We start from the raw sequence: 72089 nt of genomic DNA on the forward strand, positions 1-72089 counted from the left end.
CTTCCGACCCAACGGCGTTGGCTATTATCGCCAAACTGGGGTCAACCGATGACGTGGACTCCAAGTTTTCCATGCAGAACGGAATTCTTTACTACACCGGCAAGGTGAATGTGCCAGCCGTGCAGGAGTTACGGCACAAGCTGCTAGAGCTTTTCCATGGTTCGTTGATCGGGAGCCATTCTGGAGAACACAAAACTTACACCCGCTTAGCAGCTGAGTTCTACTGGCCTAAGATGCGCCTCGATGTTCAACGACATGTCAAGGATTGCTCCATCTGTCAACAAATTAAACCAGAAAATTTTTGCCCGAAAGGGTTGTTACAGCCGTTGCCAATCCCTTTCCAGGTTTGGGAAGACATCTCTATGGATTTTGTCACGTCATTACCATCTTCGAATGGCAAAACTGTTATTTGGGTTATTGTTGACCGTTTGTCTAAATACGGCCTCTTTTGTGCCGTATCGGAGGGGTTGACGGCGCCGAAATTGGTAGAGTATTTTGTTCGTGAGTATGTCCGACTCTATGGCTTCCCTCATTCAATTATCTCTGACCGAGATCCTTTGTTCATCAGTATGTTTTGGAAGGAACTTTTTCGCCTACAAGGTACGAAACTGAAGCACAGTACGGCTTACCACCCTCAAACGGATGGACAAACGGAAGTGCTCAACCGGTGTCTCGAAATATACTTACGAGCTTTTGTCAGCGACTATCCGACTAGGTGGGTGCAAACTCTGCCTTGGGCAGAGTATTGGTATAACACCAGTATACACAGTGCTACAGGTTTCTCCCCTTTTCAAGTTGTCTATGGGAGGCCTCCCCCACCACTTATCGGGTATTCAAGTGACACCACGCCGATTGATTCACTAAACACATCCCTACTTGACCGCGAAACCTTGTTAGCTTGCTCAAACTCAACCTTCAACGAGCTCAGGAACGAATGCGGGTTCAATCTAATCGGCACCGTCGTGACAAAGAATTTGCAGTTGATGATTGGGTATATGTCAAATTGCAGCCATATCACCAAGGTTCTGTCGCTCAGCGGCGTAACAACAAGTTAGCAAAACGTTTTTTTGGTCCGTACCGTGTTCTGGCACGGGTGGGCAATGTTGCCTATAAGTTGGCATTACCTGCCACTGCATGCATCCACCCGGTGTTCCACGTCTCGCTTTTAAAGCTTTGTCCGAATCCAGGTGCGGCGACGCCTGTCCAGCCCCCCGCCTCAGCAGCTCACTTTCCAACTCCTCTGCGTATACTTGATCGGCGGATAGTGGCGGAGAATAAGCAGAAGCTACAACAAGTTTTGGTACAGTGGGACCAATCATCACCCTCAGAAGCTACTTGGGAATACTGGGTTTCATTCCACGAGACCTTTCCACACATTAGCCTTGAGGACAAGGCTGTTTCTGATGGGGATGGTAATGTTACAGAGAAGGAGTCAGGCCATCTACACAAAAAGAGGATCACATGACCACCTCTCAAGCTGCATGACTATGTCTGTTCCTAAATTATAGCTTTTGGACTTTGTCTTTAATTATTTTCATTTATTCTGGTCATTAAATAAAACTAGTAACTGTAGGCAGTTTAGTAGGAAGTTTGTTAACATTAGCTTGTATATATAAAGTAGAAATAAAATGAAGGGACATCATCCTGGATTTAAGAAATTCTCTCATCTTCTTCTGGTGCTCTCTTCTCCCTCTATAGTTTCTTTTCTGGAGGTCTCCACCCTCGAAAGTGGAAAATAACAGCAATACAAACAACCCAAAAAGTTCCCTAACAACTGATTCCTTTTAATAGTAGTTGCCATTTGGTAAAAACGAGTATTATGGTCCCCCGACTTGATCCATTCCTCCCTTGAACGCTGAAACCAAATAAGTTCTTCTTGATAAAGCGTTTCCTCAAGTTCCTTCCTTAGCCTACGTTCAAGTCTAACCATATCAGATCTAGCACCTAACGAAAGACTCCACTGCATGCCATCTAGTCTAGCCAGAAGTCGTTTCTTCTTTTGTAAGATGCTGCCAAAGGAGTCCCTACTCCATACTGAGAGGGTTTCAGCCATCGCAGATTTATTCTTTGTCAAATCCTAACCACTTCTCCAGACTGACTGGACACACGCCTGAAAACTATAGTGCGTGGCCCATGCCATATTAATCTTGAACCTGAAATTACAGGACTGTTGAGAGCCCATGGCTGTGGTTATGAGTAATGGTGAATGATCAGACCCAATCATGGGAAGGTGAGTAACCTTGGCATCCGGGAAACGTAAATTCCAGTCTATGTTGCTCAAGGCACGATCTAAACGAGCACCTTTAAACGACGGCGTATCAAGACCCCTCATCCAGGTATAAGAAGAGCCCGTAAAGCCTAAGTCTACTAGGCCTTCCCTAAAAATCCAATCATTGAAGTCGGTGCATCTTGACATGGAGAAAGTTTCCTTGTTACTGACCTCCCTCCGACAGGTAACAGAGTTGAAATATATTTATTTTATGAATGTCAATGATACTTTTTATATTTTCAAATTTTCATATAATTTCTCTTTACAAACAATTTCAAATACATATAATCAATGTTTATCAAATTATCACCTATTTTTTTTATTGCCTATTTAGTTATGCAATTGTGCGTAAAAAACAAAAAAAAAAAAAAACAAAAACAAAAAAAACAAAAAAAAAAAACAAAAAACAAAAAAAACTGCAAAATCTTGGTTTTTGTAAGAGTTAACTTTTGGAAAAAAACCAAATTCATCACACCAATTAAAATTCAAGCTTGATTTTTCACTTTTACAAAATTTGTGTAAAAATCACAGATGTGCATGCTCTTAGCCTCTTAGTTGCATAATTTTGGATTGTTTTGAAACTCAATTACAATTGTTTAAGTTGAATATAATGACCCAATTGTATTTTTGTATGTAATGACTTATTTAAACATTATTCTAAAATAGAATAAACTCAAACTTGATTTGATGTAACTTAGTTCGAATGTCGCCACAATTTCAAGTCAAAGAGTAATAGTGTTGTGGCATTAGCAATAAAATTCCATTTGGGATCCAACATTAGTCAAAGTGTCGCCAGAATTTCAAGTCAAAGAGTAATAGACTATTGTGGCATTAGCAATATATATATATAATTCTCTTTGGGATCCAACATTGGTCGAAGTGTTAAACCTTTTTAGATTGTCAGCATTGGATTCTATGCTTATTGCTTTTGCCAAAGGTTAAGCTACGGATGTACAAGATACGGAGTATATATTACCAAGAAACTAATACGGGTATTTGTATAGATTGAGGGAAAACAATGTTAAGAATGAATGAGTAAGAGCGACCCCATCATGTTGGGTTTTTTCTTAAATTTTTGTGTACTAATGTCTCCTCCAACAATCACTATCTTACTCAAATCTCAAAAACACTTTTCCTCATTAATTTTAGGTATTTTCCATTTTTTTGGTGGATCCATCAGTTTACTATGCTATGTTTTTATTAATTTTTTATTCATTATAATTTTAAATTTATAATTATAATGGAAATTAATTAACTAAAATAAATATACCTACATTTAATTGAAATGATAATTATAAAATTAAAATTGAACTACTAATTGCTTAAAAATTAAACTACAAAGTTGTTATAAAATTTAAAGTACATAAAAAAAAACAAATATTTAAATTAATTGCACATTGCTCCATATTTTCTCAACCGAATCCGTGCGAAGTTGATGATGCAATTACAAGTCATGTAACTTGGAATTTCTTTGTAAGAGTTAATTGCAGCGGAGGTCATTTGTCTTTGGTGACAATTTCAAATTTAGTCTCAGACTATTATTTTTGTCATTTAATATCCTAATTTAAACTATCATATTTTGGACACTTTTGGTCCTTCCTATGACTTTTCCGGTGAAACCTTATTTTAGGCAAGGTATTTTCATCTCTTAAAATTTTTTTTATTATTTTCCCAAGGAGTTAATCCAAGCAGAGGTCCCTTGTCTTTGGTGGAAATTTCATATTTAGTCCTAGACAATCATTTTGTCATTTAACAATCCAGATTATCATATTTTGGACACTTTAGGTCATTCCGATGACTTTTTCCGGTGAAACCCTATTTTAAGTATGCAACGGCATTTTTGTCTCTTCAGCCGTGAATTGCACCATCTCCTTCATATGGCTTTTGTTCATCTCCTTCAGTATGTGAGGACCTCTGGGTGCGTGGAAATTATTTTGCAACGCAGTTGGAAAGCTCAAGATGTCACCACCCGGTCGGCTTCAGTCAAACTGTTATTGTTTTAGTCCATGATTATTTTGTGATTCATCTACTATAGTTGTAGAGCAAAAAAAAAAAAAAAAGAGTGAGAGAGAGAAAGAAGTGTCTTCGTTTACATCAAAAAATAGCCTTTATTAAAATAGTGTTTCACTGAAAAAAGTAATCGGAAGGACGAAAAATGTCTAAAACATGATAGTTTGGGTGTTAAATGCCAAAAATAATTGTCTAGCACAAAATTTAGAATTTTCTCCAAAGAAAAGAGACCTCCGCTGGAATTAACTCATTGAAAAAATAATTTTAAAATTTAAGAGACAAAAATGCCCTTGCCAAAAATAGGGTTTCACCAGAAAAACATCTGAAGGACCAAAAGTGTCCAAAATATGATCGCCTAGGCTGTTAAATGACAAAAATTATAGTCTGGAACTAAATTTGAAATTGTCACCAAAGACCAAGGACCTTCGCTGGAATTAACTTTTTTTTTTGTAAATATTGTTGAAACTCTTCGGTTGAGCCTTGCGATGCTTGTACAGTTGCTCCAATTTCTCCGTCCACCCAATTAGTTACGTTGTCACTTGGCCTTCATCCTCAACAATCATGTTATGTCAGATAATGCAAGTATACATTATTTCTCTCAAGTTTTCCTAGTACCAAAATCGTCCAGAACCTCTAATCATTGCAAATTAATCGAAAATTTTGAAAAATATGTGCAAATTGCAGAAATTGAATTTTTTTTAGAATTTGAGAATTTTGGACTTGTGGGATAAGTGCAAAAATTTTGTGTGTAACCAAAATTTTGTGAAGATCGTTCGGAAGAAGAAAAATTGGTCTGAGTTGTCTATTGACAATTTCTTGGTCTGAATAACAAGGCCATGAATAACAAGGTCAATTAAGGTCACAAGTAAGAAAGTTTCACCCAGAACGTACTTTCAGATAGCGGCTACAAACTTGCACATAAATCAAAATATATTATTTTTGTTATACCAGATATTATACCAATGTTTAATAATTTAACCATATGTACAATTTTTCATTATATATGATACTGTTTACCTATATACCTATCAATAAAATAACCCATAACATTATACATTTTCAACGTATTAATAAATAGTAATAGAATCCAACTTGCAAATAAAAAAAATATGCCTAGGTTGTCATAACCAGTGCTAAATTGATGCTTTGGAGAGCTCATCACTTCCGTTCAAAATTTAAGAACATATTCGAGCATGGGAAGAGAGATAATGTTGTCAGGCAAAGGAATGTCAAAATGGGAGAAGAAATTAGAAAGAAAGCGATATATAACTGCACAAGGTACATATACCATCCAAGAAAGTTATAGTAGTATGAATATATAGGATAATCAGTTCTAGACCTTTTGGTCGTGTGATATTGACTTCTAATTTTAAGTTGAAATGTTATGAGTATCATTCCGGCCTTATTAGAAGCACAAAAAATAATAACAAAAAAAATGGAAATAGTTTGTAATTTTAGATAATGTCCCAAATTCAACCATCTTCTTTTCAAATGTGTCAAAAGAGAATGTGAAAGCTAAGTGCAAGGGATTAGACTTAATAATGTAGTGGTATACATTAAGTTTTTTTATTTTTATTTTTATTTTTATTTTTATTTTTTCAAATTACGAGTATAAGATTCTGATTTATCATGATTTTGCTTCTTGGTCAAGAATTGTGGATAATATACCACTACATGCATGCATGGGCAATGCAACCATATATGCATCACTCTCACTTTTCTTGAAGCTATAAATATGGGACTTATTCATAGCCAATAATATCATCAAATGAGTAAATAGAAGAGAGAAGTTGCATGAAGAGAAAAGTTTTGTTTAGTAGCCAAGGATGACTTGCCTATACTACTTGAAACTTTAATTATATTTCTCAAAAGAAAACTTAATTGTTGGGGTTACAGGCAAGTCATCTTTAGCTAACTTAACATGCTTCTCCCTTTCATGCAAGTCCTTCTCTTCTTAATCCAATTCAACCCCATGGCAAAGAGAAGTGATTTTATTTGCCTTTTTATATTGATGATCAAGGAAAATTCAACATAAAAGGAAGAGGGCACTAACATGATGAGAAGAATGATGTTTAGTAGCCAAGGATGACTTGCCAGCTTGCCTGCACCATTTCAGAAGGTCTTTAATTTAATTTTAATTACATGCATGATGAAAAGATCATGACATTATTATTATATATAAAAGGCCATTTATATGGTTAATTTTCCAGGCAGTATCATATCCTTGGCTATCTTGTGATAGGTTCTTCTTTTTTCATCTTATGTTTCTTTTCCATGCATTCCAACTTGTCCACATATGTAGTGCATAAAGCTTGGCCCTGTTTGGTAAATGGCTGTTTGCTGATAGCGGTTAGCTGCACTGTTAGTTGATTGGGTTAATTAAAGGGTATAATTAGTTGATAACATTAGCTGATTGTAGAAATATGTTTGGTAAATTAGCTGTTGGTTGATAGTTTTTTGGTATAATTTCATTTCTCAAAAAAACTAATTGAAAAAATTGTTTTGAACAACTTTTTGAATTTTAGCATTTTGGAGTTACAAAAAACTAATTAACCAAACACTTATAAATTTTTTAACCAAATCAAAAAGCTAATAGTGATCAAATAAATCAAAATTGACCTATAGACTAAATATTTTACCAAACAGGGCCAATTTTGTATCATTACTCTTTTTTCTTTAACCAAACACTTGTGTTTTAAACTTTATTTTATATCACATCTATAACTGTTTACTTGTGTTATTATTTACCATTAATTTTAAGTAATAAGTATCTTTTATATGTTTGCTGTTCTTTTAGCTTATATTTTCTGTTTTTTTTTTTTTAATTTCTAATTAATTAATCTCCAAGATAGATATAATCCAACCATTAAAGCCTACTAGCTAGAAAAAGTTGATTGGATTTGTTAGGTAATGAACCCACGGTATCAATTTTAATGTTAACACACAGATTAGAAGGGTACGTGGAAACCATGCTTATTTAATAAGGGATCTAGCTAGGCCGCTAGACTGTACTACCTTGAGTTCTACTATTATTACTCCCAAATTCTAATCCATCAATTATACTCCTTAATGTAGTAAATATGCACTACAAGAAAAATGCACATAGACAACGGTTAATAACCGTTGTCGTAGGGGTAAAACTTCTGTTGTTGAAGCCGGTGTTGTTGTAGGTCACGCGCATAGACAACGGTTTTTAACCGTTGTCTTTTCTAGAAACGACAACGGTTTTTCAACCGTTGTCTATTAAGTGTTGTTGAAACCAGTGTTGTTAAAAGTCACGCACATAGACAACGGTTTTAAACCGTTGTCATTTCTAGAAACGACAACGGTTTTCTAACCGTTGTCTATTAAGTGTTGTTGAAACCGGTGTTGTTAAAAGTCACGCACATAGACAACGGTTAAAAACCGTTGTCTTTTCTTGAAACGACAACGGTTTTCGAACCGTTGTCTATTAGGTGTTGTTGAAACCGGTGTTGTTAAAAGTCATGCACATAGACAACGGTTAAAAACCGTTGTCTTTTCTTGAGACGACAACGGTTTTCGAACCGTTGTCTATTAAGTGTTGTTGAAACCGGTGTTGTTAAAAGTCATACACATAGACAACGGTTTTTAACCGTTGTCTTTTTTAGAAACGACAACGGTTTTCGAACCGTTGTCTATTCAATGTTGTTGAAACCGGTGTTGTTAAAAGTCATACACATAGACAACGGTTTTTAACCGTTGTCTTTTCTTGTAAAGACAACGGTTTTCGAACCGTTGTCTATTAAGTGTTGTTGAAACCGGTGTTGTTAAAAGTCACACACATAGACAACGGTTATAAACCGTTGTCATTTCTATCAACGACAACGGTTTTTGACCCGTTGTCTATTCAATGTTTTTGAAACCGGTGTTGTTAAAAGTGATGCACATAGACAACGGTTTTGTAACTGTTGTCTTTTCTTTAAAAGACAACAGTTATAAACTGTTGTCTATTGTGTGTTGTTGAAATCGCTGTTGTTAAAAGTCACGCAGATAAACTGTTGTCTTTTGTAGAAAAGACAACAGTTTCAAATTGTTGTCTATTGTAAAATAGACAACGATTTTTAACCGTTGTCTCAACGGTTTTTAACCTGCTTAAATTTTAATCATATACCAAAAAACAATTTATCCATTCACCATGGCCAACTGTAGTTACATAATTTTGCACAAGCTAAGGTTCAAAATAACAAGTGTAAATACTTCCATGACCAATTCTCATCGAATCAAATATCATCCAAGTCATAATAATACAAAAAACAATTCGACGAAGTCATCATAATACTACAACAAACAATTCCACGAAGTCTAAAAGATCACAACGTTCTAATGATCAAATCATACCTACTGTATATAACTTGATATAATATCGGCCCATTCAGAACGCACCAGATCAATAACCGCTTTGTCATATTCAACTTGTTGGAACTACATGTAAAAAGTGAGTAAATAAATTAGTAATTGCAATGAAATTCGAAATAAGTTAGGAGTAATTTTCAAGAACCAATATACGGTAATAGAGTTTTAGCAGTTCTAAAGGCAAGAGCTTTTGTATTTTCTCTAATCTCTCCACTTTAAACTTTGTGAATAAAATGATCAAATTAAAAACTAAAAAGCATTCATTCAATAGACATCAACAATAAATGGAGTACTCAAAATTATACTGGCAACAAGAATCTCAAATGCATCATATTTCCACTTTGAAACATTGAAATCAAAATAATTTTAAACACGAATTAGAAATTGAATTATTACCAGTGCTTGAACAGAATCTTTATCATCAATGTCCGGCATGTTCTCAATTAAAGTCTTCAGGTAAGCCATGACATAGAAACCGCATTGGTTACTATCCGGCTGACGAGGAGCCTACAAATGTTAAATAAGATTTGCATGTGCATTACAATTTAACATATACAAACACTTATATCTAATTAGTTACAAATATTAAATTACCTTGACAATTTCCCAAGCAGTTTTACTTCGTCCTTTCTTTCCATTCCCAGAGGCCGCATGAACCATTTTAATAGCCCTTCAAATATATTGTTGATTATTCAGATTATGTGATAATCATACTGATATAAATCGAAAGAAATAACAAAAAAAAAACTTACATTTCTACAACATGTTTCCAATCATCATCGCGAATGCGATGACTAAGAGGGTCCCACAAATAAACAATATCCTTACTGACGTTGATAACTGTCAGAATCCAATGGAAACTATACAGAAACACAAAATTATATTACATCAATAGAAAATAATATGCAATGGAAAGTATAATTGTAATCATTCTTACCCTACATTACATGGCACCAAAAGTGATGCACTACTTGGATTGTCAATTAGTCTGTCTGCTAAAGCTCGTGCCCTACTTTCCAACTGTTTGTCTAGGAAATTTTTATCTGTTCTTGTCGTTGGCACATGACCTACATGACATGGCTGCATAAATCTGAATTTTTCAAGCTTGTTGTCTTCCATCATCTTTTTATACAAATACCTAACATTGGAATGGAAACTGAATTAGAATAACAAAGCATAGAAGTGATAAGTATATATAATTGACTCGAAATATATATTAAATCATACCATATGTACACAGCAATACATGTGTACGATATTGGCATCAATTGACAAAACGGAGTCACATCTTCGTCGTGCACATATAGAGTACATTCTTCCCCGAAGACATTTTCATCTAGCACTATTTTTAAACTCTCTCCATTCCCAAGTGCACGCTTGTAATAACAGTATAGTAGCCATAATGACTTAGGCATACTTGAGGAGTTCAACTCAAGCTTTTTGACTTCCTTGCTCGGTTTCTTCTTACATTGTTTCTAATTTGCAAAATATACACATATTAGGTAAATAAATAAATATACTAACCAAGACATGTGAATTATATACATGCACAAATTAACATCTCCTACAGTTTATATGAAAAATGCAAAACATTTGAAAATTGAGAGGATGAAGCAAATCTGCAAAACATTTGACAGAGGCACCAATACGTAGATAGTAATTTTTGCCTAATAAACTAAGTAAAATGTAAACTTCAGTAAAGAGGGAATATTTACCTCCAAGACATCTTCTTTGTCAATAAACTGCAGCTCATCATCATCATCTTCGAAATCCAATTTTTGTTTCATAAAACCAATTTCTTCTTCACTCAGCTTCATCGCACCCTTTGCATCCTTTGCAGTACAACTCCCTTTTTCTTCAATCGGAGATGATTTAAAGGCAACATTTTGAAGGACCAAATTTTCTAACTTTGCAACTCTGTCTTCTACTGTTGCTTGTCGTCTTAGAAGGACATTTTTCTCATGGTTAGGAAGCATCCCTTTACCCAATCTGAAATATGTTGAGGGATTGACATGTCCACCTATAGCCCTCACCCGACCTCCATGCTCCTTAGATTCAAGAGCCTGTGTCAGGATGTCCTCATTTGGTCCTTGAAGTTGCAACAAACCATCTTGCTTTTGCTGAATATATTCATCCTGTAATTCATGACAAATGACCATGATAACCACAATCTTTCGAAATACATAAAGAGGAAAATACCAGTAAATTAAAGGTTTTGCTTACAATCTTTGTAAATTTTGTCTTCAAAACATCTCCTTCTATTTCTCCTTGCTTACTAGTTCTCCCTTTCTTCCAAAGTATAGCTCTATTCACTTCGTCATCATCACACAATTCTGTTGACTACAGCCAAGAAGATTTATCAATGTCAAACTAAGGGTGAAAATGAGTTTAAGTTATTAGTGAAAGTGAATAGAGATAAATACTTACAATTTCACTAGCAAGACGCGCATATCCTTTACGAGCAAGCCTATGTGGATAAAGGTTTTGCTTTCTTCGTACCTTTTGCTGCTCGCTTAGTTTCTAAGACAAACATGATCAAAACTTGACATTATATTTCTAAGACAAAGATGATGCTTCATGCTTGAAAAGTGAAAACAGACATGATAAAAACAGAAATGAGGAAAAGGGGGAACACTTCATCTTTTTTGATTTCTTAACTGAACTCATTAATTGGTAATATTACAATAAATCTTAATTGTTATACGGTTTGGAACAACCTGAATACATAAATGCTAAACTAATATATATATATATAAATATATATATATATATATATATATATATATATATATATATATATATTCTAATTGAATATGCCTCATAGGTGGGGGATTTAATTTTTTAGTTATTTTCCAGAGGACAGATGGCCAAAGCATAATCTTAATGACTAAGCATCACAACAAATCATATTACTGCAATTACACAGGACAGTCAGAAATCATGTGGCATCAAACATGGGTGTGGTTTCTGCAAGTTTGTGTACTGTATAGAGCTAAATTGTTCAATGGGATAAGTTGCTATTTTTGTTAAACACACTTTGCAAGATGAATACCTGTGCAAAAGCTTGTGGTGGGCATTTGAACTTTTTAAATTAAATTGATATATACACATATAGATAGACTTCTAGTTTTGAGGTTACCTTGAAGTCTTCGGACATGCGGCTAATCACAAATTGACTCCATTCATCTCCCATAATACCATATCCTGGGGGTGGTTTGTGCAAGTTTTCTTCATCATTCAGTCTCTTCCAAATAAAGTTATTTGTGAGTTGTGTTTTATATTGCCGCCATTTGTCATTTGCTGAACTCAAGCAAGGTTTCTTGAATATTGCCGGAACTCTGAAGCTCAACTACATAGATAAAATTTTGTGAGAATTAAACGACTAATGTGTTAAATATCACAAATACTAAGTAAACGAATTAGATTTTCCTTACATTAACAGCGTCCCATATCTTGTCTTTAATATCCTGTGGCACATGTTTCCATGTCTTAAAATTCAACTTCACCTTTTCTCTTGCAAGGACACCAATGTAACTTTGTAGTTCTGCAGCACTATCTCCAATTGGTTGTCCTAGTTCATTGAATTGTACGTCTTTCTTCAGTCCTTGTGCCCTTTGCATAGCAAGCTTATGCATTTGGGTACGACCTCGTGTGCTCCTCGTTGACTGGGTTTCTTGAGAACCCGACATGTTTTCTTCCTCATCTACCTGAACCGAGTGATAGCATACCTTACATGTTTGGGTAACACACCTCGAATAGCAACTGGAAGCAACTGTTGCATGAAAGTGTGACAATCGTGAGATTTAAGACCAACAAGTTTCAACTCCTTCACATTGACAAGGTTTCTCACATTAGATGAATAGCCTGATGGGACTTTCATATGTAACAAAGAGTTACAAACTTTCTTTTTCTCATCTTTGCTTAGGGTATAGCAAGCAGGTGGCAAAAACGTTCTCTTCTCCCCTTGTTTTGGTGCCAACTCCATTCTCACATTCATTTCCACAAGGTCTAGTCGAGCAGCTACCCCATCTTTGGTTTTTCCTGGGATGTCAAGTAATGTGCCAATAATACTTTCACACACATTTTTCTCAATGTGCATGCCATCAAGAACATGCCGAACATGCAAATGCTTCCAATACTCAAGCTCAAAGAAAATTGATTTCTTTTTCCAACATGATTCACTAATTTTTCTTTTAGCATTTAGCTTGCCACTGTTTTTTCCCCAACTACAATTGATCCCCTCAACTGTTTTCAGAACATCATGGCCACTCAATGGTTTGGGTGCTAAGTCGAATTCTTGCTTACCATCAAATGCCTTCTTTTGCCTTCGATAAGGATGAGTTTTACATAAAAATCTTCTATGTCCTGTGAATGCCATTTTCTTACTATGCTTCAACCTCTTGGCATATGTATTCTCACCACAGATAGGACATGCATGATATCCTTTGACAGTGCAACCTGATAAGTTCCCATATGCTGGGAAATCATTGATCGTCCATAGTAAAACAGCTTTAAGGACGAATTTTTCTTGTCGGTATGCATCATATGCTTCTATACCTTCTTCCCACAACACTTTTAAATCGTCAATCAAAGGTGCCAAATAAACATCAATGTCATTCCCGGGTTGTTTAGGACCAGAAATCAACAAACTGAGCATCATGAATTTTCGCTTCATGCACATCCAAGGAGGAAGATTGTATGTAATCATGATGACTGGCCAACAACTATATGTAGAACTCATTACACTATGGGGATTTATCCCGTCTGCAGATAAAGCCAATCTAAGATTTCTTGGCTCATTAGCAAAATCTGGCCACATTTCATCTACTGTTCTCCAACAAGGTGCATCAGCTGGATGACGCAAGTAACCATCACAAACTTTATTATCACTATGCCAAGTTAACTCCTTAGATATATCCTTGCTCCTAAACATTCTTTGAAATCTTGGTATCGGTGGAAAGTACCATAACACCTTTGCAGGAACTCCTATGGATATCTTAGAATTCTTGCCTATCTTCCACCTTGAAGTTCCACAAGTAGGGCAATTAGTACAATTTGCATTCTCCTTACGATATAAGATACAGTCATTGGGACACGCGTGTATTTTCTCGTAGTCCATTCCCAATGCAACCAAGCTTCTCTTTGCCTCATATAAAGAAGAAGGCAGTACGTTGTCAGTTGGAAGCATTTTTGCAAACAAATCCAGAAGGTCCGTAAAACTTGCATCGCTCCAACTATATTTTGCCTTCAAGTTATATAACTTCACTACCGCTGATAGTTTTGTAAACGTAGTACATCCAACGTATAGCGGTTTCTCTGCATCTTCTAGTAATTTACTAAATTTGTTGGGATCCTCAACGTATTCGTCATAAGCAGCATTTACCATATCTATAGGATTTTCATCAACACGATTATGCTCTTCTCCCCTAATTAGACCGCCATCATCTATTGAGTTGTTTAACGTAGCCTTCTCCCCGTGCCATATCCATGACACATACGTTCCATCCATTCCATTACGGTACAAGTGTGCCCTTATAGTATCAAGAGGTTGCTTCCTTAGGTTGCCACATATTGCACATGGGCATGATATTGAATTAGGATCAACGGCATTTTTTTTAGCAAATTGTAAAAAAGATTCTACTCCAACCTCATATTCATAACATAATCTATCTTTTGACATCCATTCTTTGTCCATTGTTTATTTATACACCAATGCTACAAAACAGTCAAGTGACAAGAAAAATAAATTCATATCGCTTAAAAATTATACAATTAGTAGTAACTACCAAAACAAAAACCACATACTTATTTGGTACCTGCTGCATGCATCGGTCATATATTGCCAAAACAAAAACTTATTAAATGAATATAATTATACAATTAGTAGTAACTAGCAAAACAAAAACCACATACTTAAAATACTAACTAACTAACTAACTAACTATATATATATATATATATATATATATATATATATATATATATATATATATATATATGTACACACACACACTAACAGTATACTATATATATGTGTGATGAAATATATATATGTTTTATAATTAATGTTGACACGGAATATATATTCTATACTAACAGTATAAAATATATATACTAATTAGTGTTGTTAGAGTATATATATATACTATACTGTTAGTGTATTTTTTTGGTGAGGATACTGTTGCAGGTTCTAGAACAAATAGGGCTGCTAGAAAAAGTAACGAGAATGGAAGTGATAGGAAGAATCTGAGGGGAGGTATAAATGGAGCAAGGAGTAGTAAGGTTTGAGAGAGGTCTGACATGGTGGAATGGCAAAAGAGAGAGATATAAATACCACCATACATATTACAGACTTAAGAATACAATAACTTCATTAATACCTTGAAGTAAATCTGCATAAGTATACTCTATTTCATTCAACTGCAATGTGTAGTCAAAGGCTCAAGTACTCATATAACTACAAATTTACTTTCAACCACATGTGAATCCTTTCACAACAGATTAGGCAGAATAAATGATAACACTTGAATTCATTAAAAAGTATCAATCATAACCTTAATGTGGCAGTTACCTCAGAACAAATTAAGCAATATAATTCTGCAAAAAACTAAGATTTCCTAGTGCCAATATCACATAGAATAGTTTGATTACCTCAACCTCAATAATAAACATGCCATGACAAACTCTAACCATTAAAAAATATAACTGACCTATTGGAGCACTGGGTAACTGTCCGTCCTTCAAGGGAAGCAGCAACAACCTGCCAATTACTCTCACCAAAAGCTTCCACAGCAGCTCTCAGTGTATTATCCTCCTCCTCAGTCTTCCTAGTTCAACCATCTGCAGAATGTTACAAACTAATTACATCAATTTCTATTACTCAAACAGTCAACAGAAGGATCAAATACTACAAGCTTCCTCAATTATGTACAAGGACTTTGTTCTGCACTCCCACTGCTTTTATGTGGCTATATCTCAACAGATTTAAGGTTGTGATCAAAAGATTTAAGGTTTGCTTTCTCAAACTGCAACTTGTTTTCCTCCTACTCTATTCCCATCTTTTATATCAATCATGTCCAATCCAATCAATGAACTAACAGATACTACATGTCTATGAAGAGTGTACCAGTAACAAAGGGCCGGCCTGAAACATCAGGTCAAATATTCAGAGCATAGGACCAAAGTTTGAACACAGAGCATGAAAAACACAAAGCCATATAAGCTTATACCTTCCATTCATGCGCTGTGGTTCAGAAGGAAGAGTAGCTCGCACACGTGTTTTCTCCTGTACGCGGTCGGCGGTCGGCGAGGGCGGTACGCAGTCGGCGGTCGGCGAGGGCGGTACGCGGTCGGCGGTCGGCGAGGGCGGTACGCAGTCGGCGGTCGGCGAGGGCGGTACGCCGTCGGCGGAGAGCACACGAGGAGGTTATCGGAGACTGGCGTGGCGGAGAGGGAAGACCGGCGTGGCGGAGAGGGAAGACTGGCGTGGCGGAGAGGGAAGACTGGCGTGGCGGAGAGGGAAGACTGGCGTGGCGGAGAGGGAAGACTGGCGTGGCGGAGACAATTTTGGACTAACCCTAATTTTGCGCTCTTTTGTCTGGGAGGGAAGACAAAAATTTCCCAAGTTTGTCTTAGAGGGAAATTTTAATTTGTCTTAGCTTAGAGGGAAATTTCATAACAAAATAATAATTTAATTACTCGAGTCGCTACATCCGGTCAATTAAAATAGAATCGGGTATATAGGTACAGAACACGAGATTCATAGATTTCTATAATGTAGATTCATAATTTCTAATTTAAATACAGTTGTATAGATTAATAATTTATATATAGTAAATTCATAATTTCTATACTGCAGATTCATAATTTCTGTATTGTTGATTCACAATTTCTAAAATGTATAGTTATAAACACTTGGGAATATGAACATCGCAAATTATAAACACAACGTTCTGTAATTGTATGTGAATATAGATCAGAGTTATTCAATCATTATGAATATGCATTTCAATTCAAAAATTATGAATATATAGTTTGGTAATTATGACATACAGCTAATTAAGATCGCGGCGGCAAAAGAAATGGGATATAGAAAATTGTACGGCATCGATCAACTACTCTTTCATATCCATTCTCAACGTGTTTCAGGCATGCCGGAGGGGTCGATTACCAACAGTTTCAACCTTGTTAGTCATGCGCTAGCCGGAAGGGTCGATTACCAACATATAGCTAACCTTAGCTTGTTAGTGAGAGTAACACATCTTTTGTACTAATAGTGAGAGTATATTTTTAATATAAATATAAAATTAAAATTTCGTCACTAAATCATAAACTTTTAACTAGAGTAATTTTTAACCGTCACAAAAATTATGCAAACAATACATTTAATGAGGGATTTTTTTACCCGTCACTAAATTTTTGTCACTAAAAGCTGTTTTTCTTGTAGTCTACATAAGTGTTGTTGTCGCTTGGTGGGTTTAACTTAGTTTATTATGTTAGTGGTCCTAGGTTCTATTCTTCTTGGGGGGAATTCTTTAACTATTTTCTAAAATTGTTGTCTTGGTTTTCACAAACAACACAGAAGCAACCCAGTTATATACCAGATGTTGCACTTTTAAACATAAGAGGTTGTGTTGTGTAGTTGGTAAAATTGTGTACTTGTTAAGCATGAGGTCATAGGTTCGACTCTTCTAGTTAACATCTTCATTTTTATTTTATATACCTGTTAAATAATGATGCGCAACGACAACGGTTGTTTAAAACCGTTGTCTTTATAGTGTTGTGTATTCAAATACACTTAAAGACAACATACCAAAGACAACGGTTAAATAAAACCGTTGTCTTAAACAAATAACGAACATGCAAAGACAACGGTTTTATAAAACCGTTGTCGTTTTAGTGTTGTGTATTCGATTGTGTTTAACGACAACACACCAACGACAACGGTTAAATAAAACCGTTGTCTTTTTTTAAAAAAAGAGCGCACAAAGACAACGGTTTTAAACAACCGTTGTCTTTCTAGTGTTGTGTATTCCAGTGCGCTTAAAGACAACACACCAACGACAACAGTTAAAAAAACCGTTGTCTTATTTAAAAAAAAAACGCACATAGACAACGGTTTTTAAAAACCGTTGTCGTTGTGGTGTTGTCTTTTCACAAAATGCACAAAGACAACACACTTATAACAACGGTTAAGTAAAAACCGTTGTCTTTGACAAAAGTGTTGCATCAAAGACAACGGTTTTGGACCAAACTGTTGTCTTTTATACAAAAGACAACACTTTTCTTAAAAACTGTTGTCTTTCTAGTGTTGTCTATGTGCATTTTTCTTGTAGTGATGGATATGATATTTTTATTTTGTGGGTCCAAAAGAAGTTGTCTACATTCAAAATTTGTGAGAGAGAGTAAAAATCAGAAGTAGAATTTGAGAATACAAGTAGTATTTTTCGTACTATCCTCCCCTATATATTAACCACACAATCTACACACTCTGAAGATGTCAGGTGTACCAACTCGACCACTATCATTGGCTTAATGCTATTTGGCCCTGAGTGAGACTGAAGTTAATTACAATTTAATTTTTTTTATATATAATATTAAGTTTAGAAATTTTTTGAAAGATATTAAGTTCATAATTAGAATATAAAATTTATATCTTTAGAAACTACATTGAAAGTACTATTAAACATTAAAAAATAAAATAATAAAAATATTAAAGAAAATAAGTAGAATTAGTTTAACCAATGAATAATAAACCTAACATGTAGAATAAGGTTGAGAGAATACTTAATAAATATAAAAATATAAAATTCACCTAGGTAAAAGATAAATAGAGAAAAATTATTGCATGTAAAGAGGTAGGGAGAAAGTGGAAGAATGCAAAGTGTGATTAGACAAGAGTTCTACTACATAGACTCCCAAAATTCTACTTCCTCTCCATGAGGTGGCAATCCAAGATTGGTTATTTTTATCAAGTGGGTCCACAGAAAAATGTCTACATCAAGAATATGTGAGAGGGAGTACAAATTAGAATATGTGAGAGGGAGTACAAATTGGGAGTTTAAAATGGGAGTACACCAAGTATTTTCCATTAGACAACTATGTCAATGTCTTGATGTCTATAATGCGCAGAACTTTATTAAAACGATTCTGAATAATTTTTTGTTTAAAAAAATCAAAATTTAATTTCTAAAAATAGTATATTATATAGGGATGCACTCAGGTGCGAATAAGTGCCCAGGAAGGAATATGCGAATGAATCAGTGCACGACACGTGTCCAGATCTAATAGCTTAAAAAACGCGGTGGCATTTTTGTAAATAATTGAACATCGCAGTGCAAGTAAAATCACTTACAAGTGCACCTACTTTCACCTATAAGTGCATGTAATTTTGCCTTGTTAACATTCATTGATCTCAGTTCAGCGAGTAGTAATACCCTTGAAAACCACCCGCAAACATTAATGCACCTAGGTGCAACTACTTATAACTATCTGTGCAACTACTTAGAACTATAGGTGCAACTACTTATAACTATAGGTGCACTTAGTATTGATGCTCAGTGTAAATTTTTACTTGCACCTATAATACATTTTACATGCACTTGTAATACATTTTACTTGCACTTCGATGTTCAATTATTTACGAAAATGTCACCGCGCTTTTTAAAAAAAAAATAAGTGATTCTCATCCATTAGATCCGGACACGTGGACGGACAGAATCCATTCCTATTTCGCTCCTGGGCGAAGCATTCGCACCTGAGTGCAATTCTATACATATATATATATATATATATATATATATATATTGTGCTTCTCATGCATTTTGTATGATATCTTTTCCTGTGTTTCATTTCCTTTCCGTGCTACTTAAAATTGTCCCTTTTGTTACCTAAATAAATAAATCGCATGACTTAACAAAGTGATTCGACTTGATGTCACGACTGAAAGCTGCAATGTAGGAGTTTGAATCTTCATATATGAAAATTAGAATCTGGCCGGTAAAATGATTATACCCTTATAAAATTCTATTTAATTTTACCATTATTCTTCTACTCCTTCATAACTATGAATTAATACGATTAAATGACACCATTTGTAACATTGTCCGGCGTGGCCAGTTGGTTGCAAAACTATTTTATCTATTGTCACATGTTTCTAACAGTACAGTGCAGTCTCACAAGTCTAAATTGTGTATTGGATCATTTTTTTTATATATACCTAAGGTTTTCACCATCTAACACAGTGACCAAGTCAAAGTCTCTTAATAATCGCTGAGCCAATTAAAGGTTTAGGTCGAAATAGTACTTATAACCTACATACTTTATTATTTTATTTTTTTGGTAAAAGAGGAGGGGGGGTGGGGGGGGGGGTTACCTAGCTAACGCTAGTGGCTAATGTTAGCGGACACAACAGTCCCAATGTTCGTGCATAGAATGTCACGAACTTCCTTCGGTGGGTGGTGAAAATCCATCCAGTCGCAGAGCCGTCGAGGAGCTTCTCCGGCTAGCCAATCCGCCGCAGCATTTTCTTCCCGGGGGATGTGTTCCACGATAGTTGACCAATCTTTTTTTAACAGCCAATCCTTGCACCATTTGATTAAGGTACCGCAGTCACCAAGAATGGCATGTTGCTCATTTAGCCATTCAACCGCCTGTTTCGAATCGCTTAAAATGTGGACCTTCCAGTTGCCTTGATTCCAAGCCCACTTTAGACCCAAGTAGATCGCCCAAAGCTCTGCCTCTGTTGCATTATCAGTCCGCGTCATGCAACTAAAGCCCTTCATCCAGTTTCCTTCGTGGTCTCGCAACATTCCCCCGCAACTGGTCATATGGCTTGAAGGGGAGAAGGAATCATCCGTATTTCAGATAGCCCAGCCTGGCTCAATGTTACGATTCTGCGCAACCGTTCCTTTGGGTACCTTCTGCCGAGTAATTGCAGTAGTCACGGCTTTCACTTGCTCCTTGATCCAGCTAACTCTTCTTTTTAAGCTCCACCTATCATCATTGAAAGTTTTATTGCAGCGCCACTTCCAGTTCCACCATGCAATTACCGCAAATTGCATTGGCCAATCACATTCTCTCTCGCCATTGGATTTACCTGTAACATTTCGGACAAGCCAAGTATCAAAATTCATACAATAAAACCACTTTTTAGCCCCAGAGGGTAGGAATACTTCCCATATTTCCTTCGCTGCGTTGCAATCCCGTAGGCAGTGCAGGATATTCTCCTCTTGTGAGTGACAGGTCCCACATCGTGCATCAGCCGTGAACCCCCTCTTTTTGCGCTCCACATTCATCATTAATTTATTGTGCTTTAGGATCCAGACAAAGGTGTTGATTTTCCTGGGTAACTTCAGTTTCCAGATTATTGCCCACACGGGATCATTAGCTTCGGTATTTGACTTGAGAGCGACATTGTACGCCGTGGCGACCGAGCAACAACCACTCGGCTCTAGCCTCCAGTATATATTGTCGCTATTGTGGTTCCTGTGCACTCCTTCAGAAAGGATAGGGTAGGCATCACAAACCCCTCTCAAAGATTTGAGCTTTCGTTTTTCTTTATAAAAACGCTATCCTCTGACTTGTTGTGCATGTATTTGCCCATAATGACTTTTACCCATAGATGTTGACTTTCTGTGCGAATTCTCCACCCCACCTTCGTTAGGAATGCAAGATTCATTTCCTTTAGTCTTCTAAGACCTATGCCTCCTTGTTTCTTCGGTTTCGTGACGTATTCTCTTCTAAGACCTATGCCTCCATCCCAGTTTCCTAAATGCATGCCACCCCTCCAGATGAACTGACGTATTCTCTTCTCAATAGCATCACAAACCCCTTTAGGGAGAAGCATAGATTGCATCATATAGTAAGGTGTGGCGTTTAGGACACTTTGGGCCAGAGTAATGCGACCTGCCAGCATCAAATTTTTCCCTTTCCAGCCCTCCAAACGCCCATCAGTCTTTTAAAGTAAGGGTGCAAAAATGCCTCGTGTCACTCTACCGTGAATTGAAGGTACACCAAGGTACCGCCCCAGGTCTTCCGTGTGAGTAAAGCCTGCCTCATGCGTGATGGCTTGTGCCAGGCTAGGAGCAACATTTTTCCCAAAGTAAATTTGGGACTTCTGGACACTGACTTTCTGGCCCGAAACATCCTCAAACTTCTAGAGGTAGTTTTTGATTACCTTCATTTGCTGTAAGGAGGCTTCTGCAATTAAAACTATATCGTCAGCGAAAAAAAGGTGAGTGAGCTCAGGACCATACCTTGAGAGTTTAATGCCCTTCCAATTTTTGTCCTTGACTTCTTGTTTTATCATCCGGCTCAGACGTTCCATACAAAGCACAAACAAGTAGGGGGGATTGGATCTCCTTGTCTGATGCCTCGTGTGGGCGTGATCCATTCCAGTTGTGAGCCCTTCCAGAGGATAGCAAGCTTTGGAGTCCGAACACACTCCATAATAATGTCTATCCAACGCTTTTCTAAACCTAAACCTTGGAGCGTGTCCTACAAGAAGTTCCAAGAGAGTCTATCATAAGCTTTCTCTAGATCAATCTTAAGGGTCATCGCTTTTGTTCCACCGCTTTTATTCCTCATGGTATGGAGGAGTTCCTGGTACACCACAATGTTATCTGTGATCTGGCGGTGTGGCACAAAGCTGCTTTGCTCCTCTCCCACTACCTGATTCATAACATCCTTCAATCTATTCGTGATAATCTTAGTAACAATTTTATACTTGACGTTACAAAGACTAATAGGTTTGAACTGGGTGACAAACTCGGGGTATTGCACTTTTGGAATCAAAGCTAAAAGCGTGTCATTCCAGTTTCTTGGCAGCTTTGCCGTACGGAAGATCTCCAGGATTGTGTCAGTTAAATCTCCTTCAATCTCCTTCCAAGTTTTTTGGTAGAAGCCAGCATGGAACCCGTCTGGACCTGGTGCCTTGTAAGGGGCCATTTAGAAAGCAGCTGGTTTTATTTCCTCCTTCGTGACATTCCTACACAAAATAAAGACATCAGTTTGTTCAAGCATTATTAAGGTTGGACATTCATACCTTGTATTTGCCGTTGTTGTTTCCCTCATGAAAAGGGCCCGAAAGTGTTCCTGTAACATTTTCATAATATGTTCCTCGTCAGAGGTCCAGTTTCCACTGCTGTCCTTTAAGCGTGACACAAGATTTTTTGCTTTTTTTTTACCTTCTTTATAGCATGATAGTATTTAGTGTTGCAGTCACTCGATGTAATCCACTCCTCTCTCGATCTTTGAAACCAGATAAGCTCCTCTTTATAAAGGATATCATCCAACTCCGTCTTCAACTTAGCTTCTAGTTTTATTAAGCCTCCTTTCTTACCATAGTTCCTGGCTCGTTGGATACCATCAATCCTAGCAATGGTCTGTTTCCTTTTTTTTTTCCTAAGTCTCCAATCGCCACCTTTCTCCGTCTTTAAGTTCTCTTTCATAAGGTTCAGTTTTGAATCAAAATCAAGTCCAGTGTTGGTTGAACTCCTCCAGGTATTAGTAACAATCTTACCGAAGTCTTTATGCAAACCCCAAACTGCTTGATACTGAAATCTGTTCGGTCTATTATAATTAGTCTGGTTTTCCAGAGTTAGTAGGACGGGGTTGTGATCCAAGGTCAGGTTCGGTATATGCGATACGGTCGCGTTCGGAAACTTGTCAATCCAGGCTTCCGTACACAGGCATCTATCCAGACGAGCAGCTTTAAAGGTTTCGACGGTGGTTCCACGTCTCCAGGTGTACTGCGATCCGCTGAAACCTAGATCAATGAGACTCTCTCGGCTTATCCATTCTATAAACTCTCTACTTCGTCTTTCATTGAAACTCTCACGGCAATAGACTTCTTCAGAGTTTCTGATTGAGTTGAAGTCTCCAATAGCAATCCAAGCTTCATCCAAACCGTGCTGAGTTCTTCCTAAATCTGACCATAATTTATGTCGTAGATTATGGGAGGGGCTTGCATACACAACTGCAATGGACCACACCATATTCCTACTGTTCGTGATTTCCAAAGTAACGAATTGGGGATTGGTGCTTAGAACATCCAGCTTGAGAGAGTTGTTCCAGAGGATCCATTTGCCTCCACTCATCCCCACAGCTTCTACGCGAAGCCATTGATCAAAACCAAGTTTGATACAAGTGTCGTCCGCCCCTATACCTGAGACTTAGTCTCAAGGACACAAAAACAATTAGGCTTATGTTTCCTAATGACTGTTAGGGCAGCTCTAATAAACCTCTTAGATGCTGCACCTTGGCAATTCCAAGTTATAATCTTCATAGGAAGACACAACAGGGGCAACAAACACACAAAAAGAGCAAACAAGAAACGAGCACAAGACATAACCTAGGCAGCGAACTCTTCCGAGGTGCCACTGTAACACCCCGTGTTACGGCCTCTAAAACCAATTAATTATTTAATCATTTACCCAAAAGAAAGAATTAAATTTCATTAATTAATTAGGAAAGGTCCACCATAAGCCCATGATCCCTTATCCCTAAAACCAATCCCTTAGTCCTATAGGAAATAGAATTAGCAAACCCATACCACTTAGACCCTAATTGGGACTCTTAGATATATAAATAGGAACATAGGAGACACCTAGAACTCACACCACAATAGCTTCCACCACACAAGAATTCCCAAGAATTCCCGTAGGAGAAATCAAGAAAGAAGAAATCTTAAAGAAAGACCATTCATAGCCAAGGAAATTAATTAAGGCTAAGAGGTAACCCATGTCTCAACAAAACCTATTTTCTTTGCTATAATCTCCTTCTTTGGGTCCCTCTATATGCTTGTGTCTTGATGAATTCCTTTATGATAATCGTGATATAATCTTATTGATTGAAGTGATGATTTTATATGTGATCTTGATGATCTTGATATCAAAAAGAGGTTCTTGATATTTATGTGATGATTCTTGATAAATCTTGATGTTTCTTGATGTTAGAGATAAAATATGATTTTGATGATTTGGATGGGATTAGAGCCCTAGGTTGGATTGGGAATTTGCATTGTGATTTTCTTGATTTATATTTGGGTGGGAATTCGCATGTTCGGGTGTTGTTATGTTTAGAAGCCACGTTAGGATGTGTTCAATATGATTCTTGCTTTTGATCCGTTAATTGCCCATGTGGTGTCGTTATTTACGTTTAAAAGTGTCTAAGCATGGTTTCGGGTTTGATGAAAGAGTCAGTAGGGGGTAGGGGGACCCGCCACCTACCCGCTGCCCGAGAATCACCGCCAGGCAGCGGGCAGACGTCTGCCCGCCGGCCACCCGCTGCCCGGAAGATCGTCGCCGGCGGGCAGCCGGTGGGTGGCCCTCCACCCACCGGCTACCCGCTGGTCTGTTACCCACCCCGGGTCCTCAGCTTCCCCGTTTGATGTTCCCCATTCCCCATGGTGTCCCAACGGACCCCGTTTGTCATGCCTGAGTCTAGTTTGATGTTTCGGGTGCCATTCGTAGGATAGAAGAGTCTTAGGAATTGCATGCTAGTGAATCGGTAACCCGTTGGCCTAGGAGAAAAATTCATGAACCCCTTAGGACTACTCTTAGTATGTGAATGATCACACGTAAGTTTATTTATACATCTCCCCCTTCCCAATGTGTTATTACATGCTACAATGTGTTATGTGATGCATGATTCCCCAATTTGCTTGCTATCAAATTGGGTGTTCTTGAGCTACGGTTCAGAAGTTGGCTGCGGTCAAATTGGTTACTTATGAGCTGCGGTTCATTTTCCTGGTTGCGGTCAGTGATTCACTTCTTGGGCTGCGGTCCACATGGGCCTCGTGTGCTGTGGTCCACCGACTGGACGCGTCAGGCGTTTTGTAGGACCATTAGCTCGAGGAAGGCTGTAGTCCACCGAATGAGTGATCAGGCGGTGTGTAGGGCTATGGTTGGCTGCGATCCACCGAGTGATGGGCCAGCGGTGTGTAGGGTCGTAGTCTCCGAAGATAATCGCCCACCGAATGAGTCCCTCAGGCAGTGTGTAGGGCTTGATCTGCTACGACCCACCGACTGAGTTCATCAAGCGGTGTGTAGGGTCGCAGTCCCCCCTTGTAAAGAGGATCACAGTCCACCGACTAAGCGCGTTAGCAGTGTGTAGGGCTGTGATCCGCCGTTGAGTTCGTCAACGGTCTATGCGGTTGGTTGCGATCAACCCCCTTCATGCTGCGGTATGAGGTAGGGTGCTGCGGGGCCGTGTTAGTACTATATGTACTAACCCTCATGTTCGGGCCATGCGATTGGTCCCGTGGCGCCACCAAAGTATGCTTGTGTGACTTGAATGATGATTGGTTGATTATGTGAATGATTTGGAAGTGAACTGTGACCTTAGATACATGTTCTTTATGATATTGTCTCTATATAACTGTTTAACATCGTTGAATGTGCTTATCCCTACCTGTCGAGTCTATTCCTGGTTTTAAAGCTAGAGTCTCCTAAGTATATATCTTCTTACTTCAAAACAGTTTTCATATATATATATATATATCTACCTATATTGTATTTCAACGCGTTGGAGTGGGTTACCAGCATCACTCGCTGAATAGATATATTTGGCTTTCAGGCACGGATGAGTAGACACCGGAGCGCGCTAGAGATCTGGAGCGTAGAGTAGTTAGTTTCCCTTTCGGCCTGCGTGCCATGATTATGTATTGACATTGCTATGAGGTTATTTAGTTAGTTTAGCTTGTGCATCTGAGTTCTCCAGCTCAGATGTGGCATAGCACCCCGCACTCTTATGTTTGATTTTGGGATTTAATGAGAATTCACCTTTATTATATAAGTTTTAAAAGTTTTAAAATTTCGGGGTGTTACAGCCACCACGGCCATTGTCCTCTGCACACTCATGACATGGTTCTTCCTCCATTAGCCCTCATCATTGAGGTCGGGAGGATCACCATGGTGTTCCAGAATATCCTCCTCCAAACTTGTCAGATGAGGGGGGATATCAGTATTGTTTAAATAAGTAGTACTAACCTACGTTTTCTCTAATAAGTTACCCCTTGCTACTGTATGTGTGTCTCCTGCAGCTGCTTGGTTGCTCTTGCTAGGCCTCTTGGAAGTGCTAGCTTCAGTTGAAGCTGCTGCATGGCTTTTCCGCATTACTTGCGTGGCCCCTGGATGCACATTCTTTTCATTTGTTATTTGTTTTTCTGAGATTTGCACATTGGGTCTTCTCACTTTTTCCCTATTTTTCCCTACTGATTTCCCGACTTTCCTCACTTGATTTTCCAATTGATTCCCCTCATTAGATTCCTCAGTCAGCTCAATTGTTTCGTCCACAATATCCTCACTCAAAGCCGCAAACATAGATGCTGATCCAATTCCTTGGTCTACTGTTTCTTTCCCTTTATTCTTTCCATTTTGCGATCCTTTCTCTCCACTCATAGAGCCGTTAGGGTCTTTAGCTCCATCCCAATCCTTTCCTTTCTGATCCTTATTCTTTCCATTATTGGAGCGATTTTGCCTGTACATTTTTTTGGGCGCAATCATCCACGTACCATATCTCTCCACGATTTCCGGTCTAATGATCACCGGTTGATCGCTTTCCTTATTTGGTTGTCGTCCATCGTTTCCCTTAGCACCGCCTGCTTCCGCCGTCGCGTGCCCTTCCTCCGATGGTTTCCGGGGACAGGCTTCTGCTGCATGGCCATAAACACCGCAGTGAAAGCAAATTTGGTACATTCCCTCGTATTCTATCCTTCGAACCTTCATCTTGGCTGTGAACTTGGAGAGGAGCGGTTTGGTGAGGTCGACTTCCACACACATTCTCGCAAAACGCCCCTTTGATCCTACACTCGTGGCTTCATCAACATATTTCAGTTCACTGATCTTCCTCCCCAGTTTCATAAGGTAAGGATAATCGTAGTTCCATCGGAAGATCGGGAAACCTCACCCAAACCAGAACACGTTCCGTCTTAGCCGACTTAGGGTCGAAATTTGGCTTCCAATCCTGGACAATTAGGTAGTGCTCCATTACCGACCATGGCCCTCCGTATTTAGCAAATTCATAGTCATCAGCAAACCAAAATCGAACCACATGGTAGATGTCATCCAGTGCCACCACCTCCATCCTCGATTTTGGTTTCCATATTGCATTGAGACGTCTAGTTAGATAGGTGTAGCCCACTTTTCTACCTAGAACCTTGACTATTAAGGATTGGCGCCAAGGTTTTCTCATTCTGATCTTGTCTTCTATCGTTAGGGGAATCTCTGGGCATTCCGGGTCTTCATCTAGATCCACTTCATCATCATCTGAGTCCAAACACTCTGGTTCCTTCTCCATGGGTGTTCCTCCTGTCAGCATGTCTCTGAATGATACGACCTTTGGTTTCTGCATGGATGGATCTGCCTGGTTATTCCCCAAATCAAACGCTGTAGTCAGATTACTTCTTTCATGTCTCTCAGTCCCAGGGACTTGATGCATCTCCGCTTCATTGAGTCCTGGTGTTGCGTTCGTATGGTGGCTTTCGGGAGATGGCACTTGCTCGTTTAGACCATTTGATTGCTCAATCCCTTCCATCACGACATGTTCCTCTTCTGGCATCAGGGCCTCACCGTTAGTTTTTGGTTTCTTTGTGCTTCTTTCCAGGAGATCCTGGACCTCCGCCGACCGTGTTGCCGTCGACACGGCTCTTCCTCAATTTTCCGGTGAGTTCAAAATTGAGAGCATTTTTCTTTCAACTACACAAATTATATTATTTGAAAGTACATTATTTGAGTACGGAAGGTAAGTTCATAACCTACATACTTTAATTAGGTTATGTATACTCAGTACTCGCCCTCACTAAATAATTACGGAGTATATACATAAATTGAGATTGTAAATCTTAAGGCAGGGAATCAATTATGGTCTCTTCTTTGGGCCTATCAAATTTATGGGGCAATGGAGTCAGGGGTCCATTTTATTAATTAGCAAAGTCACATAATTTTATTCCACATTTATTATGTCAATTAAATATGCTGTAAAAATTATATTTTACAAAATACACATAATTTTATCTATAATCACCATAATTATTATCTGCAAATTTCAATTTCACTTATTTATTTACTCTTACTGCCTATCCACCCACCCCAATCTATACCACTATTGATGCCGCTCAGCATCAATCATTATTGTATAGACCATAGTCCACATAAGTTGTATGAACCATATTTTGTCTACGGTAAAATAATGTACATTCAATGCAAAAATAATACACATTCAGTATAAATATAATATATATTATATTCAGTGGATGTACATTATTTTTGTTCTGAGTGTATATTATATTGTATAATGTACATTCAGTACAAAAATAATGTACATTTAATGTATTAAAAATGTACTTTTTATTATGGTCCACACAATAATTTGCCGCTCAGCATATTGAAGATCCATTTAAGAGTATCAATGGGCCCAATCACAAGGTCCAAATCAAAAAAATCATAACAGAAAATTCATAATTTAATAAATGTAAATTCATAATCTCATAACAGAAAATTCATAATCTCTGTTATGAGATTATGAATTTACAGAAAATTCATAATTGCATACTGTAAATTCATAATTGCATAAGTCATAACAGAAAATTCATAATTTAATAAATGTAAATTCATAATCTGAACATAAAATGCAAAACGTCGTTAACAACACATTAACTATTTTTTTTTCCCGTAAAACCAACGCCGTTTGGGCCCGTGTTCATCATTCATGGTGAACACTTTTCCAGGGCATAATTTGCGTGTTCAAAGATGGTGGAAATCCAAGTTAAGCCCAAATGCAAAGGATGAAGAAGAACTCAAGGCTTATTATAATCGTTTAAGTGTTGATTTTGGTGAATAAATTAGGCCCAAATTAGCTCTATTATTTTTTCACATCATTAAATTAAATTGTTTGGCATGAAAGAGAAAACACTAGTTGTAACAACCCAAATTTTTATTTTATAAATCCAATTTTAAGAAATTTCAAAATAGCCATATCATTTTTACTCCATTAAAAATTTTTGCGATCAATAGGTGTTGGAATAAATTATTTTAGCCACATTTTAAATTAATTCAATACCGAAACTTATTTTATTCCAAATTCCTAAATTTTTGGGTACTTCGCTTACCAAGTTTTAAATCGAGAAATCAATCTGAGTGAAACCGAGAGAATTCAAAAAGACTTTAAACAAGGGTTCATCTAGATAACCTTTTGAGAAAATTTATTTTTAACGCCAAAGTATTTAAAATAGCATTTCTAGCCCTTGATCCATGGAGCATGGTGGACCACTAGACATCCAAAGCCTTTCCTGCCTCATCTTTTGCCCATAGAAATTACTCTTTTGCCCTCACCCAATCATTTGCTTTCTACCTAGGGTTTTGCACCCTATATAAACAACACTATTCATTTGTTAAACTTTGATCTTCAACCTTGCCTCTCCCAAACCTTTGTCTGATAGAAGCAAAAGAAGAATTTGCAGTTAGTTTTCCTTCACTCATTTTCCATCTTAGCTTAAGGTTTCCTCTCCTTTTAGCTTTCAATCTCTGAGGTTTCTTAGTCTTGGCTTGTGTTTGAGATGTTTAGGTGGTGAAGGAGGTGGTGTTTGAATAGAGAGGAGGTAGAGATCCATACAAGAAGAAGAAGTTACATGAGGTATAACCCCATGCATGGACTCTCTCTTTGAGTTTTGGCTCTGTGAAACCTTTGTTATTGAGTAGAAATGAGTAGAAATTATGAGATTTTGTTGTGTTTATGCTTAGAAGTGATCTAGTATATTTTTTTGAGTTGTTGAGAATGTTTTGGACTTGTTTGGATTGATTTTGCAGATGAAGATGTCATCTGGTGCACACACAGTGTGCACCAGATTAGACTAGCGGCCCTAGCTACGGCCCATCAGGAGGGCCGCCGGCTAGAGCTGGAGTTACACGGGACTAGGGCACGGCCCTAGAGGAGGGCCGCCGCCTAGTCCCGGTATTGTAACGGGACACATGGGGCGGCTCATGAGGAGTCCCGCCCCAGATCCCTGAGTATTGATCTGGGAAGAATCTGTGCAGTGATCGGGCCATTGTGGCTCAGCTACGTGTCGTTTTGGGCCAGGTCTCACGGACCCTTGTGGCTCGGTACCTCGGGATCATCTCGACGCACGTTTTGGCTTTGACTTTGTTGAATTTGGATAAAAAATGAGTATGTTATGAAGGATTTGTTGAATGATTTGCTACACAGTACATATTTTGCTAAGTTCACTGTGTATGAGAAATGCTTGACTATGTGATCTGACGATATTTTGTATTGAGTATAGAAGCATGATCCTTTGAGAATATAATTTATTATGAAAGCATGACTAAAATGTGATATTTGATCAATGAGAATTGAAGCATATTTTGTTGGTAGAAATGTATAGAATTTGCTATGTTGCAAACCGAGCATGATATTATATTCTTGAGTATTTTATGGTTTATATACATGGTTTAGAAGCATGTTATATATAGAGTATTTTGCATCTCACATATGTCATATTTCAAAAATGCATAAGGGGCCAACGTGAGGCCAAGTATTACTTTCAAAAAGTCATGAGCATGTGGTATATCATTCTTTGTTGCATTGAGTAGTAGAGTTGTTGCATACATGAGATTGATGCATGAGAGATATATCTATGTATTACCTATATCGGTGAGGTTTTGGAGGATCCCGTTTGGACTATGTCCTCTCGGATGATTTTATGGACATTGCGGTCCCAGTATATGTAACGCGGCGTATTCCCACGTTACGATACATAATTCCACAGAGTGAGAACCACGAGATTGGTTCCGTAGACGGTAGGAGATATTGGGTCGGATTTACGTCGCTCCCGATGGGGCAATTTACGCTACGGTGAAACCCTGAGCCGTCTACGAGTGAGAAGAAAAGAAAGTGAGTCAAGAGAGACTCAAGAGAAAAGAAAGTGAGTTAAGAGAGACTCAAGAGAAAAGAAAGTGAGTCAAGAGAGACTCAAGAGAAAGAAAGCGAGTCAAGAGAGACTCAATGAGACCTCCACAAAAAGTACTCTATTTTTTACAACGAGTGTACATGAGTATATATTTATAGTATTGCACGAGATTGCATATGAGTATGAGTATAGTATTGCACGAGATTGCATATGAGTATGAGTATAGTATTGCACGGGATTGCATGCATGTGACTATAGTATTGCACAAGATTGCATTTGAGTATAATATCGTATGTGTTTTTATAATGAAAATGTCGATTTAAGTTCGTACATCGAGCATGAACGTATAGTCATATTTGAAGCCTTGTATATCCAGTTTATGTGATGAGAATTTGAGAGCATGAGAATACCTATTATATAGTTTATTAGCATGATATTACTTGTAAGCATGAGTTGTTTGTTAAGTTTATTGTGAAGTTTACATGTTGAAGTATCTAGGTTGTTAAGTCTTATGTTTGAAGCATGTTTGAGGATATTATAGGTTGCAAGCATCTAGAAAGTATATGACAGATCTAAAGATGTATATGAGATGAGTTTGTTGTATACAAGTGAAATCAAATGTTTTCAAAGTATATTCTATAGTACTTTACAGGGTTGAGTGTGGTTATATTTAGCTTCGTGCTAACGGGTGTTTTCCTATTTGTCTATGTGTTGCTTGCAAAACCCCTTTCAGGTGGGCCCAGCAGTGAGAAGTGATCGAGTTAGATTAGTCTCGTAGTTAGAGATGTCTAAACTTTTATGCTTTGTTGATGACTTTATTATCCAGATTTTAAACTTATGTCGTTTTGTAGACTTTGATGATGTAGACTTTTGGGGTAACCTTTTTCCCCCTTATGATTTCAGTTTATATTATGTGTTAGTGTTACTATTATTATTGTTATTTAATTATATGTAACATATGATGTAATTGTGTGGTCATAGAATAATTCATTCAGTTACACAGGAAGAGGTTACATGAGAGTATATGATAACACACCACTAAACACTCCTAACTAATAGACCAACTAACTGAGACTTATTCTATGACCACACAATTACATCATATGTTACATATAATTAAATAACAATAATAATAGTAACGCTCTGATACCAGATTAGAGAGAATAATTCAATTACACAGTAAGAGGTTACAGGAGAGTATATGATAACACACCACTAAACACTCCTAACTAATAGACCAACTAACTGAGACTTATTCTATGACCACACAATTACATCATATGTTACATATAATTAAATAACAATAATAATAGTAACACTAACATTATGGATGTTAGATATTTATTTTTTTCTAGTTCTAACCCTTAGCCTGTGCAATCAACACGGAGTGGTAGTTGTGGCGGTGACATTCCCACTAGTTATCTTTTAGCTATTTAATTCCGCTACTTAGTTTATGATCATTGTGGTTTAGATTTATGATTAAGAGTTAGAAAAGTGGGGTGTTACACTAGTTTAGTTTATATTTAAAAAGGATTCCTTAAATCCATTTCTAAATATGATTATCTTTACTTGCTTGCTAGATTAGGTTTAGAACTCTCTTTTCCAATTGTATTTTTAAAAAACGCTATCATTCAATAAAACCCTTAGGGGTTGTTTGGTTTACGGCCTGTTAGATTATCTTAGGAATGTTAGATTGATGGGAATGTTAGATTACTGGGAATGTTAGATTCCTGTACGTATTTGGTTAAAATTGAGGTATGTAATATAATCAAATTTGGTGTAGGGTTATATGTATATATATATATATATATATATATATATATATGTGTGTGTGTGTGTGTGTGTGTGTGTGTGTGTGTGTATTCAAATGAGGACAAGTATATTATAGAGGACTGTGAGGACAGATGTAGTGTGTGCCATTAGCCGGTATGTTGTGTGCATGGCCAAATGTAGTTGGGTGCCACAGTTTGTATGTCGTGTGCTAGATTTGTTAATTTATAGAGCCTGTGTTTGAAACCTGATGTTTATATTTATTCTTGTGTGCCATTATGTATTAAGTTGTGTGCCTGGTATTAATTTGTTGTGTGCCCGTTTTGTCCTCACAGTCCTCTATATATTGTTGTCCTCATTTGAACTCAACCCTATATATATATATATATATATATATATATATATATATATATATATATATGTATATATATATATATATATATATATATATACATACATATATATATATATACATATATATATATATATATACATATATATATATATATATATATATACATACATATATATATATATATACATATATATATATATACATATATATATATATATATATATATATATATATATATATATAGGGTCCGGATGAGGTGAGGACCTAATCTTAGGTGAGGACGTGATGACTAATCTAGACCATTAAATCAGAATGATGTATGAATGAGATTAAAAGAAACAAATCACATGAATTAAGAAAACAAATCCCTTTAAAATATTAAAATATATAAATTTAGGGTAAATCAGTCTTATTAAAAGATGTGCATTTCTATACAAAATGTTGTGCATTCCTATACTGAGTGTTGTGCATCAATAACTTCATTGTTGTGCATTCAAACCCTGCCAAAAAATCATAGTGAACATCCAATGTTCTACGATGCATTGAACTATGTGCTATAATGCACAACTCCCTAGCCTATAGTGCACAACTTACAACACTAGGTTGCACAATCAGCACACACGAATGCACAATCGTACTACCAAGGCATTTATACATATACACGACAATCCAAATATAGAAAATATTATACTCAAAAGAACAAGCGAAAAAAAATAAAAAATACTGATTAGTTTGCATGGGCGAACACTCAATCAATGATGAAGAAATCGCGGCTCCAAATTGCAACGGTGATGATCCAAGAAAATAGGAAATTTATTTGGCCAAGGATTATACATGCGTTCACACTTAAAAAAAATAGAAAAATACACTATTATCCCACTTTAACAAAAAAGATCAATCCATGTCATCTCAAGAACTCAAATCTGGACCATCCAAATAAAAAAACAAACGCACAAGATTAGTCCTCACGTCCTCACCTAAGATTAGGTCCTCACCTGATCCGGATTCTATATATATATATATATATATATATATATATGTATATATATATGTATATATATATGTATATATATATATATATATATATATATATATATATAGTTATATATATATATATATATATATATATATATATAACTATATATATATGTATATATATATATATATATATAGTTATATATATATATATATATATATATATATATATATGTATATATATATATACATATATATATGTATATATATATATACATATATATATGTATATATATATATATATATATATATTGCGCCGCCTCCGATTCACGGAATAAGTAAAATAACGTTAAAAGTAGTGGTATTTCACTTATTCTACACCTCTCAAGTCATTTCACGTATATACATATATATATATATATGTGTATATATATATATATATATATATATATATATATATATATATATATATATAGGCTTTGAATTCGGTGCACCCCCCATGATAAATGAGTTTATCCATTGATTAATACTCCATCAATGATCAAGATCATTAGAGATTGTTAAAGTATTTAAGGATATATAATAACCAGAAGGATAAAATTGTAATAGTAGTTATTTATTTATTTATGGCTATAATAGAAATGGAATATTAAAATAGGGATTTTATTGAATGGTAATTAAGGACAAAGATTGTTAAATGGTATGCCGAAGTCAGCGAATAGTACCGAAAAAAAAAACGATTGAATGGTAGTGACAACGCAGAAGTCAGCGAATCAGAACAGGCAGTACAGAGGCAACCAAGGATCACAGTGCAGTTATGGATGGTCCTAGCACAGGTGGGTGCATTTCCGTGTATTAGTCTGTGCATACTGTGTCGTTTTCCGTTTCTCAAAAAAACAAATTTGTGCATGTATTCGTTTGTGCATTTTACGACCTATATGTTAGGGGTGGTTGTGAGCCTCATAAACGTCATAGAGGGTGAACCGTGGTTGCATATTAGCTAGTGCAACCCTTCCGGCTTTACTACACCTTATTTATAAATTCGGACGGTATGAGCCGTGTGCGTCAACCTATAATAGTCTGTGCATTTAGCCTGGTTTCTCGTTCTTCATATTTCTGTTGTTGGGTCGTTCAAAGTAGATGTTAGTGCTGGTTGTGCGCCTCAGAAACATCGTATAGGTCGAACCGTGGGTGCATATTAGCTAGTGCAACCCTTACGGCTTTATTACACATTATGTAAAAACCCAGACTGTAAGTGGCTTGTGCGTCGACTTAAAATAGTCTATGCATATTGTCTTGTTTTCCGTTACTCATACTCTTGTTGTTGGGTCATACGAAATATATGTTAGGGCTGGTTGGCTGCCTCAGTAACGGCCTATAGGTCGAACCGAGGTTGCATATTAGCTAGAGCTACCCTTCCCGCTTTATTACGCCTTATGTATAAAAAGCGGGGTGCAGTGGACGTGTGCGTCGACTTAGACTAGTCTATGCACCACATGAGATTGTGCGTGAAAAGCTTCTGAAGCATGTACGTATAGAATTTTCAATTATAAGATTTATTTTTCCCGTCCCACGTAAGTCAGGAGTTATACATCTTAGGAGCGATCGCGTGTTACAAGTGAAACGGGAGCAAGAAGTATTAAAACAAACAAATGATATGTAATGTAAGTGTTTTTTAGAAAACTACCAGCAGCCTGTGCGTGAGACTGCTATAGCATGTGCGTACAGGTTGCCAACATTACAAATACACTCCCTCACGCCCACAATTGAAAAGGTATTATAATTGAAAGAGCTCAGTGACCTGTTTAATGTTATATTGACAATATATAATCCCTGAGAATGTTATTTACAGTGGCTGCGTGTTTGAAATATAAAAAAAAAAAATATGAGATTGTGCGTGAAAAATATTATGCATCATGTACGTATGGAATTTCAATTATAAGATTTAATAATCCCACCCACGTTTGGCGGGGGATATGCAACCTAGGAGCGATCACGTGTTATGAGTGAAATATTCGCAAAAGTAATCAAAACACCAAACGGTACATAGTTTAATCGGTTTTTAAAAAATTACCAGCCACCTGTGCGTGGGACTGCTACAACATGTGCGTATAGGATGCCGAAACTACAATTACACTCCCCACACACCCTACCCACCCACCCACCCCCCACCCCACAAAGTGGTGGTGTTATGTAACTTTGTAGTGAGTAAAAGATTGACGTCGTCCGAGTGAGTGTGGTATAATAGTTTCCGTACTTAAATTGGAGTGACATGCCCACATACGGCAATAGATAAAGCATGTGCGTACAAGAATACGAGCGATAGCGCGTTCCAATAAAGACATTATCAATAAAAGGTAACCCAAGCAGACAAAATACAGTGCATAATGGTGATACAGAATGACCATTTCTTTTATGATATGGTTTTTCCCCTACCTGGCAGTAATGTCAACAAAAACTCGTAAAAGCGAAGGGGGTAAAAACAGCAACCACACAATATAGAAGAAAAACCGGGATAGAACTGCAACAATCAATGTTAATGTGGGAAAACACAAACCACACACACACCCAGAACGAAAAAAAACATCCAAAAAAAAAAACATATTCCAAAATTGAGTATAAATTATTGATTCCCACGAGCCGACGCACTGTACCTCATCACACAGTCGACATTCGAGAGGCAATGAGTGTTGCATTGAAACAACAACAATTCATGCACAAAACGAACACGTAAGGCCAGCATCGCACGCGCATCACCCCTACGAAGGCCACAGTATCTCCCACACCTGAGGCCACAGGATGAACCGCACCATCACCTGGCAAAACTAAAACCACAGGAACAAAAAAAAAAAAGAAAGAAACATTAGAATAAAAATACAATTGCACGACAGCATAGAAATAATAGCACGTGCAAACACGCCAATGTAAAGACCCCATAACGCACCCACTTAAATGGGAAAAAAAATAGCAAAAGAACACACACGCTATACACGCCCAACACATAGTGAGGCACAACTACGCACAGACCGAGCAAACAAAACATTCTAATCCACCACAAACTTTGAAAAATAAACATTAACTTTAAACCGTTTTTGGACAAATGACTTTTACGAATGAGAATGTCAATACATATATACACTCACCTAAACTGAATAGATTGTGTCTAACAAACCGAAATAATAATTCAAACAAAACATTGTAATATTAAACAACCAGCAATAGAAAATATAAAAATAAACCTGTAATCAACAGTCCATATAAACGCAACACGCACACAGTGTGGCACACTACGCACAGACCAGGCACCCACACCTTGTAAGCCCCATAACCTCCTAACATTTCATAATATTGTGCCCATGCTAAAACAAGAACTCACATATCATATAATTTTAAAATAATAAACCTGTAATGCCAAATCTAGATTACCGCAACATGCCCATATTGATGGGCAACTACGCACAGCCCAAGCAACAAAACATTCAAAGCCCCCATACACTTTCACACATTATGATAACTTGCAAACTGTTTTTAGACAATTACATTTTATGAATGAAAATGTCAATACATATAATTTAAACTATTTTTATGTTTTGGTAATTCAACCTAATGACTTTATTTTAACTACACATATGATATGTAAAAAAGACTGAATGGCTAAAGGCACCTCCACATTAACCGTACCAAGCATATATAAATAGCCACCTAAGACCATCAATGCCAATTATATACAAAATCGGACTGTATGATGCCTGTGCATCGACTTATAAGAGTCTGTGCATAAAACAATCTACACTAACCTGCACACATCGACAAGCAACTACGCACAAACATAAAAAAATCATCAACAATACACCCCCCCCCCCAAAACATTGATGATAATTAATAAATACAAATCCCCGAAAATAAAATAAAAAAAAAAGAAAAAATAGTTTAACAAACGGAAAAAAACACCAGTTACCCGAAAATCTGAAAAAAATAAAAACAACAAAACGAAAAAAAAAAAAAAAAAAACCCCGCCGGCGAGTCAGAGCCAAACCCCACCCCCAAACCACCACCTACTCCCCCGCCCAGCCGGACACAACCCAACCCCAAAGCACAATCCACACACACCCACCATAAACACCCACATACCGGAGTCTTAAGCTGTAACACCCCGTGTTACGGCCTTTAATCCTGGATTAATTATTTAATTAATCCCGCTAATAATAATTAAATATGATTAATTATGTTAGGTTCCCCTTTAATTAATTAATAGGGTCCACCATGAACCGTGGACCCTTGCCTAAATTAGAGGCTTAAGCCTATTAGGAATAAAGATAGTAAACCTTTTACTATTCAGATCCTAATTGGGAATCCTAGACCTAGTTATCTATTAGGAATAAAGATAGTAAACCTTTTACTATTCAGATTGTGATTAGGATCCGCTTTAATTAATATGGACCCTTATCCCTAAAGCAAGTCCCTGAGTCCTATAAGGAATAGAATTAGTAAACCCATACCATTCAGGCCCTAATTAGGAGTCTTAAATATATAAATAGGGAACTTAGGAGACACCCAGAACCCCCCACACGCCTAGACGCCCCATCACCCCAGGAGAGCTCCAAGAATTCCCTTAGAAGAAATCAAGAAAGCAAGAAAGCTTAAAGAAAGATCCTTCATAGCCAAGGAATTAATTAAGGCTAAGAGGTAACCCATGTCTCAACAAAACCTATTTTCATAGCTATGATTTCCCCTTAGGGTTTCCCCCATATTATTGTGAATGGCGAGATTATGGTGATTATTATTGATGATGATTTGATGATTCCATGGGGAATCTTGATAATCTTGATATTGGGAGTTTCTTGATAATTATGATGTTCCTGATGATTAATTGGGATTTTGATGATTATGTGTTGTTCTTGATGATTATGATGTTCTTAATGATTAATTGGTATCCTTGATGATTATGTGTGTTCTTACCGAATCTTGCAATTGGAAGACGAACCGTATTCTTGTTGATATAAAAGTGACTAGAACCCTAGGTTGTATCGTATGATCTTATTCTTGGATTATCGGGCGGGAAATCGCATGTTTGGGTGTTGATTATGTTTAGAAAAACATGATAGGTTAGGTGCCGTTCGTTTCTCGTATTTGATCCGTTAATTGTCTACGTGTTGTCGTTAATTGCGTTGTAAAGTGTCTAAGCATGGTTTCGGGTTCCACAACGGTTCCCGGGGTGAAAAGTGATGAAAAGAGTCAGTGGGGGGTAGGTGGGGGTAGGGGACCCGCCACCTACCCGTGGCGACTTCGGGCAGTTCCGGCAGCGGGCAGCCGGCGGGCGGGCAGCTGCCCGCTGGGCACCCGCTGCCCGGAACAGTGTTGGCCGGCGGGCAGCCGGCGGGTGGACCCCCACCCACCAGCTACCCGCTGGAAATTTCCCCCTCGGGACCCCGGCTTCCCCCGTTTGATGTTCCCCGTTCCCCGTAGTGTCCCAACGGACTCCGATTATCGTGCCTATGTCTAGTTTGATATTTCGGGTACCGTTCGTAGGTTTATGAGTCTATCATATTGCATGCTAGTTGAATTGGTATCCCGTTGACCTAGGTGGAAGAAGTATGAACCCCTTAGGACTATTCTTAGTACGTGATGGATCACGCATAAGGTTGTTATACGCTTTATCCCCCTTCCCAATGTGTAATGTGGGTTGCATGTGCTTGCTATGTGTTATGTGTGCGTGTTGCCCCAATTCGGTTGCGATCGGATTGGTTATCCCAAGCTGCGGTTCAGAAGCCGGCTACAGTCAGATGGGAATTCCTGGCTGCAGTCGGATGACGGTATCCTGGGCTGCGGTCCAGAAGCTGGTTGTAGTCAGATGGGAATTCCTGGCTGCAATCAGATGACATTTTCCTGAGCTGCGGTTCAGAGGCTGGCTGTAGTCAGATGGGAATTCCTGGCTACAGTCAGATGACACACTCTCTTGGGCTGCGGTCCACTGTTTGGTTGCGATCAAACATTATGATGAGCTGCGGTTCATCGGTCGGTTGCGATCGACCTCCCCGTGTTGCGATACGGGGCATGGTGCCGTGGGGCCGTGTCAGAGCTATATGCGCTGACCTGCATGTATGGGCATGCGAGTGGTCCTGTGGCGCCAACAATGTGCGTTATGTGTTGTGATACGGACGAGTTGTGACTACGAGTGCCTTGGGACGTGACTATGGGTTTCATATTGGGGATTGTTTATGATGGGTTGTGATTGTTGTTTATGCCTTGCCTTATCTGCCTTATCTATTGTGAACTGCATATGACGGTTATAACTATTGCTTGTGTCTGACCTTATCTGTCGAGTCATTCCCGGTTTTAGAAGCTAGAGTTCGTAGGATATATCTTCATGCTCACAATGGTTTTCGTATATCTATATATATCTCTATATGTATTGTATTTCAACACGTTGGAGTGGGTTACCAGCATCTCTTGCTGAACAGATATATTTTGCTTTCAGGCACAGAGGATTAGAGCACTGGAGCGCGCTAGAACTGGAGCGTAGAAGTAGTATAGTTTCCCTTTCGGCCTGCGTGCCATGTTATGCATTTATATTTCGGAGGATAGTAGTTAGACAGCCTGTGCACCTGGGTTCTCTAGCCCAGGTGTGGCATAGCACCCCGTACACTTATGTTACGCTTTGGGATTTAATGAGATGTTACCTTTATTATTAAGTTTTAAATGTCTTAAAAATCAGGGGTGTTACAGTTGGTATCAGAGCCTAAGTTTGACCCTAGGAAAAGACTCTTAAGACCGGACTTTAGGACGTTAGACTTAAACTCTAAGTACCTAGGAACATAGGACTCAGGAACCTTAGGACGCGCGGTGAGATTGTGAAACCTACACATAACTTCCCTACACGTTGCCCTTTTCCATTCTAAAACCCTTCCCCACTTATCACTTCACCAGAAGTGCGTCGAACCCTAACTTAATATTCTTGTAAACACTGACCAGAAAAACGATAGCATGGCACCGAACAGAAGGCAATCAAGGACTCCGGAACCCGCCACCAGCGACCCCATGACTCAAACCTACAGCAACTAACACAAGTCGCGCAGGCGTTAAGCGACGCGGCCCTTCGCAACACCAGACCCCCACCGCCTCCGGTGAATGCAAACTCTGACGTCGCTCGACAAGTCTCGAATCACCGACCACCCACGTTCTTCGGAGAAGAGGACCCCGCAGTCCTGGAGGAATGGATTCGGACCCTTGACAAGATTCTAGGGGTAGTAGAATGCCCGGAAGAGCGTCGTGTAGAAATAGCCTCGTTCTACTTCGGGCACGAGGCCGACCTCTGGTGGATCCACGAAGGACCCACTCATCGACAAGAACCAGGGTTCAACTGGGAAAGCCTCAAGGCACGATTACGTGAACGGTTCTACCCAACCCACATAAAAGCATCCATGTACGAAGAGTTCCTTCATCTAAAGCAAGGTACGGCCACCGTCGTGGAGTACCATAAGCGATTCCTCGAACTGGCGCGCTTCGCACCCGAACTTGTCCCCACCGAGGTGACCAAGGTAGAAAGATTCGAATCGGGCCTCAACTTCGAAGCCCGGAAGGCGCTAGTAGTAAGTAGGCCCCAGACCCTCAACGAGGCTTACGTCAGTGCCGCGAACCTCTATCGGATCCAACTACTTCAACGCGGAGCTCAGGAACAAATGCGAAGAAGGAACACCGAGAGTGGGGCACCACCGATGAAAAGAACAAGGAACGACATCGGCACAAGATCAAGCAACCCGACTAATCCAAGACCGCCCCCGGGAAGCAACGAAGCGAACCCAAGAAACTTTCCTTGCCCGAGATGCAACAAAAGTCACAGAGGCAAGGACTGCGCAGGCAACCCCTGGCGATGCTTCAACTGCGGGGAGGAAGGACACAAGGCCTTCCAATGCACTCGGCCCCAAAGACCGCGTCCCGCCACCACGGGCCAACACGGGGGCACTGGTCACCAAGGGGGCTACGGCGCTCCCGGAAAAATATTCGTCATGAGCCAAACGCAAGCCGAACTCGGAAACGAAGAAGGCCTAGGAGGGGAAAACCCAATCCCTGAAGACGAGGACCATACGGACCCCGCCGAAGAAAACCCCGAAAGCGAATTCTGTCTAGGATGAGCCATCACCCCCTTGTAACCACCCCCTATATCGTATAGACGACTTATTTAGTTTAATTACTTCGGGAGCATTATGACTACTTAGCTTAGTTACTTGGAAAGTATTATAAATAAAGATTCCTTTTCATTCAAATTCCAATTCCACTACGAGAGTAAAACACAAGTCATGCCATCTACCCAACCCTTCCTCACTAAAAGACGAAACAAGGAAAAGGACAAAAAAACCACCTCACCAAGAAATACCTAATGTTACCATTGGGAATGGAACCATGGACCTCTCACTTACAAGTTAAAGCTTTAACCACTAGCCCATGAATGTTTCTTGAAACTTCAATGGGATACTCCCTTGTTAAACCCCTCCAAATCCCTAAAACCCACAAAATCCCCAAATAAAAAAAACCCTTCCTCCTCTTCTTCTTCTCCTTCTTCCCCTTCTCCCACACTCTCTCTCCCTCACCCTTCCTACCCATCTCACCACCCCGTCGCCCCATCACCGGCCCCACGAAACCACCACCGCCGGCAGCCGAGCCACCACCGACCGCCCGGGCTGCACCTCGCCGCACGCCGCCATCACCGCCGGAGAGGACCCGCGACACCGGCACCGCCCGCCACTCGCCTAGACGCCACCCGCTGCCACACTCTGCCCAACCCCACTCCAAAGCCGCCACCTCCTCTCGCCGAGCCATCACCAGAGCCCAGCTCGCCGCCGCCTTCCTCGCCCACGAAGATGAACGCGCTGCCCACCTCGCCGGAAATCTCGCCGGAGACCTCGCCGGAAAACCCACCAGAAAAGTACCACCTATCGCGATGCCAAAGAAACCCCTCGGAATCCGCACCCCGGAATGGAGCAACGCCGATTACACCGTAATCGGAGGTAAAGCACTTGAACCCGACCAATTTTCTCCGGAATTGGTTGATATGCTTAGACACCAAGGACTTTTAGATACGTATCTCACCATCAAAGGGGATACGTACCCCGAATTGGTAAAGGAATTCTATCAACACCTTGTAGCCACCAAACGGGGTGACAAGGTAGAAATCACCACCAAAGTCCGCGGCAAAGAAATTGTGTTTTCCGAAGGCCGTTTGGCCAAGCTCTTGAAATTGACCACCACGGGTGTGTCCGACTATGACCGGAAGGGGTGGATTGACACCCAAACTACGGGATACAAGGACTATCTCGGGTACTTACTCGGGAAGGAGGATGGGTTCACCTCGGCCACCCGACCACACCGGAAATGGCTATCGGCGGAGCAAAAGATATTGGTTATGATTGTAACCGATAGCCTCTTGCCCACCAATAATAAGAGCAAGGATGTGGGAAGCTTGGAGTGTGCCTTTGCGTACCTCCTAAAACACAAAATCAAGTTCAACTTGCCGGCCCTCATGCTCAAGCACATGGAATTCTGTAAAACGAACAACCGGCTTAGCCTACCCTACGGGATGATCCTAAGTTGGATCATGGAGAAAAAGGGGGTGGATCTGAGCCACACCGAGGTAAAGACCCCCAATGGTATGGTTTTCAATGCCCAAAACCTTCGCCGCAACGACATCTACTACACCGAGGGAGGACATTACCTCACCCTCGAAGAGATTTGCCAAAAGCCCGAGGAAGAACGAAGGGAATTGGTTGACCGGTTGGACATCTCCAACAAGAAGCTCAAGCGAGCCATGCAGGACTGTGGGGGCCCGGAGGGAAATGAGGAACAGGAGGAGGATGACGGGCCCGACCCGACAGTGCAACCACGATCCAGAAGGGACCCGAGGGATCAAAGCGAGAGCTCAGTCAATGAGCGCATTCTCGCACAGCTCAACCGGCAAAACCAAATCATGGAAGAAGGGTTCTCATCCATGATTCGCACCACACGCGCACTCGATCAGAGGGTGGCAGCAATCGAGGCCGCCTTGGGCACTCGTGGGGCGCCCAGTTCCAGCGCAGGAAACCGAGGTACACCCATAACTTCTCTATCACAACGCCACCAAAAGTACAGCCTACCCCAAACTAAGACAAACGTAGGGCCACACTCCTACCAAGGAGGCCAAACTACGAGATGTCTAGGGGTGAAAGGGTGGACTATGACACCGGGCTTCGGGGACGAAGCCCCTTGTAAGGGGGGGAGAGTGTAACACCCCGTGTTACGGCCTTTAATCCTGGATTAATTATTTAATTAATCTCGCCAATAATAATTAAATATGATTAATTATGTTAGGTTCCCCTTTAATTAATTAATAGGGTCCACCATGAACCGTGGACCCTTGCCTAAATTAGAGGCTTAAGCCTATTAGGAATAAAGATAGTAAACCTTTTACTATTCAGATCCTAATTGGGAATCCTAGACCTAGTTATCTATTAGGAATAAAGATAGTAAACCTTTTACTATTCAGATTGTGATTAGGATCCGCTTTAATTAATATGGACCCTTATCCCTAAAGCAAGTCCCTGAGTCCTATAAGGAATAGAATTAGTAAACCCATACCATTCAGGCCCTAATTAGGAGTCTTAAATATATAAATAGGGAACTTAGGAGACACCCAGAACCCCCCACACGCCTAGACGCCCCATCACCCCAGGAGAGCTCCAAGAATTCCCTTAGAAGAAATCAAGAAAGCAAGAAAGCTTAAAGAAAGATCCTTCATAGCCAAGGAATTAATTAAGGCTAAGAGGTAACCCATGTCTCAACAAAACCTATTTTCATAGCTATGATTTCCCCTTAGGGTTTCCCCCATATTATTGTGAATGGCGAGATTATGGTGATTATTATTGATGTTGATTTGATGATTCCATGGGGAATCTTGATATTGGGAGTTTCTTGATAATTATGATGTTCCTGATGATTAATTGGGATTTTGATGATTATGTGTTGTTCTTGATGATTATGATGTTCTTAATGATTAATTGGTATCCTTGATGATTATGTGTGTTCTTACCGAATCTTGCAATTGGAAGACGAACCGTATTCTTGTTGATATAAAAGTGACTAGAACCCTAGGTTGTATCGCATGATCTTATTCTTGGATTATCGGGCGGGAAATCGCATGTTTGGGTGTTGATTATGTTTAGAAAAGCATGATAGGTTAGGTGCCGTTCGTTTCTCGTATTTGATCCGTTAATTGTCTATGTGTTGTCGTTAATTGCGTTGTAAAGTGTCTAAGCATGGTTTCGGGTTCCACAACGGTTCCCGGGGCGAAAAGTGATGAAAAGAGTCAGTGGGGGGTAGGTGGGGGTAGGGGACCCGCCACCTACCCGTGGCGACTTCGGGCAGTTCCGGCAGCGGGCAGCCGGCGGGCGGGCAGCTGCCCGCTGGGCACCCGCTGCCCGGAACAGTGTTGGCCGGCGGGCAGCCGGCGGGTGGACCCCCACCCACCAGCTACCCGCTGGAAATTTCCCCCTCGGGACCCCGGCTTCCCCCGTTTGATGTTCCCCGTTCCCCGTGGTGTCCCAACGGACTCCGTTTATCGTGCCTATGTCTAGTTTGATATTTCGGGTACCGTTCGTAGGTTTATGAGTCTATCATATTGCATGCTAGTTGAATTGGTATCCCGTTGACCTAGGTGGAAGAAGTATGAACCCCTTAGGACTATTCTTAGTACGTGATGGATCACGCATAAGGTTGTTATACGCTTTATCCCCCTTCCCAATGTGTAATGTGGGTTGCATGTGCTTGCTATGTGTTATGTGTGCGTGTTGCCCCAATTCGGTTGCGATCGGATTGGTTATCCCAAGCTGCGGTTCAGAAGCCGGCTACAGTCAGATGGGAATTCCTGGCTGCAGTCGGATGACGGTATCCTGGGCTGCGGTCCAGAAGCTGGTTGTAGTCAGATGGGAATTCCTGGCTGCAATCAGATGACATTTTCCTGAGCTGCGGTTCAGAGGCTGGCTGTAGTCAGATGGGAATTCCTGGCTACAGTCAGATGACACACTCTCTTGGGCTGCGATCCACTGTTTGGTTGCGATCAAACATTATGATGAGCTGCGGTTCATCGGTCGGTTGCGATCGACCTCCCCGTGTTGCGATACGGGGCATGGTGCCGTGGGGCCGTGTCAGAGCTATATGCGCTGACCTACATGTATGGGCATGCGAGTGGTCCTGTGGCGCCAACAATGTGCGTTATGTGTTGTGATACGGACGAGTTGTGACTACGAGTGCCTTGGGACGTGACTATGGGTTTCATATTGGGGATTGTTTATGATGGGTTGTGATTGTTGTTTATGCCTTGCCTTATCTGCCTTATCTATTGTGAACTGCATATGACGGTTATAACTATTGCTTGTGTCTGACCTTATCTGTCGAGTCATTCCCGGTTTTAAAAGCTAGAGTTCGTAGGATATATCTTCATGCTCACAATGGTTTTCGTATATCTATATATATCTCTATATGTATTGTATTTCAACGCGTTGGAGTGGGTTACCAGCATCTCTCGCTGAACAGATATATTTGGCTTTCAGGCACAGAGGATTAGAGCACTGGAGCGCGCTAGAACTGGAGCGTAGAAGTAGTATAGTTTCCCTTTCGGCCTGCGTGCCATGTTATGCATTTATATTTCGGAGGATAGTAGTTAGACAGCCTGTGCACCTGGGTTCTCTAGCCCAGGTGTGGCATAGCACCCCGTACACTTATGTTACGCTTTGGGATTTAATGAGATGTTACCTTTATTATTAAGTTTTAAATGTCTTGAAAATCAGGGGTGTTACATAAGCCCCACAAACACCACCCCACACAACCGACCAAAAAACCCCTCTGACTGCAAACCCCCAAACCCAAACCCAGAAATCGACAAAAACCCTAAATCACACTCGGACCCACCCCCCAAACCCTAACCACAACGCCGACACAAACCCCACAACCCTGTCGGCGAACCCCCCCCCCCCCCCCAAAAAAAAAAAAAAAAAAAAAAAAAAAAAAACACAAACAAAAACTACAAAACGCACGAGAAATCCAAAATCCTAAACCCAACCCAAACCCCTTCAATACATTAACAACCCCACCAAAACCCGGAAAAAAAACCACAAAACAAACTAAAAAAGTTCAAAAAAATGGGGAAAAAAAAGAGACCTGAGATATACAGTACCCGTACTTGACGAAGATGAGATACCCCTAAGCCGCTTAGACTGCCTCCTGCTAGACCCATCCAATGAGACTCTGACGCCGGGGAATCAACGCGACGCTTCGAACGGAGAGGGAAGAACCGGCGAGGGAGAACAAACGGCGAGAATAAAGACATCAAGGAGAAAAATGCGTTGATAACAAAAAGCCAAACGTATTTAATCGATACCCAAACGCTAATATAAAGCCGGAAATAAAGTTTAGGGATAATAAAAGCACAAGCCAAAATACAGAAATACCCCCTTAAACTAAATAACCAGCGCACATGGGAAAAAAACAACACCATCCGAGCCCTTGATCAAAAGAAATCAACGATCAGGGAGTGCGCTCACGGACTCGGCTGACTAGGGAGTGTGCACCGGATTCAAAATCTATATATATATATATATATATATATATATATATATATATATATATATATATATATATGTTTAAGTTCTAGTGCGGTTGAATGATTCCCGTGCGGTTGTGCGGGTGATTAATGTGCGTGAGTTTTGTACTTAATGTGTGTGAATCTTGTGTTTAAGGTTCGTGGGGTTTGTGCTTAATGCGCGTGAGTGTGTAGTGCTTAATGTGCGTGAGTTTTGTACTTAAGGTGCGTGAGTCTTGTGCCTAAGGTGCATGAGTTGTGTGCTTAATGTGTGTGATTGTGTACTTAATGTGAGTTGTTGTTGAAACTTTAAAGTGCATGAGTTTTGTGTTTAATGTGCGTGAGTTTTGTGCTTAAGGTGCGTGAGTCTTGTGCTTAAGGTGCGTGAGTTTTGTACTTAATGTGCGTGAGTGTGTACTTAATGTGAGTTGTTGTTAAAACTTAAGGTGCGTGTGTTTTTGTGCTTAAGGTGCGTGAATTTTGTGCTTAAGGTGCGTGAGGGTTGTGCATAAGATGCGTGAGTTTTGTGCTTAAGGTGCGTGAGTTTGTGTTCTGAATGTATTTTGTTTGTGGGTTTAATGTGCATTTGTTGTGTACTTAAAGTGCGACTGTGTAATGCTTAATGTGAGTCCACCCGCAAAACCGCACGGGAAGCACCACTATATATATATATATATATATATATATATATATATATATATATATATATATATATATATATATATATATATATATTCACTTTAATACTCTTAAAATAAATAAATAAGATAATAGTATCATATATAATTATTTTTGTAATTATATATTTTATTTTATTTTTAATAATTAGAATTAAAATGAAAAAATTTATAAATATTCAAGGTAATCTTAGATAACCTAAGAAAAGTAAGGGAATCACATTCCTTTCAAAATCCTATGTGAAGGGTATGTTGCATTCCTTAGGGAATGTTATACTTCCTTGAGAAAATGAACCAAACCTAGGAATGTAAACTTAGGAATGTCACATTCCCTTGGTTATGTTGTATAACTTGAACCAAACACCCCTTAGGTTTTTCTTTATACTTGTGTATAAGAAACCTTATTGTTAATTGTACGTAGATTCAATTAGTAGCTAGTTCGTGGACTCGAATCATTCTTCCTTTCTTCAACCTTAGATTCGATTTGCGGACTCGTTCTTGAATCGAAGGAAACTAGATCCGACTCTAGTTGAATGAAGATTGCATCATTGCGGCACTTGAAGCTACAAGCCTACAACTGGATTCTTCTAATTAAGTCTTTGAAGATTCGGGACAAAGGGTTTCACGTGAGGTCTAACAAATTTTCGATCTATCTCTATCCTTGAATTGAGAGCTATCTTGGACAATACTCTATTCTGTTTGAACCTACAACTAGGTTCATATCAACTACCTCACATATTTACTATTTTTTTCATTAACACTATTACTCATACAATCTCTCTCTCTCTCTCTCACACACACACACACACACATATCTTGGACAATACTCTATTCTGTTTGAACCTACAACTAGGTTCATATCAACTACCTCACATATTTACTAATTTTTTTCATTAACACTATTACTCATACAATCTCTCTCTCTCTCTCTCTCTCTCTCTCTCTCTCTCTCTCTCACACACACACACACACACACACACACACACACACACACACAAACACATAAATAACTACGTTGTTTTGGTAATGAATTAGTGGAGCGAATTGGATATAGCGGATGTTTTAAAAATCACATTCGTATCTAATCCACTAGTGGCGGATTTTCACTAATTAAGTGGATCCATATCTCATCCACTTTAAGTGAATACGAATTGGATCAGGGCAGATTTGACAGATCCTTGCTCACCCCTATTGCCAAACACTACTGTGTCGGTTTTCCAGTCTTGAAAAATCAATTTTCATTAATGTGAGAGATTGTTGGAAAATTAGCTAAAATTGGCATGTAAAATTACCATTTTGAGTGGATCAACTTCTAATTTGGGCCGGGTCAAAGTGGATTTGGGTTCTCCTAAGTGAGAGGTTTAACTCAATATATTATACCCTCAAAACGAATAATGGGTGAATGAAAAATTAATTATCAAAGTATACCAACTTGAGTTGGAAAAATAGAGTTAGGAAGGCTTTGAAGGAACATTTGTCCCACATTTAAAAAGGGAAGTAGTTTGCACTAATATATATACAAATTTTTTTTTTTTTTTGAATCCGTGGTGTTGAATTGTATAGCATTAATATTCCTTATTGTGTGCAGGAGATGATGAATTAGCTTCTAAATATATAATATGGCATCCTATGTGGCAGGTAACATGATATTAACATACTATTATAGGTCAAAATATATTAATTACATTGTTTTAACAAGTTAAATGTTTAGTTGATTTTTAAAAAAACAATTTGAGATCTTATTTGTATTAGCAATATTATTATTTGCCTTATTATTATTGTAATCCAATAGTTAATATTTGTGTGGTAGAGAGTTAGTCTACTGTGGCTATCCTGATAGATAGGGATCTCTACATTAGCTTTTCCTATTGTATTGTACTCAAATCATTATTCTGAATTGAATTGAATTAGCTTTCCTCATCTGGTATCAGTTAGCAAGCGATCCACTCTTCCTATTTTTCCTCAACCCCTTCCGGTCACCTCTCTCTTCATCGTCGATCACCTTCCCCTATCTTCCGATCGACATGTCTACCAACTCCTCCTAGCGGACGGTGACTGCCGCCACCGTCTCCGCTCCGGCCACCCAAAACACCCTATCCAGTGCACATCACTTCATTTCCATTAAGCTAAACGCACGTAACTTTCTGTTTTGGCGAACCCAATTGGTTCCTTTTCTCCAAGGCCAAGGACTTCTTGGCTATGTTGATGGCGGAACTCCGTGCACACCGGCAACCATTGACGTAGCTCCTACATCCGGTGACACAGCAGTCACGCCGGTGGTTTCCGGTCTTAATCCAGCGCACCAAGCTTGGATGCAACAGGATCAGTCGATCCTGTCGCTCCTCATCTCTTCGCTATCGGACGAAGTTATGTACCTGGCTGTTGGCTGGACTACTTTGAAGGCGGTATGGGACTCCATTACTGCCGCCCTTGGTTCATCGTCGCGTGCTCGCTGCTTGAACCACATCGGCCAGTTTCACTCTCTGCGACAAGGAAACCAGTCTCTAGCCGAATACCTTGGGCGAGCACAGCTTATTGTGGAAGCTCTGGCGTTGGCCGGCCGGCCTCTATCCCTTGATGAGCAGAACATGTACGTGTTCAGAGGGCTCCGTCCAGAGTTCCGTGCGGTGGATGCGTCGCTCACTGTGACCGGAACACCGGTGTCAATTCCGGAGCTCACGGACTACCTGCAAACGCAGGAGTTCATCTTTTCAGATGACTACCCGGCAGGTAATGATCCAGGTTCACCGGCTACTATGTACGTCGCGCGAAGACAGAACAGACCGCCGCAGGCAGAAGGCGGCTCTGGCGGAAATCACGGTCGAGGTGGCCGTGGACGGCAGGGGCGTGGTCGTGGATGTGGACGTGGATGGGTCTATCGCACTAAGCGCACTGTAGATGGTAAGGTAGAGGGCTATAAAGCTCGGTTAGTAGCCAAAGGGTTCAACTAGGTAGAGGGCGAAGATTTCTTTGAGACTTATAGCCCCGTGGTCAAGCCTACCACTGTTCGCTTGCTATTTTCCGTGGCTGTCTCACAAGGGTGGACACTCCGTCAACTGGATGTCCATAATGCCTTCCTTAATGGGCACTTAGTGGAGACTGATTATATGAAACAGCCACCGGGTTACGAGGATCCAACTCATCCAGGGCATGTGTGTCCTTTGCAACAGTCTTTATATGGTCTGAAGCAAGCACCCCGCGCTTGGTTCAAGCGACTCCATGATTATTTGGTCTCAGCAGGTTTTTCACCCTCCAAAACAGATGTGTCTCTTTTTCACTACAAGACAATATTATTTGAGATCTTATTTGTATTAGCAATATTATTATTTGCCTTATTATTATTATTGTAATCCTATAGTTAATATTTGTGTGGTAGAGAGTTAGTCTACCGTGGCTATCCTGATAGATAGAGATCTCTACGTTAGCTTTTCCTATTGTATTGTACTCAGATCATTATTCTGAATTGAATTGAATTAGCTTTCCTCATCATTTGAACATTTTCCCTAAATATTATTAGGCGTCATTTAATACAAAGAAAACTTTTATTAAATATTGTGCAATAACTTTTTGTTTTATATTTGATGAGTAAATACGCAGAAGGACTACTCATGAGGTCACCTGCCCAGTCCGTCAAGAGTTACCCGGCCAATCCGTTGTAGCCATCAACCCAATGGAACTAAATCACTTGTGATCAACTGTACTGTTGGTCCCGAAAGGGTGGCGAGAAGTCTAGAGGGGGGGTGAATAGACTTCTCTAACTTTTCAAACTTTCTTCGAAAACACACAAGGCAAAAAACACTTTGGTAATTTCAACTCTAAGTAACAAGTATCAACAAGATAAACAACTTAGAGTGTGCAGCGGAATAAGTAGCGGTAAAGTGTTATGCTTAATAGTGCGGTGCTCAAGGAGAGATTCTAAACATGCAACACGTTAGAAACACTTGATATGGTTCAAAGATGATGTACGTAAAGTTTGGCTTGCATGCATACGTGGGAACTATCAAACCCAGACAGATAAAGATATGCGATAAATCGTAATCGGGTTAGTTTGCAGTTAGAATAAGCATGCATGAAATGTATGAGCAGTAAGTAAATAGAGAGAGAGATTTATAGTGGTTCAGAGGTGGTGTAATCCTCCTAGTCCACTCTTCTCCTTTCACTTCAAGGAGGAAATTCACTATTCTTCGATCACCCAGATACAATAGTGAAAAAGTGTCCACCGACACTTCTCCGAGTGCTTCGCACAAAGCTACACTCCTCCAAGGTTTTTCGCAAGCTCCTCTTGTTACTCCGCCTTCCCGAGTACTTCGCACCAAGCTGTACTCCTACACCACGAGAACTACGCACAAAGCTACGTCCTCACAGGGTTTTCACAAGCTCCTCTTGTTACTCTGCCCTTTACACCGAGTGCTACGCACAAAGCTACACTCAACCAGGGTTTTTCACTCTCTCTAGTTACTCCGCCCTCTTTCTACACTCAGTAGAGAAATCTACAAAGAGATAAAAAAAAATTTTCTCACTCAGACTTGAATTTAATCGTGTATAGCTCAATATATCACTTGATGATTGATTGGATTTTCTTCGTATTTAACTGTTGTTCAAGTGCTTATTCAAGTGTTTCCCAATCGCTGCTTGTCTTCAAGTCTGCTTGGACAATTTATAGCCAGTGAAAGCTATTTGCCCGTTGATCAACTTTCGATCTCGATCGTCCATTTTGAATTGTAGTTGATCAAATAATATTATCAACTTGATCTAAAATATTAGGTAGTTGTCATTTCTCCTTTTGTCAGATGATTTGAATAATTTGCCCGTTGCCGTGTCTTGAATTTTGTAGCCTCCAAAATTTGAATAAGTTCGGTGCGGCAAGCTTGATATTTCTTGTCCTTCATAAATGCTCTGACATGTCAAGTTGATCAAATAATTTATCTGCTGATTCTTGCTTGAGTATGAAACAATTTCTCCGCGAATCAGCCTTCTTCGAGCGTCTCTGGTTCCACCGTAAAACTTGATGTTCAGATGAAACTATATCAGATATTTTCTCCTTCATGATCCTTGCAAAATAATATACTGGAACCTCTGTAAAAACTTCATAGTTGTTCATGGTGAGATGCTCTGTTTCGATTTTAAACTTGGTCCACCATACTTGGTGTGTTCCTTCATCTGGTGCATGGCTTTTGTGAGACTTGTGCATTCACTTGGGTTAGTCTCCAATTTACTTAGTCTCCCAAGCTAGCTAGTCTCTCAGCCAGTCTCCATTTAGCTAGTCTCCCTTGGGTAGCTAGTCTCCAATACACTCGAGCTAGTATCCCAAGCAAGGTAAAAATGCTTCACTTGAGATTCAAACTTAGTATCACTTGGCATAGCTCACACGCGTTTCTTCCAACTCCTCTAGCATGGTTCTTGGTGACTTATCCGCATCATAATTATGTTAAGCTATAATCCCGCTTAACTTTTTCAAATAAATTATGATCTTCCAGACTTGAACATGGGTTGCATGATATGGGTGCACCATACTCCGTAGACTTAAACTGACTCAAATAGAATAAAAATGGGACTACTTGATTTTTCAAAAATACATTCGGCTCATCAAAATTTACAATATATTCCTAACAATTTCCCCCTTTTCGATGATGCCGAAACTTATACCCAAGTCATTTTGGCTTTGTCAATTTTGAAAAATAATTTCTTTTTAATTGCTTTTATTTCGACTAGCCAATTGACGGGTTTAACAAAAATTGTGACTTACAGATTTTAAAATTTGGACAACCTAAACGTATATATGAGACTTTGATCGTGGGGTGTTCATTTTTCTTTTTTAGCTTGAATTTTTCTTCCCCCTAAATTTTATATTCTCATTTTATACGTGTTACAAAATTAATTCTAAGTCCAAATTAAAATCTTGTGACATAAGAACACAAAATAAATAAATTAACTAAGACACATTAGTATGGTACGAAATATTGTCATGCCTTTTTGAACCCATTTTAGCTTAGCATAGATATGATATCAAAAAGTAATGTGCTAGCTAAAATAATTTATACACCAAAAATTTAGTTTGTCAATCAAATTTGTTACCTCCCTTTTAGCTTGGCATTGATGAATTCTCTCAACTTCTTGAAGTCCTTCTCTAGTCCTTTATGTTGATAGGGTGCGGTCACTTGTCCGGTGATGTAGTTGCCATAAGCTTCTCTTATATTGTCTCCTTTCAACACTCCAGCTTCATGCCAAAAGATGCACTCATCAAGTGTTCGGCCATCGCTCATTTGCTCACTTCGGTGTCCGAATTCCGTTTGAAGCTCTTGCAATTTTTGTATCCTTGTAGCAATTGGCTTCGGCATTGGTGGCATTGGTGCAATCGGCGTAGGTGGCAACATACCATGAGAAGTTGAACTCGAGCTAGGACAAGTACCTCTAAGATAGTCCATCATGCTTCCTCGGCTTTGACCTCTTGGTGATGACGTCGGTCGAACAAGTTCAACTAGTGGTCTTCTTGGAGCTCTCGGCTGTGTATAGGCATAAGCTTGTGGCACAAAATGACGTGTTAATCCTTCCCCCTTTTCGGCAGCATCCATGAATCTTTGAAAGCTTTTGGTGGAAGAATTTTGCTTGTCACGAACTCCCTCAAGTAGGTCCATGTTGATACGTGATTGTTGAAGTAATCCTTGCATTTGTTGTTCCAAAAGTTTGAGCCTAGAAGTTGTTTCAGGCCCAAACTTTCCCATTTCAACAAACAATTTGATCACTTCATTCTTCAATTCTTCCTTTGCCGTATCAATTTCATTTTTCAATAGGCCTTGCCTATTGAACAATTGTACAACACGGTCCACCATGTCTTTGTGATAGCCATCAAGTTTGTTGTCCATTGCCTCTTCGGCTATCCTCCAAAGAATTAATGGTTGCCCGGCGAATATCATTTGGATCAAATTCACCTATGGGCACTTCGGATGTGGCTTCAACTAGGACACTTTTCTCGGTCCTCTTCTTCCTTGCAAGCTTAGTCAAAAAGCGAGAATTAATTACCGAAAGACGAGTAGCTCTAGCAAGGTCACGTGAACCTAACCAACTCAACACCAGTTCTTCCCGCTCCAAGGTATTTGGCCCAATTGTTTCGGCCAATATGTTGTGGTCTCCTAATCTCCAAGCTCTCCATTCAAGTGCACGTTTATACTCCTCCAAAAGTGCACTATCCGCCCCAATTGTTGATATGTCATCATCACTTCCAACTTCAACTATGTCACTCACAACAACATCAACTTCCACTCTATTTTCCTCAACTAACCCGTGACTTTCAAGGATAATTGGGTTCGGGTTTTGAGTGGTTAAGGGTCTTGAGATTGGGTGGCTTGATTGTTCTTCGTTGGATCGAACGGCATGGGTGTTTGATCCTTCATGGCTTGGCTCTCGGATATACTGTTTAAGGTCTTGGAAGGGGTTAGCCAATTTCCTTTTTCGGGTGGGTTTTGGTAGGCTTGTGGGTAAGGTGGGATTTTTTGGTTCATTTGAGTTGGGTGGCTGAAAGAGATAGCTATGGTTTGTGATGTGTTTGGCTTTGGAAAGGGTAACATTTTTAGTTCTTAAAATTTCACCAATTGCAAACCCGTAACCAATCTCCTGTTGAAACCATCCATCCACTAACGGCTTTACTTTCTTCAAAGACTCACACAACCTTCCAAACATAAAAGCACCCCAATCTACACAAACATTGTTCAAGATAATATCCATAATCAACAATTTATCCCCCGACAACTTGTCACGGCAATGATACCGGGACTCTACACATTTATGCACAATATCCAACAATAACCCGTAGTCCTTCTTTAAATCCTTTTTGTTTCCATTAATCCTCGGATTTAGCGGTGCGTTTGCATCGCGAATCTCGGCCCAAATGGCATTAACATCATGCACATAATTTTTGACTCTTAAACTCGTTTCAACAAGATTGAACATTCTCCGAAAATCATCGAGTTTTATTTCTACATCAACTCCTTTGATCATAGAAATAATTGAGCCATTTTCTATTCTAGCATGCATGTAAAGTTCGGTCACCTCATCTTTATAAAATCCAACATATCTAAAGGTGCAAAAATTTAACAACCCACAAGATTCAAGAGAGTTGATAATTTTTACCCCAATAGATTTGTCCTCCACTTGTTTGTTGAAGTCGGTGACGTCAAGGATCATTCCACTGAGCACACGGCTAGACTTCCTTGTTCCTCCGGTGGTGATTGTCTCCATCTCCACTTGATTAACCTCCATTGAGTAGGGCTTGACTTTAGGAAATTTTGGTGAATTTTTGGGCTATTTCAGCGGTGATGTCCGAAAAAGGGTGATGGGAATGGGTATTTGGATTTAGTGGATATTTGGGTGAGATTTTGGGTTTGGGTGATGGGTTTTTTGTCTATAGAAGAGTTTTATGTAGAAGATTTAGGGTGGGTGTCTAAGCATTAGGTGATTTTGGCTTTCCTCTTTTTCGATTTTTCCGGCTGGCGAGAGAGAAGGAAGAAGAAGACTTGTATTCTTTTTGGGTCTCCACTTCTACCCGTTAGGATTGAGGGAGAACAAGTGCGAAATGACTCCTTTGCCCTCTAGTGGGTAGAGAGAGAGAGTATTGATCTCCTTGAGGATAAATTCGACCTTCCACATGATTTAAATTTGCCTGCTCAGATTTATATACTCCATTTGTGAGTACATGGCGCCAAAAATTGTGCTTCAAATAACCGCCAACCTGGAGCAAATCAGATAAAAAATCTCGAAAATAATCTGTTAGACTAATAAATATATTCTAGATAAATATTATCGTCTTGATTTTATATTTCAATAAAGCTGATATTTTCTGAAATAAAATCTGATAAGAAATAAATTGATCAGACAGATACCTAATATCTGAAGAGAAAATTTCAAGTTCCCAAATCATTTAAATCTTTTGACTTTCTAAAATTGGGCCTAACTTGTTTGACTTTTGAATCTCCAAATTGGGCAAGCATTCATCAGAATATCTCTTCCTTACATAAAACCCAAATAGACATGCAAATAGCTATATTCCCCCTAAATATATGCTTTGTCTATAAAATTAACCCAATTGAAAATTTATTCCCCCTAAATTACATACTAAGCTTAAATCAAATAAGCAAATTAGGCAAATAAATTACACAAATTAACTATGCTAAAACGTGACAAATTAAGTAGACATACGTGTCATATAAATAAATTACAAACACAGGTACACAAGTTTCGTAAGATAAAATTATAAAACATTTGGGCATATATATATTTTACAAGAACATGTACTCAAATAAACATATATTACACGTACATACAAAAATAAAATAAGGCACGTAGATCACATAATTCACATGCAATATGCACACTGCGAATCAAAAATAAAGAGTTTAGAAATTGCTTAGCTCATTTCGATCATTCCCATTTCATGCCTTAGAGTTGCAAAACGAGATTCACACAACGGCTTTGTGAGAATGTCGACAATTTGATTCTCCGTGGGAACATGATCGATTTTCAAATCTTTCTTTTCGACGTGGTCTCGGATAAAATGGTGTCGAACGTCGATATGCTTGGTTCGCGAATGAAGCACCGGATTTTGGGTTATGGCGATTGCACTTGTATTATCGCATAAAATGCTAACATTTTCGCACTTAATCCCATAGTCCAATAATTGTTGCTTCATCCACAAGATTTGTGCACAACAACTCCCAGCTGCAATATATTCGGCTTCGGCAGTGCTCGTAGCTATGGAGTTTTGCTTTTTGCTGAACCAAGAGACCAATCTTCCCCCTAAGAACTGGCATGTCCCTGAGGTACTTTTTCGGTCTATTTTACACCCTGCAAAATCTGCATCTGAATAACCAGTTAGTGTAAAATCTCCTTTTTTGGGATACCATAATCCCACATTGATTGTTCCTTTGAGATATTGAATTATCTTCTTGGTTGCAATCAGATGACTTTCTTTGGGCTTTGATTGGAATCTTGCACATACGCCAACCGAGTAGGATATGTCCGGTCTGCTTGCAGTTAAGTATAGTAACGATCCAATCATCCCTCGATACATCGTTTGATCGACGTCTTTTCCTTCATCATCTTTATCCAATTTTTGAGATGTACTCATGGGAATTTTGACTGAGGATTTTCCATCTATGCCAAATTTCTTGATAAGATCTCTTGTGTACTTGGCTTGATTTATGAAAATTCCTTCTTCAAGTTGCTTGACTTGCAGTCCCAAAAAGTAATTTAATTCTCCCATCATACTCATCTCGAACCTGTTCTGTATGAGCTTAAAAAATTTCTCACATAAAGATTTATTAGTACTTTCAAAGATAATATCATCAACATAAATTTGTACTAATAAAATTTGATTATTTTCTTGAATTCTAAAGAGGGTTTTATCGACTAGACCTTTGGTGAATCCACAACTAATTAAGAACATTGACAAGGTGTCGTACTAAGCTCGCGGAGCTTGTTTTAACCCATACAATGCCTTCTTTAATTTGTAGACTTGATCACCAACGTCTTTTACCTCAAAACCGGGTGGTTTTTTGACGTAAACTTCTTCTTCAAGTAAGCCATTAAGAAATGCGCTATTTACGTCCATTTGATATACGGTGAAATTCTTGTGCGCTGCATATGCTAGGAATATCCGGATTGCTTCGAGTCGTGCGACGGGGGCGAATGTCTCATCAAAATCAATGACTTCTTCTTGTGAATACCCCTTCGCAACTAATCTTGCTTTAATCCTAACAATGACGCCGTCTTCGTTTGCTTTGTTCCTAAAGACCCATTTAGTGCCAATTACATTTTGGTGCGTTGGTCTTGGAACAAGTTTCCATACGTCGTTGCGCTTGAATTGATCTAATTCCTCTTGCATGGCATCTATCCAACTTGGATCGGCTAAAGCTTCATCAATTTCTTTTGGCTCCAATTGTGATAGAAAACATGAGAACAATGCATCTTGTTGTTGGTTCCTAGTAGATGATCGCGTTTTTACTCCGTCCCTCGGATCTCCAATGACTAAGTCATGTGTGTGGCTTCTTAGCCATTTTCGATTCAGTTGAAAGCTCATTGGATTCTCAGAGTTTCCTTCTTGTTGCAAAGTCACTTGGTGTGAATCCATTTGTTGCGAATTGTTGACGGGTACATCTTCTTGTTCATTTACTGGAATTTCTTATTCTTGAATTCTAGGTGCAATTTCGGTTGTACGTGATATTTCGGGTATCACATTGGATATTGCCTCAATTTGGTGAACACCCATATCACTTGATTCTTCTACTTCCTGCAACACATTATCTTCCAATATGTTGTTAGAAATAATTAAATCACGATTACCTTTACCAATTTTGCCATTATTGTCGTGATTTTCATCGAACACAACGTGAATCGATTCTTCTACCACCATGGTTGATTTGTTGAATATTCTATACGCCTTGCTGGTGGATGAATATCCCAAGAATGTTCCTTCGTCCGCTCGCTCGTCAAAAGTCTTTAATTGAGGCTTTCCATTAACAAGTACAAAACATTTACAACCAAATGTATGAAAATAGGTGAGGTTGGGTTTTCTCCCTTTCCATAATTCATAAGGTGTTTTGTTATAAGACTTGTGGATTAGACTGCGATTTTGAGTATAGCACGCCGTGTTAATCGCTTCTGCCCAAAATCTTTTTGGTAGTCCGGCGGCCGATATCATGACTCGTGCGGCTTCCTTGAGTGTTCGATTTCTTCTTTCAGCTACACCATTTTGTTGAGGCGTTCGTGCGGCAGATAATTGATGTAAAATTCCTTGTGAATTGTGAATTGCAATAAGATTGAATCACTCTGTTCATGAACTCTGTTCCTCGATCGGTTCGTATTATTGCAATCTTCATGTCCTTTTCGACTTGTAGTAGCATCAATAGCTCTGGCAACTTTGATAAGACTTCATCCTTTTTCTTGATGAATATTGTCCATGTGTACCTAGAAAAATCATCAACAACAACCAAAGTATATTTCTTACCACTTATACTTACTGGGTCTACTGGACCAAATAAATCCATGTGTAGTAGACTTAAGGGTCTTGATGTTGACTCTTGAGCTTTGACTTTGAAAGATGCTTTGATTTGTTTTCCTTTCTGGCATGCATCACAAATTTGATTTTTCTTGAACACAATGTTGGGTAGTCCTTCGACTAGATTATTTCTTGCAAGCTTGTTGATGGTTTTGAAATTCAAATGATTTAGCCTTTTGTGCCATTCCCAACAAGCTTCATTCGAATTATTTGCCATCAAGCATACGGATTCCTTTGTTGTGCTCCAATCTACAACATACATGTTTTTCTTTCTGGATCCGGCGAGTACGACTTCATTCGTGGATTCGTCTTTGACTTGACATTTGCCTTTGTAAAATTCTACGAGATATCCTTTGTCATTTGACATTTGACTTGTGGTGATCCTTTGTTCTTTTGCATGAACTTCTTGAATTTCCTAACAAATAAGGAAAATTGTTCGTCAGATAAAAAATCATTATTTCCTACTGACCTTGATGTTGAAGGTTGTTCGGCCATCAATGCGGATGTTCGTTCATCACGTTCTTCCTCGACTCGTGTCTTCATTTCGAACTCATATGCCTTAAGATCACTAAAGAGTTTATCCGTAGATAAGAACAAATTGCACTTTTAGTCCTGTGAGTATTAGGGTACTGACAATTTGAGTACGTGACTTTCAAAACTCCCAATTTAAACCTTTAACTATGCAATTATTGACAGATTTGGTCCTCCGGGCCAAATTGCCGGCCAATTTTGGCCGGAAAAACATAAATTGTTTTTTGACGAGGGTAAAATTGTCATTTCACTCTCTTCTTCTTCATTCACCCCCTTCTTCTTCGTTCTTCTTCTTCTTCATCCTTGCACGAAGTATATAATTTCTGGGTTTTCTTTTTGGGAGTGGGTTTGTATTTATACCTCTCAGAAAACTTTAAAAAAGAAAAAAAAGTCTTTATTTTTTTAACCTTTCAAAATTTCCTTTTACCTGTTGAGTCTTCGTATGTTGTGTTTTTTTCAGTACTATAATTCTTCTCCTGCTTCTCAATTTTGGTTCATTTGAGGTATAAAGTTTTCCCCCCTTCTTTTTGTCAGTTTCAAGAATATATGCTTTAACAAGAATTATAATTTATAATTTTCTTTGCTTTTATAAGTTGAATTTTCCAGTTTGATTTTCTTTTTCCCATTATGCAAATATCCTCCTTCAGTCTTTTTAATTTATCCTGAATTAATTATTATGATTATTTTTATATCTGTGATAGTTATGGCTTAATCTGAGTGGTGGTGGGAAGATTCTTCTTTTGAAACTCTGAGCTTATGAGTATGGAGGGGTATATCAGAGTACAGATTGAAAAGGTTCCCTTTTATGAAAAATGGGATCTAGTGCAAGGATGAAGAAGACTCAACCGTTGGCGACACGGACAGGATCTGGGGGATTTCCGGCGGCGAGATGCGGCGCGTGTCCATTGGCGTGGAGGTAATCCATGACCCAGCAGGATTTATTTGCCGCGTAATCCATTGGCGTGGATGTGCTCCCATGCAAGGATGAAGAAGAAGAAGAACGAAGAAGAAGGGGTGAATGAAGAAGAAGAGAGTGAAATGACAATTTTACCCTCGTCAAAAAACAATTTATGTTTTTCCTGCCAAAATTGGCTGGCAATTTGGCCCGGATGACCAAATCTGCCAATAATTGTATAGTTAAAGGTTTAAATTGGGAGTTTTGAAAGTCACGTACTCAAATTGTCAGTACCATAATACTCACAGGACCAAAAGTGCAATTTGTTCCCGTAGATAATGTCCTTAGATCTCTATGATCGCGCATTGCGGTCACCTTCATATCCCAATTTGTAGGTAGTCCGCGTAACACTTTGAGCAATATTTCCTTCTGGGTAATGGTCTTTCCCAGATCCGTGATTTCTCCAAGGATTTTGATCAATCGAGCTTCCATGTCGGTGATGCTTTCGTTCGGTAGCATTTTGAAATCTTCGAACTTCTTCATGGCAATGGTTAGTTTGTTATCTTTTTCTTGCTCATCGCCTTCACCAATACTAATGAGAGTATCCCATATTTCTTTTGCTGTGGTGCACTTTCGAATCTTTGGGAATATTGTGTCATCGACCGTTTTGAACAAAATGTCCTTGGCAATATTGTCCAAGTTATTTCGCCCTCTATCTTCCTTTGTCCACTCCATTTTTGACTTTGGAATATATTGTGGAGCATTTGGATCTCGTGGGATAGCAGTATTAGCTTCCATGATTTGGATAGGACCAGTGGTGATGACTTCCCACATTTCATCATTTAAAGCAGATAAGTGCACCTGCATACGTATTTTCCAATCATCAAATTTATCAAGTGAGAAAAACAAATTTTGAGCAAGAGCCATGTCTCTCTTCATCTTGAAGTTTCGAGATCTATCTAGCAGTCAAAATTGACTCAAATAGACAATCGCACTGATACCACTTGTTGGTCCCGAAAAGGTGGCGAGAAGTCTAGAGGGGGGGTGAATAGACTTCTCTAACTTTTCAAACTTTCTTCGAAAACACACAAGGCAAATAACACTTTGGTAATTTCAACTCTAAGTAACAAGTATCAACAAGATAAACAACTTAGAGTGTGCAGCGGAATAAGTAGTGGTAAAGTGTTATGCTTAATAGTGCGGTGCTCAAGGAGAGATTCTAAACATGCAACACGTTAGAAACACTTGATATGGTTCAAAGATGATGTACGTAAAGTTTTGCATGCATGCATACGTGGGAACTATCAAACCCAGACAGATAAAGATATGCGATAAATCGTAATCGGGTTAGTTTGCAGTTAGAATAAGCATGCATGAAATGTATGAGCAGTAAGTAAATAGAGAGAGAGATTTATAGTGGTTCAGAGGTGGTGTAATCCTCCTAGTCCACTCTTCTCCTTTCACTTCAAGGAGGAAATTCACTATTCTTCGATCACCCAGATACAATAGTGAATAAGTGTCCACCGACACTTCTCCGAGTGCTTCGCACAAAGCTACACTCCTCCAAGGTATTTCGCAAGCTCCTCTTGTTACTCCGCCTTCCCGAGTACTTCGCACCAAGCTGTACTCCTACACCACGAGAACTACGCACAAAGCTACGTCCTCACAGGGTTTTCACAAGCTCCTCTTGTTACTCTGCCCTTTACACCGAGTGCTACGCACAAAGCTACACTCAACCAGGGTTTTTCACTCTCTCTAGTTACTCCGCCCTCGTTCTACACTTAGTAGAGAAATCTACAAAGAGATAAAAAAAAAATTTCTCAGACTTGAATTTAATCGTGTATAGCTCAATATATCACTTGATGATTGATTGGATTTTCTTCGTATTCAACTGTTGTTCAAGTGCTTATTCATGTGTTTCCCAATCGCTGCTTGTCTTCAAGTCTGCTTGGACAATTTATAGCCAGTGAAAGCTATTTGCCCGTTGATCAACTTTCGATCTCGATCGTCCATTTTGAATTGTAGTTGATCAAATAATATTGTCAAATTGATCAGAAATATTAGGTAGATGTCATTTCTCCTTTTGTCAGATGATTTGAATAATTTGCCCGTTGCCGTGTCTTGAATTTTGTAGCCTCCAAAATTTGAATAAGTTCGGCGCGGCAAGCTTGATATTTCTTGTCCTTCATAAATGCTCTGACATGTCAAGTTGATCAAATAATTTATCTGCTGATTCTTGCTTGAGTATGAAACAATTTCTCCGCGAATCAGCCTTCTTCGAGCGTCTCTGGTTCCACCGTAAAAACTTGATGTTCAGATGAAAATATATCAGATATTTTCTCCTTCATGATCCTTGCAAAATAATATACTGGAACCTCTGTAAAAACTTTATAGTTGTTCATGGTGAGATGCTCTGTTTCGATTTTAAGCTTGGTCCACCATACTTGGTGTGTTCCTTGTGCATTCACTTGGGTTAGTCTCCAATTTACTTACTCTCCCAAGCTAGCTAGTCTCCCTCTTGGTTAGTCTCCCAGCTAGTCTCCATGCTTAGCTAGTCTCTCAGTCAGTCTCCCTTAGCTATTCTCCATGGAACCTCTGTAAAAACTTTATAGTTGTTCATGGTGAGATGCTCTGTTTCGATTTTAAGCTTGGTCCACCATACTTGGTGTGTTCCTTGTGCATTCACTTGGGTTAGTCTCCAATTTACTTACTCTCCCAAGCTAGCTAGTCTCCCTCTTGGTTAGTCTCCCAGCTAGTCTCCATGCTTAGCTAGTCTCTCAGTCAGTCTCCCTTAGCTATTCTCCATTTAGCTAGTCTCCATTTAGCTTTAGTTAGTCTCCAAGCTTAACTAGTCTCTCAGTCAGTCTCAGTCAGTCTCCCTTAGCTATTCTCCATTTAGCTAGTCCCAGTCTCCAATACGACATTAGCTAGTCTCCCATACGGTGGAGCTAGTCTCCCAAGCAAGGTAAAAATGCTTCACTTGAGATTCAAACTTAAGATCACTTGGCATAGATCACACGCGTTTCTTCCAACTCCTCTAGCATGGTTCTTGGTGACTTATCTGCATCATAATTGTGTTAAGCTATAATCCCGCTTAACTTCTTCAAATAAATTATGATCTTCCAGACTTGAACATGGGTTGCACGATATGGGTGCACCATACTCCGTAGACTTAAACTGACTCAAATAGAATAAAAATGGGACTACTTGATTTTTCAAAAATATATTCGGCTCATCAAAATTTACAATATATTCCTAACATGTACCGCTCATATCGATAGACCTCGTGACAAGTGAAGATGTTCCTGGATCATCCTTGGAATCGCCCTGATAGAGCGACACCTGGCCGGTCTACCGTAGGTTAACTGGTTGACCTACAGTGCAATGTACTCCGCAAGCGGGAAAACTTACTACAAGAAAAGGGAGCCCACTTGCACTTACAGAGCCACGATTGACAACCTGCAAGAATAACAGGTATGTCACCTCGGACAGTCAATCTACACGTTGTTGCGGGGCGACCGTCTGACTAAGCTAACAAGAACGCACCACATCAAGTCACTTGCAGCGGAACATTAAATACTTAGACCGACCTGTTTAGTATAAATAGGAGGCTCTTCCCCTCACTTGTCATATTCATCTCATTGTAACAGACAACACATTACTTGTAACCTTCATCTGATTGTAGCATCACACCACATGTGATTTATCCTACATTGCAATCTAGTTCACTTGTAATCATTAGCTACTTGTAATACAACATAGCTTCAAACTGCTCAGTCATCACTCGGTAGGCCGACTGACCCGCCGAGCGCCTTCTTTACTTGTTCACAACGTACATATTCGTTGTGTATTCGTAACTCCCGGTTCCATTTACACTATCAATATTTTAGTATAAGTTGCGACAAATACACAATTATTATATATATTCATTGAATGATTAAATTATTTTGATTTTTTTGGTAAACTAAATATGAAAAATGATATAAAATTTAATAATAAAAAGTTAATAAGAATAATATCATCTTTATTATTCGTCCCAAAATGTTGAATTCCCAACCCCAAAGGCCCGATAGAGCATGCGCACAAAGAGCCCCGACTCAATCCTTGGTCATTCTTCTCAAACTCACCGCTATGACCAGTTGAGTTGCCCATACAGGTAATATAATCTTTATTATGTTATTACTAATTCTTATATTTGTCCCTTTCCAATATTACGATAAATACTCCACAAAAGTTCCCTTAGTAGATCACATTCTAGGAATTTTCCTCCCTTGGGTTTAAACTTTCTAAAGAGGAAAATCATTCTTCCAAAAGGCTGAACCCCAACCCTAAAGAGGAAAATCATAAAATTATAGCAAGAGGAAATATCATATTTTTGGCAAAAACTAAAGAAATTTTTATTGGTTTTTGTTTTTTTTTTGGTTTTTATTTTTTTATGTCATCTTTTGAACGTTGGCACTTGACACAAGATCATAAGCACTCAAACTGCAACCTATTTTCTTTTATTTATTTATTTACTTAAAAAAAACTTTTTCTTATTCATTTCCCACCCTCTTTAACTCACCTGTGAATTCAGAACTGTGGTCCCATAAAAAATTACTAGCAATCTTGCATTTATTACAGTTACTTTAATTTATTTATTTTTTTTAAAAAAAAAAACCTTAGTTTCACAAGAGGATTGCTAAATTCTTCTCTTAAACTTAAATCCTAATATTGACATCCTAAAATAACATTAGTTGACTTATTTTGGTTTGGTTTTTGACTTTTTTTTCTTTGTTTTTGTTTTTGTTTTTGTTTTGTTTTGTTTTTTTTTTTTTTTGTTTTGTTTTGTTTTTTTTTTTTTTTTTTTTTTGCATCTTTAAATTGTGAGATTAATCTATGTTCGGTCATCAACAAAGTTTGACTGGTTTATAATTATTATAATAATAAATCCTAAAATAACATTAGTTGATTGGTTTTTGTTTTTGTTTTTTCATTTTTTTTAATATTTTTACTATTGTGAGATTAATCTATGTTCGGTCATGCCAAATACCTTCTGCTCATATGGCACCTCTATGCTTCCCCTTGAGGGAAGGTCATTTACTATCATATAATAGAATTAATTAATAGTATTCAAAAAAATCTATGTTCGGTCATCAACAAAGTTTGACTGGTTATTATTATTATTATTATTATTATTATTATTATTATTATTATTATTATTATTATTATTATTATTACTAGTATTACTACTACTATTATTATTATTATTATTATTATTATTATTATTATTGTTATTATTATTATTATTATTATTATTATTATTATTATTATTATTATTATTAGAACTCAAGGTTACATTTGTTCAAGAATTTTTTTAAAAAATATGAATGTTATTTATTACATTCGATCTTATGAATATTAAAATTACGTGAGTTTGGTAAAAATTAATTAAAGAATTATATGTTATAAACATTATTACACTACTACTAAATATATATGAGACTAAGGCCATGTTTGGTTAATATTGGATCCGCCAATTTTTTGGCGGATCCGTCACTTTTGGCGGTTTGACCATGTCAAACCGTCAAAAACCCCGTTTGGTTAAGCAGCGGTTTGGAGCAGCGATTTGCTCCAAACCGCTTCTTTTGCAAACGCTGCATATTGCAGCTTTTGCCTTTAGCGTTTTTGGGAGAAATAGATTTCTCCCCAAAACACCCCTACTTATAAAAAAAAAAATTAAACTTCCATTTGAGGAGCCATTTTGGCTCCTCACTGTTGCCCGTCCAAACACTTAATGCAGCAAATTGACGGATAGTTATGCTGTGCAATCGTGTGCATCATACATGGTGCACACGGTTGCAAAAACGACATCGTTTTGACTAAAAATGAACACAATGAACTAAAAATCCACAATTGGTCAAAACGACGTCGTTTTGCAACCGTGTGCACCATGCATGGTGCACACAGTTGCACAGCATAACTATCCGTCAATTTGCTGTGTTAAGTGTTTGGTAAAGTAACTTATTAGATTAGCTTATTGAGCACTAAACCAAAATCTGAAAAATGAAGAAGGGTAGAGTTTTTTGTTAGCTAATTGGCCTTAATACCATTTATCCTTGCTATCCCTAACATGTATCTCTCTTATTGTTGTTCATATGCCTTGCCTCTTTTTCTTTTTGTTTCCGTAACTAGAATAATAATTTTTTTTATTTCAATCGTAAGTTTGTTTTAATTATAGTTTGATTTGGTGGCTTTCAAAAAATAAATAAAAAATTTATAAAAGTAATTTAAGAGTTAATAAATTGGTACAATATGTTTATGCCCTTATAGGTCATTTTACATACAATCAGCTAAAAGTAAACAATTAATTTACTAAACACTTTTTTTTACAATAAACTAATACTATCAGCTGGTCAAACCAACTAACCCAGTCAACTATCAGCTATCAGTCATTTTCCAAACACCCTCTATATATGTGTGCGCAAGAGTAGAAAAAACATGGGCAATTGTTTTTCATTTAATTTTTTTCCTTCATCATTTTCAATTCTAAATAACAAAAGTATAATTTCATAATTTGGATTTCATTGCAAAGTAGACAAATTAATAAATCAAACAAAGTAATTGGATTTAAATTTGATAGTAAGGTTACAACCTATAAACCAAAAGCTCCATCAGCCTATTGTATTATTATTTTTTTAGTAAAAGAATTCAATATGTAGTATTGTATTATTTTTATTATTGTTATTTACATAAAAAAATTTAAAAAATACTTAATTTTAAAATAATAAATTTTTAATTTTTTTAAAAAAGCATCTATCATTCTATCCTCAGATAACATCCTTTGATAACATTGAGTCTAGCCTAGGACTTGTATATAGGACTTTGCATATAGATTTCTTGATGTTCTTGTGGTTCCAGATGTTCCTGAACCGTTATATGATTAATGTGGAGTCTTGGCATGTTTAGGAATCGTGTTAGAACGTATTTGGTACAATTCTTGATTTAATCCCGTTAATTGAATCCGTGATGTTGTCGTTATGTGTTTAAATGTGTCTGGACATGGTTTCGGGTTCCACGAGAAAGCTCGTGACCGAAAAGTTGCCTGAGTACCAGTGGGGGGTAGGTGGGGGCACGGGTACCCGCTGCCAGGGAACACTGTTCCAGCGGGCAGCCGGCGGGCGGACCACCCGCTGGAATAGTGAGTGGCCGCTGGTGGGTGGCTGGCTAGTTGTCCTCCACCCGCCACCTACCCGCTGGAATTTGTTGGTACGTCGTAATGTTTTTCCCCGTTTGTTGTTTCCCTGTGTCCTGTTGTACCCCGTTTGTCGTGTATGAGTCTCGTTTGGTGTTTTGAGTATCGTTCTAGGAATCTATGTGTTATACGTGTCGTTGTTGTTGTGTCTTGATTGTTAATTGATTGATTATGTGTTGATTGATTGAATGGTGATGAGTATCGTGGTCATTGCGCAATGGCCAGTGTGAATGATGATGATGATGATGAGATTGTGATTGGTGGAAATGAATTGTTGGCGGTTGGCACTACTTGTGCCCGGTCATTGTACTAAAGGTACATGCCATAGCGGTTACAGTGCTAAAGGCACAAACCCCCCTTCGACTAGCTTGCCGTTGAGCATGGGTCAGGTTATAAGTGTTGCGGTGTCATGTTAGAGCTATATGCGCTAACTCCTTGATATTGGCACTAGAGGTGCGGATCATGTGGATGGCACTGCGGCACCATCTTGATATGTTGGTTGTTGATAGGTGGTTTGTCGGTGGGGGCATGTAGTTGCCCTGAGGAATAAGGGGTGGTGATATAAGGGTGGCCTGGAGGTATATGTTGGAACTGATATAAGGACGGAGGGGAGCTACAAGGTTGGAACTTGGTATAAGGTTGGAAGATGGATTGTGTGATTTGCTAATTGCTTGCTAACTGACTGTCTTGAATGCCTTTGTTGTCTCTATTTGCTATCTGTATGCCTATATGTCTGTTAGGTCTCGCAATGTGTTCTTAGGACGCATGTTTGACTTTATGATTATTCTATACTGTTGAGTCTGTTAATGTATCTTGAGTCTTGATCTTGGATTTAAACTAGAGTCTCGTAAGTATATATGTATTCTAGTTTCAAAATGAGTTTCTTATATCTACATATATTGTACTTAACGCGTTAGAGTGGGTTACCAGCATTATTCGCTGACGGTTGTTACACCGAATGTTTTTCAGGACCAGTTGAGTAGCTTCGGAGCGTGCTAGTCGAATCCGTGGACTTAGTTTAGATAGTTCTAGTCTTGATGAAATGGCCTGCGTGCCTTGATTTACATTTGGATATTCATGATGGTTTATGCCTTGTAAGATAGTTTAGCCTGTGCATCTGGGTTTTCTGGCTCAGGTGTGACATAGCACCCCGACCACTATGTTTAGTTTATGCTCTGTTTGTGATTTAAATATTAGATTCGCCTTTATTTTGTAGGCTTTAAATATCTTAAAATTCAGGGGTGTTACACTTTACTACTTCAAGGGAATCGATTCAGTGCTACATCTTACAGTAAATGGGGTGACAAGTGACAACTTCAGTCAATCTTTGGCTTCAACGAATGAGTCATCCATCTGAAAAAGTGGTAAAACTACTTCCGTCTATTGGCACTGATGTGGGAAGTTTTAATAAAGCTTGTGAGGTTTGCTTTCGTGCTAATCAACCTAGAGATAAGTTTCCTTTGAGTAATAACAGAGCATCTCGAATATTTGAGAAAATACATTGTGATTTATGGGGTCCTTACAAACATCAATCCTCTTGTGGTGCATGTTATTTCTTGACTATAATCGATGACTATTTGCGAGCAGTTTGGATTTATTTGTTGATGGATAAAACTGAGGTTCTCAAAATGTTTTTGTGTTTTGTGGCTATGATTGATAGACAATTCTCTCAATCAATCAAAGTTGTTTCGAGTGACAACGGTACTGAATTCAATTGCTTGCGTGATTTTTTTTTCTTCTGATATTGGAATTCTTTTTCAAACTTCCTGCATGGGAACTCCTCAACAAAATGGCAGGGTTGAGCGGAAACATAAACATATTCTCAATGTAGCGAGAGCTTTGAGATTCCAAGCTAATTTTCCAATTTATTTTTGGGGAGAATGTGTTCTTGCGGCCACACAACTGATAAATCGGACACCAACACCATTGCTTGATAACAAAACTCCCTATGAAATTCATTTTGGTAGTCCCCCATCTTAATACACAATTCGTGTTTTTGGGTGTCTCTGCTTTGCTCACAATCAAAATGCAAAAGGTGATAAATTTGCTAGCAAGAATCGAAAATGCATCTTTGTGGGATATCCATTTGGGAAAAAGGGTTGGAAGTTGTTTGATCTTGACACCAAAGAATTTTTTGTTTCCCGTGATGTGAAATTTGTTGAAGATATTTTTCCATTTCCTCTCACAGATAAGACTACCAATTCTCAATGAGAATTTGTTTAAGAAGATTTTTCTGTAACTATTGAAGAAGCCGAGCCCAGCTCCACAAACGAGCCAAACCCTCAACCTGAGCCAAGCTCCACACCCGAGCCAAACTCTCAACTAGAGTCAAACTCCATACCCGAGTTCAGGTCACAACATGAACAACACACTAGTAATCTTGTTCCAAATAACCAAAATCAGAATGTTGAGATGGGTCGGGGTATGAGAAATAAAGT

At 38.7% G+C, this 72089-nt stretch overlaps 2 protein-coding genes across 2 annotated transcripts; both read right to left on the reverse strand.

Annotated features, from left to right (window-relative positions):
* Positions 1 to 8564: 8564 nt before the first annotated feature.
* On the reverse strand, positions 8565 to 14162 carry LOC109170159. The gene is made up of 12 exons (XM_019319180.1): positions 12468 to 14162; positions 12088 to 12360; positions 11793 to 12002; positions 11081 to 11173; positions 10877 to 10993; positions 10369 to 10788; positions 9881 to 10128; positions 9591 to 9791; positions 9406 to 9513; positions 9248 to 9323; positions 9050 to 9160; positions 8565 to 8722 (listed from the first exon to the last, which is right to left on the reverse strand). Exons 1-12 carry the CDS (start codon positions 14160 to 14162, stop codon positions 8639 to 8641), a joined length of 3636 nt encoding a protein of 1211 aa, XP_019174725.1. The 3' UTR covers positions 8565 to 8638.
* Positions 14163 to 22600: 8438 nt separating this feature from the next.
* LOC109170322 lies at positions 22601 to 27435 on the reverse strand. The gene is made up of 4 exons (XM_019319423.1): positions 26667 to 27435; positions 22840 to 23819; positions 22698 to 22747; positions 22601 to 22640 (listed from the first exon to the last, which is right to left on the reverse strand). The coding sequence occupies exons 1-4, from the start codon at positions 27433 to 27435 to the stop codon at positions 22601 to 22603; spliced, it is 1839 nt and encodes a 612-aa protein (XP_019174968.1).
* Between the last annotated feature and the right edge of the window lie 44654 nt (positions 27436 to 72089).

This window comes from Ipomoea nil, unplaced genomic scaffold, assembly GCF_001879475.1.
Source record: "Ipomoea nil cultivar Tokyo-kokei standard unplaced genomic scaffold, Asagao_1.1 scaffold0140, whole genome shotgun sequence".
NCBI classification, from domain to species: Eukaryota; Viridiplantae; Streptophyta; class Magnoliopsida; order Solanales; family Convolvulaceae; genus Ipomoea; species Ipomoea nil.

Bases quoted from the DNA above. Each gene is read 5' to 3' on its own strand.
- LOC109170159 (XM_019319180.1), bottom strand. From the start codon at position 14,162: ATGGATGGAACGTATGTGTCATGGATATGGCACGGGGAGAAGGCTACG. The intron at 10,129-10,368 runs GTAAATATTCCC...TTTGCAAATTAG, and splicing joins ACAAAGAAGATGTCTTGGAG to AAACAATGTAAGAAGAAACC. The intron at 9,161-9,247 runs GTAATTTAATAT...TAACATTTGTAG, and splicing joins CTGCTTGGGAAATTGTCAAG to GCTCCTCGTCAGCCGGATAG.
- LOC109170322 (XM_019319423.1), bottom strand. From the start codon at position 27,435: ATGTGTGTGGAAGTCGACCTCACCAAACCGCTCCTCTCCAAGTTCACA. The intron at 23,820-26,666 runs GTAACTTATTAG...ACTAAGTCTCAG, and splicing joins CACACATACAGTAGCAAGGG to GTATAGGGGCGGACGACACT. The intron at 22,748-22,839 runs GTAAAAAAAAAG...AAAATGTTACAG, and splicing joins ACTATCATGCTATAAAGAAG to GAACACTTTCGGGCCCTTTT.